This window comes from Platichthys flesus, chromosome 10 (assembly GCF_949316205.1).
Source record: "Platichthys flesus chromosome 10, fPlaFle2.1, whole genome shotgun sequence".
Lineage (NCBI taxonomy): Eukaryota > Metazoa > Chordata > Actinopteri > Pleuronectiformes > Pleuronectidae > Platichthys > Platichthys flesus.
In genome coordinates, this window is record NC_084954.1 from 10,892,357 (window position 1) to 10,964,445 (window position 72,089).

General features: G+C 44.5%; 1 protein-coding gene across 2 annotated transcripts; it reads left to right on the plus strand.

Annotated features, from left to right (window-relative positions):
- The first annotated feature begins 14,688 nt into the window (after positions 1-14,688).
- On the plus strand, positions 14,689-48,089 carry rnf144aa (ring finger protein 144aa). Of its 2 annotated transcripts, none has more exons than XM_062396979.1 (8): positions 14,689-15,218; positions 33,648-33,798; positions 35,062-35,166; positions 36,910-36,970; positions 38,701-38,917; positions 41,133-41,280; positions 41,909-41,998; positions 44,399-48,089. In XM_062396979.1, the coding sequence occupies exons 2-8, from the start codon at positions 33,664-33,666 to the stop codon at positions 44,528-44,530; spliced, it is 888 nt and encodes a 295-aa protein (XP_062252963.1). In that variant the 5' UTR covers positions 14,689-15,218; positions 33,648-33,663; the 3' UTR covers positions 44,531-48,089. The 2 variants fall into 2 exon arrangements, with proteins under 2 accessions (XP_062252963.1, XP_062252964.1); XM_062396980.1 differs by lacking the exon at positions 14,689-15,218 and adding an exon at positions 32,350-33,471.
- Positions 48,090-72,089: the final 24,000 nt, after the last annotated feature.

The following is a 72,089-nucleotide window of genomic DNA, read 5'->3' on the forward strand; positions in this document are numbered from 1 at the left end:
CCCCCGTTATGAATGTGCGCCTGTGTTCACGTAGGTGCGCCTGTGTGTGAACGTGGAGCGAAAGGCGGTGCCCGCATCTGTGAGATAATCCTAACCTCGTAAGAGTATCTCTGCCTTTTGTTGTCGGACTTTCTTCGGGGTAACCCAGAGGTCAGCCTTTGTCGGGTGATTTTGAGATTTGCCAGTTGCATTTGCCTCTAACTGCTGTGAAAGATGACTCGGCTGCTTTTGAACTCGCTGCGTTCTTTCTTCTGGAGCCTTGCACCATGGTGATGGGCTGTTAGGCCACGTAACAGCTTAATTTGCCCTTCAGGTTAACTTTTAACGTGACAAGTTTAAAACTATCACAACTGTTGCCGCTAACGTAAAAAAACAAACACAATTCAAGCTCAAGCAAAGTTACTTTCTTCCGTAAAAGCAAAAACCAACCAATGTGATAATTACAGTGCAAATGCCTCTAAGACACAAGAATTTGGAGAAGAAATCCTAACCTAAATATTTCACCCTCTGCAAGCGCTTCTTTACAGTGTGAGCATATGGAGCAGAACGCGCTGAAAGATGCATACATGCAAATACATAATATATTTTTTGTCTTCGGGCAAAATCTACACTATTTTAAATGAGCTGACTCCTCCGCGGATCCCCTGAAAACATTCAAACATTTTTTTTTTTTTAAAGGCAACAACAAGTCATTAAAATGATAGATGATTTTAAATTCACAGTTTATTCTTCTACGTGTCTTTGCTTTGCTTTAAGAGCTCTTTAAATTAGGTGGAGAAGTGAGTACCTTCAGGGGGGCTGCTGTGTTTGTGAGTGTGTGTGTGTGTTAGTGAGTGTGTGTGTGTCTGTCTTTCCCTCAAATCAGTGATAATGATGCACCTCCTACACAACCATTCCATTTTTATTTGTAATCTAAGTGTATATTGATGCCACTCTACTTTGTATCATTAGCGCTAATGACTTTGTATGGTTTCTACAAGCAGGTTAAATATAATACGAAATTGATTGAATGCACAAACTTGAGAAAACTTGCCAGAATATTTTACTGTAGGTGTAAAATATAACCCCATAATTTTAATTGCTTATATGTTCACATATTTATTGTATTATGAACCATATTCTTAGGTTAATGAAAATACCATTTGTGCAGTTATGTTGTGTTTGTGGGTGTTAATGTCCTCATTGACGAAGTATCACAAACCTAAATGTACTGTATAATATAAGTTTGATGAATGATGATGATGACAAATCAATCATTTAAAGAAATTGAGTGTTAAAATGTTTGCCCGAGCACCAGGTGACAGTTTAATCTCCCCATACACTATTTGTAAGAACACAACTTCTTGCAGGAGGTGATACAACCCACCTCAGTCAGATAAAAAAAACACTCTACTCTACCTCAAACATGATGCTGCATCCAATCGGCAGGATTAATCATCTCCCTGCTCCACGGCTACAGTGGGCTGCTCCATCTTGGCCCGGAGGAGACATCAAACGCACTCTCCCTGCCCGCCTGCCTACTGCTGCCCCTGGAGAGACAGAGATGGGTTAGAGAGTGGAGACTGGCCTCTGGTAGTGCAACTCTCTGTGGAGTCCGTATTGATTACACCTGCCACCGGCAGCTAGCTGGAGCTGTGTACTCTGACAGCTGGCAGCACAGGGCGAGATGGATAACTGCTCCAGCCAGGCTCGAGCCAGCAACATCATCACTTGGCTCTGCCGAGGCCGTTTGGAAGGAGAGGAAAGATGTTTCTTCTTCTTTTTGTGTCACTGGTGCAGTTTTAGTTTACTTCTCTACAGTGTGACATACCTGGAAGTGTTTTTTAAATAAATGTGAGGTTTCTTGGCTCTGGTGCCAAGGCTCACTGCATCATGTGACTCTTAAATGCATGACGTCATCCCGTCTATCAACTTATCTGATTCCACAAACGTCTTTTTACATGTGGCTATAAATAAATTGGCATGTTGATTCTTAAAGGTAGGTTGACCCAAAAACCCTTAACTCATTATCTACTCATCACTATGGATATGGAGGGGTCGGGTGAAGTGTTTGAATCCGCAAAACCCTTTTGGAGTTTCAGGGGTAAACAGTGTTGCAGCCAAATCCAATACAACTGAAGTAAGACCCAAACACTTCACCCACCCCTCCATCGGCAGAGTGGTGAGTGAATCCACATTTTTGGGTGAACTGTCCCTTTAAAGGCCCCAAAGGAAGTCCAGTGTAAAATTTGATGAATTTCGGACACGCAATACATTCAATATAAACAAATTGTGAGGGCCGGGTCGTGAACCTTCAGTCTGTGGACTGAGTTAACCAGTCTTAATCTCAGACCTCTGATAAGTTACAGTGGTGGTCGCCAGCTGGTGGCCCGTAGACCTAAAAACATCATCAGATCACGTTGATGATTGGATTATTCCTATTTAACAATATTGGACTGACAGACATTCACAGGTGTCCCAGGTGCTGATCTTTGTCTTTGAAAAACAACAATTATAGAATTACTTCCTCTGTAACAAGTTAACTTAAAAGTAAAATGTCTGTTTTGTCACTGCTATGCTTTATGTCGAGCTGAGCCACTGAGCTGAAATGCATGTGCCCACCGGCGATGTATGAAGCAGAACAGCCGTTAAGTCAATCAAACATATATATGAGCCTCACAGGAACAATAGTGAAGAAATTCAGTTTCACTTCATGAAACACATTGACTTTACTCTGCACCCTAGACTGTTTATAAAAAGCTCTGCACACAGCATCCAGCACACAAACAATGAAAAGTGACAGTGTATTGTAGAGCCGTTTGGGGACCCCTCCCTAATGATAAGGAATAATTCAGAAGTAGCTCCAGAGCATTAACACAGGCCAAGCAAACAGCCACTAGTACTTTTTTAATGGCTGAAAATAACGATATGGAAAACACTAAGGATCAGGTGCTACTTTTATCGTACTCAACACATGGTTGACCACGGGCTTTCTGAGCAAAGTTTTCTTATCAGAGATGGGCAGCATCGGAGGCGCTTCAAAGTGAGTAACACCGAGACTCACGAAAACAGTTCTTTTCTTATATATCGGCCCCCGAGGACGGCTCGCTAAACTCTGCTTAACAAGGCTGCAGCAGTGACTTGTGGGAAGAGTTGGGAGGTAAAGCCAGTGTGAATCTATCTCCCCTGTTGGCTCGCAGTCCCCCCTGTAGGCTGCTGGCTATATGGTGTTGATTATGGAGATGAGTGGCTATGAACTCAATATCTTCCGAGGTGCAGTGAGAAGAATGTAAAGCAGGCAGACGTCTCAGCCCTCTCACAGGAGAGCCATAGAGTGAGCAAGCTAAATGGGTGTAGGGGGATTCACGTGGCTTAGTCGGGATAAGGAATTGGGATGGAGTGGTATGTTTCTCTCATTTCTCCAGCTCTCTTCGCTCCTCTCTCCCTCTCTATCACGGTCTGCTTTTACACCCCAGTGGTCTTGTTTACAGACGTTTATTTCTCACGCGGCGTCAGAAGCCGAAGCACAAACCTCACAGAGTCCCCGGTCACCTGTTTTTAATAACGCACTCATGAATTCACATTGCAACTTAAGCAAGCATTTGGTGCATTGAGTTACCAGCGGTGTAATTAAAAAGTAATTTGATATATGACAGTGCACGGTGCACTTTTACGAAGTTGTCCCTGTGAAGGTGAGCAAACATTTGCTCTGCTTAATGATTCATATTCCTAAGTAATATTCTCATTTCCCTTTTCAGCCTGTGCATTGTAATTTCTTCTTTTCCCTGCTAGTGCACAACTCCCCCCCCCCCCCCCCTTCACAACCACTGTGCATCTGTCTTTGGTAGTGTTCATCAAAGACCAGCGGCTCCCCCGACACTGCTACAAGAATCCAGGATCAAGTTGCTCTACTTTTATTTATGTGTAGCGCCGGGTGTTTAAATATCTTCTTGCGATCTGAGAGCTTAGTCTGTTTTGACCGAGCCATTATTTCTGTGGTAGGGACCACGGATAAACCAGACCTCTGCGTCCCGTGAGAGATGGAATCAGAGAGTAAGACCAGAGATAGAGAGAGAGAGGAAGAGCGAAATGGAGAGGGAGAGAGAATAAGTCGGTTTAGGTATTTTGAGAGTCAGTCAGCCACTTGCCTGTCAGGCAAGTAGCTTCTCAGCCGTCTGCTGATGCCTGGTGAAGTAGGAGACATGCCTAAGCATTAATGGAACTGAAACAAAAATAAACCGTTTTCAAGTATAAAAACAGATGCACACAAACAGCTGCATAGAAACTTGGCTGCGTTGCCTTTGATTTATTCCTCTGGGAGAAGAAGGACGCCATTTGTGTGTTTGGAAGGCGGGGGGAAACATGGCACACAAGGAACATTCCAAGTTTGCCACAGGAAATCAATTTATTTGAGAGGGCAGCCGGGCTAAAAATAGGGAAGCCCCAAACAATAGCGTCGGAATTAATTGCCCAGATTTTGTGAGAAGGCAAGACGACTCCAGAGAGACAAAGTTTGTTCTCCCTCTTGTTTTCATGTGTGTGTTATGGAAATATTGGCCTGGTCTAGTTGTCGTGTTATTTTGTTTTTGGCTTATTTCTGCTTGTCTGCAGCTGTCAAAACACAACTGACTCTCAATCATTTTCCCTCCCTGATATGACGACTTACCCACTTGTCAACACCACTGCCAGCTGCCTTATTTGACAGGATATGATGATTTATCACAAGTTCTCCACGGTAAATAGACAATAACTGTTTTGTCACACACCACTGAGTTCTAACTGGGTTTTGGGGAGTGTGCGAGGGAGTGCTGTAGGGGCCTTATGGGGGCTGATGTGTTGTTTTTAATGAGATCTCACAGCAGTGTTTAAATATTTAACCGTTCCTGGTGAAGCCTCCCCAACAGCCGCCAGGCAAAAACTGGTGAGGTTTCATGCAATCACCACCGACTCTACAGCACCTATACCCTGAAAACATCAGAAAATAAGCACAACCTGAATATATATAATGGCGTTCTGAATACACAGCCCGCTGTGTCTAATACCCGCACTTATCGACAGAATTGCTGCCTTTCCCCCCTGCAAATAACTATTCAGACAAGGTGACAAAGAGGCAGCGTGATGATGAAAAGATGTAATGAATTATACTGTACATACGCTTTTTGATGGGATATTTTCAAAAACTTTTTTTTTTTCCTCACAACAAAGTAATACCTCTCCCCATCTCTGCCTCGTTTTCACCTTTTCAACATCGTTCTGAGCTTTGGAGAATCATTTCACCTCTGATCAGTTCAGCTCCTGCACCAGTCATGTTTTTACATCCTACCAGCCGTCATTCACAGACAATGGGGCTGGGGTGTCTGCCACCACATGCTGTGTTCAGAGGGAAGCGGTAGTGGTGTGTGTGCATGTGGTGTGCAGCAATGAAAGTGTATGTGCGTGTGTGTGTGTGTGTTAGTGGGCATGTGTTTGTGGGGCATGTCCTCAAACGATGAGTGTACATGAGACTGGGCTGGTCTGACAAAATGTTTAGTACTGAGAGGAGGCAGAGTATTCAGAGCTGTGATCACGCATTTGAAAATATCTCTTGGTTAACTCCTTGTTATTGTCTGCATTCGTTTGATGGTAAGAATGGGTTATGCAAAAAACACCAACATTTTGTGGACGGGTGGAGCACGACTTCAGAAAAACATCAGGCGGCAACACGAAGAATGTTATTTTCACTTTCTTCAACATCGCAGATTTGGTGTTTTTAAACATTTTGTTGATTTCTCAGACGATTAGTGGATCTTCATATTAAGGAGGTATTCCCTCCCATGAGTGTCACTCTGGTTAGGGATTTTCAAATAATCTCATAAATCAGTGTTTCCAATTAATTATCTCAGCTGTGGCGGCCCACCATATTACAACTTGCCTCGTGCTTGCTCGCGCTATCATCCATAAGGTTTTTACTGTCCTCGGAAACAGTCAGACCTTTAAACGGTTTCAGCTAAACATGGAATTTAGTTTTTGTTGTCACATTGTGGTTTGTGAATATTTAGACCTGTGATGGTATTTTAAGCTACTTGGAGAACTCTATGCTCTATTTAATTGTGGAGGATGGGTATTTTGGAAACAAACTGTACCTGCAAGCTGCAGGAATCCGGAGGGACTTGAGTCCATAGATGACAACCCCCTCTAACCCTGTATCCTCTATCCCAATCCCTCAACTCCCCCACCGCCTCCCCCACCTCTGCCTCTCCCCAACGACTCTTCCCTCTTTCATCCCTCCTAACCCTACATCATAGACAGCCACATCTCCTTCCTCTGTCTCCTCAGCACACTCAGATCCGCCATCACATCAAGCCGCGCTGCTCCGAGGGCCCCGCGGATTGAAAGGAGCTTTATTAGCCGCTGCTAACCTGCCCTTCGCAGTGTAAAATGTTGTTTATTTGACAAGCGATGTATATAGACATTGCTGTCGGGTCTTTAGAGTTTGGCAGACACTTGATGCCAAATCATATGCATGACTCCTCTTGCCATGCTGCTTCATGTGGCTGCCAAGTGAGGTCCACTGGGGTCTCTGCCAAGGGACCCAGACTACCATTCAAACCCCCCAACCACACACACACACACACACACACACACACACACACACACATATAAAAACACCTTGTGCTTCCTCGATGCCCACTCTCCCTCCCCCAACCTGTACCAGGCCTATGCCCTCCCACTCCCCTCCCACCCTTACCCCCTCAGTCTCCATACCACACTCATTATTAATGATCTGAGGGACAGCTTTCATTTGATCTATTACTTAGGATGGGACGGCGGCTGCTGTGCTGCTGCATCCCTGCTGGATCTTTAATTATTTCATGGAGGGCTTTTCTCCTCTCCGCTGCTACGTCTCTGTTGTGCAGATGAAATATTGAAGTTGAGGAGTGTAGTGCAAAGTGGCCCCATACAGGGTGAGGTGTGTGCATGTGTGCACCTCTGCTACTTTGTGTCTGTGCAGTGTACAGTATATGAGTGTGCATTGACGTGTGTGAATGTGTGTGTGTACGACTGAGGCTCCTCCTGCAGCTCTCAGACAGAATCCTACTTTTCCCTTGAATGTGTCTCGGACTTTAATCTTGAAACTTCAGGTCACAGATTGGAAGCAGGTTGCTTTAGTTATTAACTTTTTTACTCAGACTGCAGTTCAGCTTTGAAACACAGACGTTCTCTGTGTGTGTGTGTGTGTGTGTGTGTGTGTGTGTGTGTGTGTGTGTGTGTGTGTCTGTGTGTGAGAGTGTCTGTGTGTGGGTGAATGTGTGAGTAGTTGTTATCGTTAAAACCGCTGAGTGTATCCTGGCAGTCTGACAGAAACAACTAAAACAATCCCTAATGTCTCAAAAAAAAGTGGAAAAACACGAGAATTATTTTCAGTTCATGTGTAATGTCCTGTGATTATGGGCCATTAATGTCATAACACAGTCGTGTTGAGGGGCGTTAATGACATGAAATCACCCCTCACTTTTTTGTTGCCAAGAATAACAACGAATAACAGCATCTGACATGGAAATATGGCTGACACCGCAGGCACACACAACTCTGCATTCAGGTATGATGTCTGGCACGGTGCCTAATTGCTTCGCTTCCCTATTCCATAAATTTGGGAATCTCCCGAGACAGAGACTACTGTGTTAATAGCAATCAAAATTCCTCACCGGCCTGCGCTTCATTTATTTTGTGTCACTCCACATATCCGTGGCGTCACCAGGCAGCTGAGGGCCCATGAATCCAGGAAGCCGCCCTCGCACACTTACCTATGGAATCCATACTCCATAAAGACAATGACACCTTATTTTACTTTATGTGATTACGTGTGATAGCAGGATTTGCATCCACGGCACCTCTCCACTCAGTAAAACATTGGATTGCTGTAATTGGTAGTAGGAGTAATCCATGCACTGATGTGGGGGAGCGTTGGAATGACATTGATATACAGTGCTCCATTAATTGCCATATGAATAGGGTCTGCAGTGGTTGGCGCTCTGCTGATGCATCACAGTAAAAGAGATGGGTCACTCTGTCTTCTCCAGCCCGCAGCTTTGCCAAGCTCATAATTACTAAAAACCCCAATTAATCTTCCCATCACATAGGCCAAATATACACTTCCTCCCTATATAAATGAGTTACAGTCTACGCTCTTAGTAAATGTGCATGTGCTTTTGCCTGTGTGTGCATATATGTGTTTGTGTGTTTACACAAGTAGGCATGTGGTCCTTCATGTGTGCACACTTGGGCCCATGAGAACATCGAGCACAAACAGCAATGTGTGTGCTATATGTTCTCAAGGCACACTGCAGCTCCACTGTGAGCCTCACAGGATGTCAATGCAAGAGGGATCAGTGTCAGTTTCACAGGGCTGGACTGAAGGGAATCACTATCACTTCACTCCGTATCATTTAGAATATGGGAAACAATGTGTTCACAGGTTCACTCATTCCGGTGCAGGTTTTAATAACCAACTTATGCGGCTTATGAAAGACTTAAAGATAGATGACAATCAGATTTAGCATAATTTCCAGGTTGTGAGCAGGTTTACGCGACAATTACTGGACGGATTACCAGAGAACTTAGTGGGAGATGAGTGTATGTGTCAGGAGAGGACCCATTCCATTTTGGTGCAGATCCAGAAATATTTTGTGACTTTCTGTAACATTGCAAGTTCTTTTTCTTCACAATTTTGTTGATTTCTCAGAGAGGCAGTCATGGATCTTGATGAATAACTAAGTCAGGCACGTTAGGGGGACGGATATTTACTAGTGTGTAATTTGGTGCAGATCCAAATAAAATCTGGTTCTAGTGAATTTAAATTCGTCTTGGTATGCGCTCTACTCTAGTTATATTTATGTTGTTATTTTTCTTGGTTTTCTCCATATTGGATGTTGCTTGTTTGTGAACTTAAACATCTAGGTGATGTATTTTCGTTTCAATCTACTTCCTCAGTGCCAGTTCATGCACACCTCTTCTCGACAATACTTGTGTGTGGGTCTGTGTGTGTCTGTGTGTGTGTGAGTCCACATGAATATGTATGTCTGATTGTAGCATGCGTTTCTGGCCCCTGGCCATTCAACCTTTACTCATTCCAAACAGCATCCTCTCCTCCTCGCTCCCGTCCGTCTCACATTCACAACATCTTACTGGCACCCAGTGGGGAGAAGAGGTACCGCGTCCACTTGATGCTTGGCTGACAGCAGGGGAGATGGAGAACTGTTTACAAGTGGCATTTGCCCCTAATTAAAAACAGCACTTGTTGGAGCACTTTGTCTGCGGAAGGACTAGCATCCACAGTGATGCAGGCTGGGCCGCTGATCCTCCGGTAAGCCTGTTCAATCACACACACACACAAACGTTTGTACTTCTATCTTAGTGAGGACCCTCACTGAAAAATTACATTCGCGAGCCCCTTACCCTAACCTTAGACATTCAATCTAAATGCTTTATCCAGCCCTGACCTAAACCTAATTCTAACCCTATTCTTTAAACCAAGTCTTTACCCTCAAACAGACCATTCCAAAAGTGAGGACCAGTCAAAATGTCCTTACTGTCCTAAAGTGTCCTCACTCTGTAGGATCTATGCTTCGGATGGTCCTCACAAAGATATAAGTACGGGCACACACACACACAAACAAACTCAGTGAATGACATTTTACATTAGGCTGCATAATCTGTTTTCAAACTTGTCTGGGTACGTTGACAGTTTGGCTGAACTGAGAAATACAGTTAGGAGAAACAACACAGATGGCTCCCAGTGCAGCCGGTCCCGGAGACAGATGAAGAATAGTCCTCGTGATAGGGATTGACCAAGTCGGCAGAATCTCTCATCCTCTCAGCTGCAGACAGTCAACTCCCTGCATTTTGTAATTCTGCTGGCCCAACATCTGGCTGTCCCATGTGGAAAGGCCATTATGTCAGGCCAGAGGATGAATGAAAGTAGCCATCGACCCGTCTGCGTGCATGGACTAACTGGGCCGGCAGTGCCTTCGAGTTTTGGCCAGCTTAATGGAGCACAACAGCTCAGCAACTAATCGCCTGCTCTTTCTCATCAGCCGCTTCCCCCACGAGACAGTAATTGATTGTTAAGTGTGTGATGGATCAGACTAAGACGGAGCTGACCTGACTCAGTGAAACGTGCCGTACAGTTTGTACCCATCTGTGGTTTCATGTTCTCACACTCGCAAGGAACTTTACTTCATCGCAGACTGTGAAACATTCAACAACACGTCACATAAACAAGTTTGTTCTTTCTCTCTGTGTCTATGTAAACAGATGGAAATGTTATGATGATTAGGATCTATTACCATAATGCAAACAAAAATGCACCAATCATTTTAGAATGTAGGACTAGATGGTGAATATCCCTCTTTCGAATGAAGGTTTTCTGCACAATTTAAATTACCAACTAACAGCAGATGTTAGAAGGTGATAGCAGCCGCCAGAGGATGTTAGGGACATATACCGTTTCATATCAGGATCATGTTTATTTGACAATACCTTACAAAAAACCTGGGTGATTTTTATTCAAACATCTGAAAATGTTTTAATGAAATATGTTCCCTTGATTTTTGATTCAAATAAAAGTGCTGTTAATCTCAAATATGAGAATTTCTTGCAGTGCTTTGTAAATTTAATACGACTCTGGGTATTGAACTGTTGGAAACACAGAAGTAAATTGCAGACATCATGTTGGGTTTATGTGAAATTTTGATAGACATTTTATATCACTTATTTATTACTTGATGTATGTAAATGTATGAAATTAATCATTTGCCCTTTGCAGTACTTAAAATACCAAACTTTAACTTTCATCTATCCAAGAGATCACCATCCAACTATTCCACCTGACTCTGAGCAGCTGCTTGTGATCCAACTCTTGTCCCCCTTCTGTATTTCTTTGGCCTCTGTTCCTCAGCCTCCTCTTCCTCCTCGTCCCCCCCCCCCCCCCCCCCCCCCCAGTGAATGGTACACCTCCGAACACGGCTGGAAGGCTGCACAGTGGATTCGCTTACTGCTGTGGCGATGGTGTACTCTGGGCTGCCGTGCTGTGCCATAATCTGGGGGCCGACAGTGGATGGCGGATTGAAGGGTGAATGATTGATGGCTCTGTTATCGGGTGACAAGCTTCGTTGCTAGACTGGGACGAAATGTTAGATATTGAGTTGTAAGTCTAGATCCCTGTGGAGGGAGTTCTGTTGTCCCCTGTATCCTCCCCAACTTCCTACAAGAAAAAAAAGGTCACGAAACTAAACTCCATGCCTGCAACATCTCAGCTGCCTTTACCTGTCAGTGATGGCAGGTGTCTTCATGCCCCACTGGTCTGGTTCTTACACTGCGACTTAGTTTCCCAGAGCGGGGACGGCCCTGTGGATGAGGGGCGTTCCCTGATGAACGCGAGCCCGACAGGGGGACAGACACTGGGGAGGGGACACAGTCGAACCGGCCCCTAGATATTCCTCAGAATTGTTCTACCTGCGATGGGAATGTCACCTCCAAGACAAAGCAGCAACACAGAGGCAGATTTTCAGAGCATCAAAGATCAAACTTGAGAATTTTTTTTCTGTTTTAAATCTCATGAGAGTCGATTCATCTTCGTCCTGAACCTATTCTCCTGAAGTTTGTAAAGCATATTGGATGAGTGAGCTATCAAATCAACCATCTTTCACAGTGATGTAACTTTTCTGAGGTCATGATACGTGATATCCCATTAGACAAAGCTCGCTGGCAGATAATAGCTTTAACAGGGAACGGTCGGCCATCACTTTAGCGAGACGTCTATACATCAAAACTGATCTTGTATTTATTTACGAGGTAATGGAATTAACCTGTGGCGTCCAGGCCTCTCTTTCTCTCTCTCTATGACATGACAGGGAAGTCTGGTTTACTTCTGGCCGCCGCTCTGCTGGGCAGCAGCTCTGGTGCAGCCTTCGCTCTGGGATGATGTCACCACACTGCAGAACAGACAGACTCAGTTTGCTGCTGTGAGAGGAGGGAGGGAGGGAGGGAGGCAGGGAGGCAGGGAGGTAGGGAGTGAGTGAGTGAGAGAGCGTCACAGACTGTGATGCACACAAACACACACTTCTGTGGGCCACCTGGCACTGATACATTAACGGAAGGGCCACTTGGTTCACACTGCTATACCTTCCACTAGCGAATGAGTGCGCCAATTTTCTACATGATGCGAATGTTTATGTAACAGTTTAATGGAAGAGGAGCCTCTGGAAAAATGGATAAAACATCAGAGCTAATGATGTTGAGAGCAGATGGGTGGTATTCTGGCCCCTCTGAGAGAACATGCTAATCCTCAGATTTCTCCATCAACATTTCTGCAGGTGACCATCTTCACCTTGTGAGTAGAACACACCCCCTCCACCTCCTGATCCAGATCTTCACCAAAATGTAATGGACTCTTCTTGGACCAATACTGCATTTGTCCACCCAGTTTAGTTTTTGTGTATTTTAAGGACAAAGGCAGATGAAAACATGGGTAAAAATGCTCCTTTATGAGAGAACCCAAGGACAAATCACACAGGGAGTTCAAGTGTCTGGAGGAATAATACTACAAAACATTACTTAAGCTTCCAATTTTATCACTTTACTATGCTGCACACTACACACAGACGTTTGCTGGCTGTGCACCAAGCTGAGTTTCATTTTCTCATGTTTGGAGAGTGAAACGTTTGAGCGGCTCAGCCGATTGATCTTATTTCACTCTACTACTAAATGCACACGCTGCACCTCTCTATTTAGCATGCATCATATCCACAGCACAACCAGAGCAGGTGTGATAGGATTGGTTTGAAGACGGTCGTTTCCTCTGTGGTCGTGTCTGCAAAGCTGCTGCTGCTGCACTTCTACAACTCTGAATCTGCTCCCCGCTCTGCATTTATCTGATCGTCTTCCAGACGCTGGACAGAAGGAAAGTCCCAAATGTAATGGTTCCCCAAGGTTTATTTCTAATCACACACACACAAAGACACACACACACAGACACACACACACACACACACACACACACACACACACACAGTATGCTGATTTACAGGTCAGTCTAATTGTACACAATAAAAATATATTTACCAGAGTAAGAAAGGAAACCCATCTTTCCTGACCCAGGAAAGATGTACCCAGGATAAAAGAGACAAATATAGTAGCAATGATGTGTTAAAATGCCATACAAAGAAGAATAAACAGATATAATGAAAGACTTTGACAAATGAACGGTTTTGTACCCTCATGCCAATCAACCACACCGATCGTATCTTATAAAAAATGTGCATGGTTAAGTGTTTGTGAATCTCTATATGCTCAAGTTACCTCATTTGTTTTAGTGAAATGCCTTGAGTTGCATTTTATGTACCATATAAATAACATTTATTATTACATCTTTATTTGAAGTACTCCAACAGGTGCACTGTGTGGCCATTGCAGCATGCAGTCACCTCAACATTTGACATTGGAATTTCTTCAGTTATTTGTTTGTGTTAGAAACTTTTCAATTAACCAAGTTAAAAAATCTGTCTCCAAACATTATCATGTGAAGTTATACAACACCTGCATCTGAGAAATAATTGAATTTCATTCAATAGAATGGAAAAATATTGAAACTAAACATTTCCCTACATCTCAACTTCAGTTGTATTTACTGTATCCATGCAGATAGTTTGGGGTGTCATGAAATTGCTCTCTGAGAGTCCTGCATCCATCCTAATTCAATGAAGGCAAATTAAATCATGTAAGACTAGAATGGCAAGTACACACCTCCGCCAAGGCCCAACAGTCCCCTCATGAAATCACATTAAATTCCATGAATACAGATTTTCATTTGAAACAGCATTAACCTGCACACACTCTTTAATATCAGTCCCCTGAATATGCCAGATTCCTTGAAGATCCATAAATTACTTTCTGAAATCGGTGAAAATCTCACAATGTGATAGAAGGTTTTTATAAATCCTGGATCTGCACCTATATTTAATGGGTTCTCTTTTGGATTCACCTTGGTGGAAAGTAGTTCTGATATGTTTAACTAATGACTGTGTATCATCGATAATAACAAAGAGAGGCATCTGTCGAGAAATGCTGGAATAATGAAGTGTTTTTATATTCCTTCATGTTTTTAGTGTCCCTAAAAACTAAAGTGCATCCATTTGCTTTGTATTGTGGGTTGAATGAATTGATCCATGATTTAAAAGCAGAAAACAACCACACGCAAACTGTCTGCATGGTGAGACACCACTAGAGGGAGGTAATAACACACTGTATGATCACTGTATGATGAGGTCACTTTTAGAAGTACTGGGATGTACTGGGATGATAAAATAACTTCGAGGAATTCAATCCATTACTTACCATTTTGTTAAGTGATTCATTTTTATTGGGTTTTATGTTAAATTGTATACATATTGTTGGATTTGTTATAATTCAGGTGTCCCAATGTTGTCTATTACATCATAATTAACGATAATAATTAAAATTGTGGAGATGATAAAGTTAAATTAAAATCTTTCGCTGTTTGTCCATGTCTGTAAACTGTTCAATGTCAAGTAAACAGCAGATAGAGGCGTTTGCCGTGTTCTACCAGCAGGGCGCGCTGTCGAGATATGCACTAGCTGCTGTGTCCTGTGGGTGGCAGCAGAGAGCGGCCTCTCACGGACAAATGGCGTCTCTCCAAAGCGGAGCAGCTGATTTCCTCCGGAGCAGAGCGGCGGAGGCGGAGGCGCGGAGGTAAACACACCGACCCCCGGATCCCTGCGCGTCAACAGGCCGCAGCTCTACGCACCGTGCGTGTGGCGGAGTGACGGCCGGACGCTGCGCACTTCTTCACGGGTCGAGCTCAGACCGATGTCCCGGTGCACGAAGAACCGTGCGGGGCCGAGCAGCTAGAGGAGAGAGAGTCCCGCTGCAGCTCGTTCATCTGCGGGCGTGCTCGTGTTGTTTCCACCGATGGTTGTCAGTGTCTCACCGGGGCCGGATCTGAGGCGCTGCACGCGACAGTAGCGGGTCAAATGTCTCCTCCCAGACAGCGGAGGAGCTCATCATGAACATGGGCATCACCCCTTCAGAGAAACCCTCCTGCTCCTCCTGCTCCTCCTCCTCCTGCTCCTCCTGCTCCTGCTGACTGCCTGGCCTCTCTCCGTCTAATCCAATTCAGGAGATCATCTTCTCAACCCTCGCTGAGGTTACACCATCAAGACGGCGTTATCTCAGAAAGCCAGGTACACGCTTTATTCTCTGTCTCTGTTCTGATCCCCTGCAACGCGGCGGGAGCTGTTCTGAGCCCCGCGAGTTCTGAAGAGCTGTCCGTGCGTGTCGCTTCGCCATTTCCTCGTTATTACAGCGACACATCCTGACTCTAACCTGGCTGCAAACCTGTCTCTAACCCAGACTATATTCAGGTTCTAACCCGACTCTAGCCCAGACTATATTCAGGTTCTAACCTGACTCTAACCTGGCTGTTTACTTGGCTCTAACCCAGACTATATTCAGGTTCTAACCCGACTCTAGCCCAGACTATATTCAGGTTCTAACCTGACTCTAACCTGGCTGTTTACTTGGCTCTAACCCAGACTATATTCATGCTCTAACCTGACTCTAACCTGGCTGCAAACCTGTTTCTAACCCAGACTATATTAAGGTTCTAACCCGACTCTAACCCAGACTATATTCAGGTTCTAACCCAGACTATATTAAGGCTCTAACTTGGCTCTAACCCAGACTATATTAAGGCTCTAACCTGACTCTAACCTGGCTGCAAACTTGACTCTAACCCAGACTATATTAAGGCTCTAACCTGGCTCTAACCTGGCTCTAACCTGGCTCTAACCTGGCTCTAACCTGGCTGTTAACCTGGCTCAACCCAGATTATATTCAGGCTCTAACCTGACTCTTACCTGGCTGTTTACCTGACTCTAACCCGGACTATATTAAGGCTCTAACCTGGCTCTAACCTGACCCTAACCTAGACTATATTCAGGCTCTAACTTGGCTGTAAACTTGACTCGAACCCAGACTATATTAAGGATCTAACCTGGCTCTAACCTGACCCTAACCCAGACTATATTCAGGCTCTAACCTGACTCTAACCTGGTTTTAAACCTGACTCTAACCCATACTCTATTCAGGCTCTAACCTGGCTTTTAACTTTACTCTAACCCAGACTATATTCAGACTCTACTCCAAACTCTGAATTGGACTCTAATACGATTCTAACCCGGCAATAATATATTGGCAATATCCTGACTCTACCCCTGACCATAAACCAGATCTAATCTGGACTTTAAACCAAATTTTAAATTGGACTCTAACCAGACAACATCCTGTCTCCAGCCACACTCTAACCTGACTCTCAGCCTCACCCACTGGCTGCTGTGTGTTTGTTGGCTGCTGACACCTGATCCTGTTGTATTTGCTCTATTTGTCGATTACCCCTCGCAGCCCTGGATCGTGTTGGTCTCCTGCACGGCAGCTGCACAGTGTTGCATCTGAACCCGGAGCATTACATGCTCAGAGGGGATGGCTCCGCTGAGCTCTGAAAGGTCACTGTCTGTGCCCTGCTCGTTCCATTTTAAGCAGCAGGCCCCCCCTCAGGGTACAGGCAGATTATAGATATAACTATAGAGCTGGGCTGGTGGAAAGACAGCGGCCCTGTAGTCTGTGACGGGGCCAAGACTCTGTGTGTGTTACACTGAAGTCTAAATTGCTAATATGCGTCATACCTCCACATGGTGTTCCGGTGTTTTCAGGGAGGATCACATGATCACACTTTCAGACGCGCTGACGGTGAGGTGTTTTTTTTTTCCTCTCTGTGTCTTTCAGATAATGAATCCAAGCCATCGACAGCATCCTCACGTCTGTTAAATGTCAAGTGTCGATATGGAAAAAAACTGTTCACTTCCACTTGATGCGTTTAAAAGCCCGGTATGTCTCTGTGCCAGGTTCATGAGATGCATCCAACACGTAGAGAAGCGCACATGTGGGCTCCATCCTGTCATAAACGTTGGCTTTTAAGGTCCTGCCCCATTGTGTGCTATTGATTCTCTCTCCGGTGTCACGCTTGCTTCACTTACACATTTCCCATTGGGGCTGGCAGGAAACTCATTCAGAGGAACAGATTCAGGAATTTACATTCTCACAAACAGCCCCTCTGGACATTTTCAGGAAAATTTCCTTTCAAATGTTGTGTATTTCGCATGGAATTTCCCAGGCGTTGGAGCGATTCACTTTTTCCATTCTTCCCAGAAAGAGTCTGCTGCCATGTGGGGATAAATGCACCAAGCTGCTGCCCCTCTCCCCTTTTTACAGATTTGCTGAAAACAAGAGTACAAAACAGTAACGCATTCCTCTGAGTGGCCGGCGGCAGTCGGCCGGTTCCCAGAGGAACGTGGAGATGTTGTTTACTTAGGAGTGAGAAGGAATGAGGTTATGATGCCCTGAACAGTCCGTGCCATTCCAGTCTACAGGGAGGGAACACATGATCAGACAAACAAAAACATGTACATGCGTGTTACATGTGAAGTTTTTTTTTTTTTTGCCAGCGGGCTTTGATTTCTGATTTGAGTTAAAGACTTGATATCAAAGTGGATTTGTTTAACATTGACGCAGATTTTTAGTTTTAGGACTTGATGATCCCCTGTTACCTCAATATGGATTATACTATGGCCTTGTCTGCTCTATATGCTTTAGAGCCCGACTGATGTATCGATTAGGCCTATATGAGCTTTTAACAGATTGCATTGGTCAAATCTATATAAAAACCTTAAATTTACACAGCTAACAATGCAGAGAAGATTGTGTTTATATTTTACATCTTAAAATGACATTTTATTCAAGCAGGTCATATTTTAGTCAACATTTTATGTGTGTTTTTTCTGTTATTAGGCTGGATAACAAAAAGAATACTGCACAGATTCCAACCAAACTTGGTGGAAAGACGCAGTGTGAGAAGGAACAGATTACACTTTGGTGCGGATACGGATCAGGGCCGGCTCCAGGAATTCCTTTTCACGTTCTTTAACATCATGACACATAGGGCGGTTGTTCAACATTTTCGTTGATTCCTCAGAGAATAATGAGCTTGATGAAAAACAATCTGATCTATGTAGGGTCCTGATATTTTATCAGTGCATTTGATGCAGACCAAAATGTAAATCCAGATCTAGAGAATCTATGTGTGGTTTCATACGGGGACTGTGTGTGATAAACTGTAAAATGGCAATTTACACTTCTTACTCAAATTTAATTTGTCCCATCTATGGGTCAGGCGCTTACCCTCTGGTCCTTCAGCCTCAGGGTGTTAGTTTACATTCTGGTCTAATCCCCAAAAGTGTGTCTGCGAAAAAAATACCTAGTTTTTCAAGACCTGAGTGAGTCTGAGGAAAATGTCCTGATCCTCATGTGGATCCTCTGTCTGTGCAGGAGGTGCAAGAACCCTGGTCAGCTCTAAATCACACAGTAGCACCTACTGTTAAGAAGATTAGCCCGAGACAGTTTAAATACACTTACCCAGTGATTAGGACTCAATTACCGTCAGTTTCTTGTTCCCTGTAACGTCTTGTTTGGGTGGCTTCACTTCAGGAGGGGCTCTAAGCAGAAGACGACACTAAATTTAAAATCTCCACCGTTAAGTAAGAGCAGATTCTAAAGGCATTTGGCAGAGAACGTTACCACAGAGCGTCGGGTTGAATCTCTCCTTTAGTCTGGTGACATTTGCACGTCTAGAGAAGAAGTCATTTAGCTGTAATCTGATTTTGGGGGGTTTCGTCTGCCTGTGTGCAGTCAGGTTGCCAAGGATTATGCAACAGCTTAAATGCCATTTGAGCAGGGTGTGTGTGTGTGTTCAGGGTGGCCCCCTTTATCCAGGTTGTTCTGTGTGTGAGTTTGGAAGTTTGTGTGTCAGGGTTGAAGGGAGGACAGTGGACCGACTTCCCTGAAATAGCTCCTGAAAGGGATCATGGCTCAGAGATCGCTCGTTATGGCGGAGATGAGACAGGGATTGTTACCAGAGCATTATGGGAAGGCCTCGCGTTCTGCGCTCCTTCCAGATGGCTGCTTTTCGCATTTTCCCTTTTCATCCTTTGGGACAGGTAGGGCTCGTGAAGTGAGCCGTTGGATTCTGCTGACCGACCTGCCGCTCTCCAAGATTTAGCGTTTCAGGAATGTGCAAAGTGCAGCAAGTCGTCTGGGTCGAGTGAATCCTGCACAAACAAAGCAATGTGGCCAAATCAGTTCAGTCAAGAAAAGAAAAATCCAAATGAACACCCTATTTTTTTTTTTTTGCCCTATGAGCTCACGACTATGTGTTCATCTTCTTCAGACACGGAAACAAAGAGTCATTGTTGTGCTGCCTTCAAGCATCATCCAGCCGTACTCTCTCTCCCTCATGACAGACCTGACCAGATCAGCTGTAACTGTAATTCTGCTGTTTTTGTTTGGAGGTATGTTTGACTGATTCCTGCAACAAATGGCCCCAATGCAGAAGATCTAACATCGTGTGGTGATTTCCAGCACGGCTATAATGTAGCGCTGCAGGACAAAGAAAATTCAGCTTTCTAGAATGTGTCAATTTTAGATATTTGTGTGCATCCAACGGATTCACACTCCATGGGTTTCCTTCTCAAGTTACCAATTTGTTCAAATAAAGTCAGGGGGAACTATTCTGCAGAGGGAAACATTCGTCTTTCCACCCACGGTCGCCCCAGTGGACTGCAGTCCAGCATCAAATCGTGTTCCATGTTCATTAAACAGGCGCAACTCCCGCCTCAGCTCGACTGGGAATAAGCCAAAGCTTGTGCTCTTACTATGTCTGCCTCCGCCGCTGACGCTCTCCACCTACACATAACAACCGCAGAATACAACACGTTCAGTCCTGTAATCTGCCGGGAGTCACCCTCAGAAACGCCGGAAATCTCGAGCTGAATTAGAGGTAGATGAGTCAGGAAGTAGGCCGGGATCTGGGGAGTGCCGGTGGTGAGCCAAAAAAAAAAACGGCAGCAACCTGGCGTTGAGTGAAGCACGAGCTAATGCCTGCGGGGGAAGAAGGCACAGATGAACGGCACGGTGGCTACATCAAGTCCCCGGGTTCAGGAGAGATTCGGTCGTGTGACGTCGCAGCCTGCTGTCTTTGTTTGGGCACATGCTGGTGTGAAATGATCGTGCTCGCTCTTGGTCTCTGACTAATATTTGAAACCCAGAAACAATTTGAGACCTGGAGAATCTCTCTTTACTCATCAGTGAACCAGCGGCCTGCGGTTCTATCAAAACCAAGACTTCAGTCACGGCTGATTTGGAGACACACAACCATGACAATGCACAATGGAGGAACAGTGCTGTGTGTTTAAAAATGAACTGATATCCAAAAAGTATCTAAAACAACAATATAACTAGAGGGACAAAAACAAGGGGCCTCATGCAAGAATCAGTTGTAAAAAACAGAGTATCTGCAACAATTGCCAAATTTTGCGTATTTTGAATATTGCACATTTCATGACTTATCATTAAATATCTAAATGTCATCTATTGTAATGATGACACTATTCTGCAGAATCTGACTTATGCTAGTACAATAAATCAATACAAATTACGAGAAACTCAAGATACGAATTTCTTCCTGCATGAGGCCCCTTCACATAAAGAATAACTGCTTAAATAAAAGCCGTCACGTGTTTGGTAAATTTAAATGTTTTAATTTGAACCAATAGCAATAGGATGCTCTGTTTGCATGAGCATTAACTTAATACAACTCTCCCATAGGGTAAAGTAAACAGTAAACAGTGGCTGTTCTTGGTCACTCTGTTGGGAGTCCCTTCTAATCTCAATGTAAATCCAGTGTCAGACTGTCACTACTAATAGAACCTACATTATTAAAGTAGGATCATATCTGAATGGAAATAGATTGGAGAAGTCATCTCATTGTCAAATTTCTGACCTTAGATATCATCAAACGTTGGGTTTGATGATGTTAAAATCTTTAAATTGTGTTTTAGTTTTCAAAGTTTTTTGAAGCACAATTTATATTAGAAAACATGGTCAGTGCAAAGGGATTCATCAGTTTATCTTCAGAGTCACTTCCTGCAACATCAGGGCCTGAGAAAAAAGGGAACAAGGGGATAACTTCTTAAAGTTATAGTTTTATCAGTAATATCTATTAACAATTGTTGAGTGGTTTACTTATAGCAGCTCTACCTAGTCCTATGTGTGGCCCTGTGCCTGCAGCAGCCATGACTGGAGGTTTCACGTTGCTGAGATCACCTCACAGGGAATTTCCTTGTTTTTGGCTCAAGCGTTCACTTGGCTTCAAGGATGATCTCTTTATGTTTTGTTGTTTACGGGTCAAGGTCACTGAGATCTCACGCCCGGCTTGTTCTTGTGAACGCGTCCCTAACACCTGGAGGAGATTTTATTACATCTGGCACAGGCGTCCACTTGGAATCCAGAAGGACCTGATTAGAATTTGCTGGTCAAAGATCGCCGTGACCTCGCAAAACACACATTTGGACATAATTCAAGAACTCACAAATGTCTAAGATTAAATTACCCTTTATATCCAAATTTAAAAAGGTCATGTGGTACCAAGGCGAATCGTGAAAATAAATATATATCCTTTTTATTTCGCCTCATCGTTCTCCTCTCACAGTCACGTCTGCTCCGTGCGTCTGTTTTCTGACCCTCGGGTCAAAGCTCAAGCTGTTCCACTCAGTGCTCCCCCTAGAGGCCCTGGAGAATTCCGCTCTTTCGAGTGGATATGCATTTGTTGTCGCTTGTTTCGTATTTTTCAAATTGTCGTATGCGTTTGTGAATTGGTGTCATTTTCTGGAGTTGCAGCACATTCCCCCCTACAGGAAACATTTTGGGCCAGTAAAGTGCATTTGTCCTTGTCAGCCGCCATAGTTTACATCCTCCGTGCATCAGCAACAAACAACAGGACGTGAGCTAATTTCCTCGGGTCGCTTTTTGGCTTCCTCCCTCCCATTCCGCTCTGAAGGAACCAGGAGACTGTGTTTTCTCCTGCTAGACAGTGGCTCACCCAGAGCGAGGGAGATAGGGGCTGCAGGGCAGAACACCACGTGAGGGACACAATGTGCTAAAGGTGCATGTGTTGTGAGCAATCCATTCTGTGGGAGATGATTCCTTGACATGTCTGCTGCCATGGAGAGATTGCAAGGGACGGGGGAAGGGGGGGGCAAGTGGGTGCATGTGATACCGGCCCACGGATTCTCCAGTCTGTGCCCGTTTGTTTTGACTGAACTGCCCGAACTCTGAGATTACGGATATTGCTTGTGAATTGTTTATCCCACCGCCGGTGAGAGCGCCATCTTAACCCACAGATTAAGCCTCTGAGTGGCCCTCTGTTGCAGTGGCTCTCTCCCCCCCCCTCCCCTCTCTCTCTCTCTCTCTCTCTTTCTCTTTCTGACCATGATGAGAAGGTTTATTGTCCAGATGGGTGACTGCAGTCCTCACACTCATGAGTGCAGCACCAGTAGTGTTCTCATGAGAGATCTTAGAGAAGGAATGGATAATGCATGACTCCATTTACACTAAGTGTCTGTCAATCACTGTTAAAATGAGGTGCACTGGCACATACTGTGAACTTAGTGAAAGATGTAGCCTCAAGCTGCAAAGTTTATTTTGCCTGTGCGTGCGTCTATTGTTACAGTCGGATAAGATCAGTCTGTATGAAGATATGTTAATGTCCCATTACAAAGTTCAATGTCTCATCTCATCTCATTTTCATCCGCTTATCCGGGGTCGGGTCGCGGGGGGAGCAGCTCAAGCAGGGGGCCCCAGACTTCCCTTTCCCGGGCCACATTGACCAACTCTGACGGGGGGATCCCGAGGCGTTCCCAGGTCAGTGTTGAGATATAATCTCTCCACCTAGTCCTGGGTCTTCCCCGAGGTCTCCTCCCCACTGGACGTGCCTGAAACCCCTCCCAAGGAAGGCGCCCAGTAGGCATCCTTACCAGATGCCCGAACCACCTCAGCTGACTCCTTTCTAAGTAAAGGAGCAGCGGCTCTAATCCGAGTTCCTCACGGATGGCTGAGCTTCTCACCCTATCCCTAAGGGAGACGCCAGCCACCCTTCTGAGAAAACTCATCTCAGCCGCTTGTACCCGTGATCTCGTCCTTTCGGTCATCACCCAGCCCTCATGACCATAGGTGAGGATAGGAACGAAGATCGACTGGTAGATCGAGAGCTTTGCCTTGCGGCTCAGCTCTCTTTTCGTAACAACGGTGCGGTAAAGCGAACGCAATACCGCACCCGCTGCTCCGATTCTCCGGCCAATCTCACGCTCCATAGTACCCTCACTCGCGAACAAGACCCCAAGGTACTTGAACTCCTTCACTTGGGCTAAGGACTAATGTCCTTAGCCCAAGGACTTTTACATGACATGACATTGAACTCAAGTTCAATGTCATGTCATGTAAAAGAAAAAAATACATGTTTTTAATCATGTATTAACAACTTGTAAAAATAAGCTTCCACCGTCTGAGTGACATTCTAGTTCGGGGAAATCTTATGATGCTAAAAAAAATACAGCCTTACAGTGACATTACTTGGAATTAGTTTTGTTGGAATTTGTTCTGGATGTGAATACAAAGGGAACTCGTGGTTTAAACGGGACGAAGTGAAGGCAACGACAAACTGAAGGTAAATTCCCGTCATGACACAAACAAGAGAGCGGTTGAGTCCAGGCAGAGGAGCAGCATTGTGACATTATAACAAATATTCCTCTCCTGCGGTGTAAACACAGGTCACATTCAAGTTTGTCAGCGCGTCCGATCGAGAGCGTTTAATCTGATTATTCACTTTGATCTGGTTATGGTGTGCATGTAAACATGGAGTCTGAAACTATGGAGCAGGGAGTGAAAACCCATCGCCAGCAACGCGGACCCTTTTTTCTCGGGCTCTCGGCGTCTGCCAGTAGAAACGGGCTCAGTGCGGCTCGCCTGTCGTCTCCGCTCAGCCTCACTGAGAGCGAGTCCATTGTCGGAGACTCGTTTTTAGCACTCGTGGAATTGGCAGGACGCCGCATGTGACGTCTTTTGCTGCTGTCTCAAATAAGGACGTTGTTGTTCTTGTTAGGTTCTTTATTACCGCAGTCAACCTGTTTTCTGTTTGCAGGATTTATTAAAAAAACTAGACTTGGCTGAAGGGCGAGGTCTGGGCCAGGGTGAGACTTTTGGAGCAGTTTCGATTAAAGGGGTGAGATCCAGGATTATTTTCCTGAGCATTGCGAGACAGGGCGTGACACGCTGTCCAAGCTCGAGTTGTTTGTTGCTCGGTACAGTCTAGTCATGTTGATGAGATGAGAATTTCTTGCTTCAGACTGAACCATTTGCTCTGTTCTTCATGTTGCTCACCAGTGTGTCGTTAAGTGTGGGCGGGGGGTTTAAGTTCTCTCTTGTGAAATCCAAACCGCAGGGTGTGTTATTTGCTGTCTCATCTCTTCCAGGTGCTGAGAAGTTATTTGGGTTGTGGAACTAATTTAGGTCAACAAACGAAAAGATTCAGATGGTTCTCTACACCAGTTGGAAAAACAGCTTTGGAAAATACAAAGTTCACTACAGCAGGTGTCAAATATCTCCTCAGTGTAAACTTCTACAAATTTAATTGGGGTAATGCTGAACATTAGAAAAAAAGGTTTTAAATCAGTTGAACATTTACACCCCTGCCAACGCCTCTACTCATTCTCCTATGGGTCTGCTTGTGAGGCTTGTTTTAAACGCATCCCGCTGCCAAAGAAAGATAACGCTGCGTCAGGGTGTGAGTTTTAGATGACAAAATTCAGGAATGGCGGCCTTCTGAAGACGTGTGACACAACTTCACACCATCTGTCCCGCCATGTTGGCAGAGACGTCGATTTGACTCTGTGACCCTGCTCATCCCTGTCCTGGGTGCTGTGATCACAAGTGGAAGCTCTACATCTACAGCAATCAGGTTTAGTTTTAAAATGCGTCACTTCTGTCAGGTTTAGCATCCCTGTAAGTTCCCGTGCTCATTTGACTAGTGAGCTTGGTTTTGATTAGTTATTGACTCACGATTGGTCGATTGCACGTATCGGCAGGACCTCGCTCCCACGGCTCCAACCTCCCCCCCCGGATGCGCAACACCTGCCTCCAAATGGGAAAGTGGAGATGTGTTGTCCATCTTTGTATTCAGTGTATGGCTCACACCTTGGTGCTAGAATGCATCTCCACATACAGCAGAATGTTTTTTTTCTCTTTCTATTTTACCTTATTATCATCCAACCCTGTCAGATCTCTCCTTCACTTTAAAAAGAGTAAACTAATTCCCCCACAAACAGACAGAGATTTTTGTCAGACCAGTATATAAAAACCAGCCCGAGCAGACGAATCAGTCTCTGACATTTCTAGGATCTTCAGCAGTGCAGCAGAAAAAATGGCAAGAGCCCAAGTGGACATGAGACTACGGTGTTTTTGCCCCATTTACCCAGACATGACCACTGTCACTGCCGGTCTGACCTGAACCACCAGACACACTTGCTAGACATCGGCACACACACACGTACACACACGTACACACACACACACACACACACACACACACACACGGCTTCTCCACGCCACTCACGGTGCCAAAATACATCAGGGGTGATTGTGTAACTCCTCAGGGCGGGATGGAAAAACTAGGCCTATCTCTCTTGGCTCGACCCTCTTCCAGCTCCCCCTCCATGTCAAGGACAGACGGTGACTGTCCCCAACCGCTGTCCCTCCCTCCATGAAGCCATGCCACCTTTCACATTCAGCCATGGAGCTGTCCAAAAATAAAACAAGTGTGTGTGTGTGTGTATGTATGTGTGCTTTGGTGTGGGTCAGTTGATAAATGATAGAGAATTAACTTTAGCCTTATCCTCCATACATGAGGCTTGTTTTGTCCGGTATGACTGAACTGTTGTGTCATGATTGTGTGACCTATATAAAACCTATGGCCCGTATATACCATGACCTACATTCTACCTTGGCAAACACACTCGATATATGATTTATCAATGTCATCTTTCACCAGTACACGCTAACAGTATCTCACAACAATGTTATTATAGCACCACACTAACGCAATTCAAACAGCTTCGTATCAGGGATATGAGTGAGGTGTTCTTTGCTGCACCTTGCTGCACTGTTTCTGTACATGTGCAGCTTCCTGTTCTCCGTTTACTGGCTGAAGACGTTTTGGTTTGTTCCTCTGCAGCGACAGTAAACATGTCCAATGTGCGGTGCAGAAGAAAACAAATAACTTGCATGGTAATCATCCAAATATTTAGCATTAACTGGCAATGGCACACCCCAGTGATAATGCAGTGTCCTGTTTGTTCCTGCCTCCATATGCTGCCTCAAACTTTTCAGAATACGCCCTCAAATACAACATTCACTGTTTGAGATGATTGATCAGGGTAATTTAATCATTTACTTGCAACAGCTGCCTCTCCGCCCGTCGGAAAAAACAATTTTCTTATTTCTCATTAGTTATTTTACTATTATGCAAGGGTTGTTTACACTCGCATCTGTGCGTGTGTATAACAATGTGTGCGATTGCATAACTGAATGCATAACACAGGAAGTTAAGTCAAGGGCAGCCCACTTGTCTGCAATTTGCTGCGGCCAATCACTTGTCAGATTATCTACAATATGAATATGCAAATTAGCAAAACATATTGCTCCATTTCCACCAAACTTGGTGAAGGGACGGGGCCCGGACCTTGGACATGACATATTGGTATGGATGCGGATTATAAATCTTAACGCCCCAACACAGGTCATTTTTTAACATTAAATTTTCAAAGAATAAAACAATGTGCTTAACTTGAGTTTCCCCTTTCCAGGACCTTGTTTTGTGACAATTCTGTATGTTACCAAACCACTTCATGTTTTTCTTTAATATTTCTACTATTAGAACTAGATAGTCATGTGTGGGACTGCTTGGCCTTGGTGCAGGTCTGAGCTCTCTGAGTCCCATTCTTGTTCTTTTCATCCGTGACCCAGCTGTCGCCTGGAACATCGTGGTTTTGCCTCATCTCTCACTGGGTGACTCATCCAGAAGATGTGGATTTCTATCAGAATCAGTCTCTCAAGTACTGTTTTGACCATCAGCCACATGCTGCACACTGTCACATGGGACTTCATCTCGGGAGATCTGTTTCCTCATGTCTATAGTTAGAGAGGTGAAGGTTGTAGTTGCAGTACCTCTTGTTGGAAGCTGCTTGAGAGACTGAGCGTGAGCGGCCTTTACTCTCCATTCGCTCTAAGATGAAGAGAATTTAATAATATGTATTAAAGTTGGTAGTATGCAGTTGGTTCAATTTTTTCCCTTCGGTGGTCATGTTACCCACCGTGCTCTGATGGTATTCTTTCATGTTGTCACCTGGGAGAGAACACAGCGCCCTTTAAAACAAAAGGCGAGACGCATAGAAACAAGAGAATACATCATTAATGCTAAATATACTAAAACAGTCGTTGAAGAATGGACTAGAAATATCAGTCCATTGATATTTAATTTGCATGAAGTTTTTTATTTTAAATGTTTTTAACGATCATTGCCAGATCATCATTTACGCCCTGAAAAAAGAAAATTATTGAACCAGCCCATAAATTAGCTCAATGGGTAACGCTTCAAGGAATTCAGTTTCTTCAAATTGAAATGACACTAGTTATTATTTCTTGTCAAGTTATATTAACACACTTCTCTTTTTATCTCTTTAAATTTGTGTTATTTTTCAAAGTTGGTAAACAATTTTCTTTCTCCAGTGTGAGGGGAAGGCCTCCTGCTTCCCCGGGAGCCTCTTTAAGCCTCCCTCTGTCTACACCATGTTTCCAATTACCATGTGCGTGTGTTTGTGTGTGTCTATTCTATAATGTGTGTTTGCTCTGCCTTCTGTTGGGAACATTCACAATAAGGTGTCGGGACGTATTTACAGGCAGTTGAGGTGAGCCAAGGGAAACTGGCACTTTGCCATCGTATCCTCGTCTCCTCTTTTGTCCTCCCCCCCCCCCCTTTTTGTCTGCGGTGGGGGACACTGACAGGACATGACATAAGTGAAACTTAAAGGCCCTCCTAATTGGCCATGAAGAGCAGGACCGGGCTCTTGAGGGAGGGGAGGCAGGAAGGAACAGGGGAGGGAGGAGCAGACGGCAGGATCGCTAAGTGGTCATTACGGACCCCGAGGTCGCTCTGATCCGGTGCAGACAGGGGCCGATCCGGGTTTCTGCTTTTCTTCCCTTAGCCACAAATTAGCTCTGCTGTAAAAATGTTCTGTGATTTCAGGCGAGTCAGCATATACAGACTTTGAGGTGAAAGAAATTGCATTCGATGTGAACATAACACATAACGCGTGTCAGTGGATTTTCGGTTACATCAGCAGGTCCTGTGAGACAATGAGGGAATTCAATTGAAGCAGCGTGCCAGAGAGAAGCGATGAGGGGAGTAAACCTGAAACGAGATTAGGTTTCGCTGATGAGACCGGTCAGAGCTAAGTTTGTTTGCGTCAGCTGGTATCGGATCATGTTTTTCACCACAGAGACTTCAGGTGGAATTGATCATTTCGGTCTCAACTCCTCGTTCTTGCTCTGCTTTCGTGTCTAGAAACGTTTTCGGACCTAAACTCTGGAAGCTTGCCTTTAAGGTCAGAAGAATGCAGTACAGGAGATTCTCTGGATCAACAGGAAAATGTCTGCCACCTTCAGGGGCGACACCTGCATAACGGTGCCTGTGTATGGCTACTGTAAACAGTACGTGCTGATGTACTGTTTACAGCACATCAGCTCTCGCCACCAAAAGCTGTCTTGTTGTCTTTCCAAGTTGACATCTTCCTCTGCGTCTCCTCTCTTTCATCCAGAGATAGTTATAATCCAATCTGTGTTTTTTTTGTTAGAAACATCATCAACACGTTTGATTGCTAGCCGTGAATTCTCCGCACATTTCCTTTGCTTGCTTTACCTGCTGTCTTCTCAAATGGGCTCCCCCTGCCATTTGTCTAGGGGGCTGGCAGGATGAGTTTCGGAAAAGGTCAGGAATAACTCACTCCCAAATTCACCCCCTGGACATTTTCGGGAAAATATCCGACTTCAACGCTAGCTCAGTTCAAGTAGTTTAAATGAGCCCCATGCAGCCTTGTTGCACTCTTTCCGACTCGCCTAATTGGCTGACAGCTGATTTTAATAATTGAGCCGAAGGACAGCCCCGAGCATGTGTTGGAAGGACGTGCGTACGTGCTGCAAGAGGAAAGAGAACAAGGGAGCTGCTCTCACTCCCACAGTAGCCAACAGTTGTTAGCAGCTTTGTTTTCACGTCAGCCATAGGTGAGGCACAGTATATAAATAGACACTTAGGCAATGCTGTGATGGGCCATTATATAATTACAGGCAGTTATAACCGATGAACAAATCTCACATTCTTTCAGAGTGCTCTCTCTCTTCCATTGGAGCCGGTGGAATGACTGGTGCCTTGAGACTTCACTGAGTTTAGCTCATGAATGTGAAACCTGCAGTGCTGTTGCTAAGAGCCCGCCTCGTGGTGCGGCACATGGAAATGTGCTCTCACCTTTCGTCTCTGCCCGAGTCAGTTGTGGTGAGAGAGAACATTTCACTTTGTTCTTTATACATTAAACAGCTGCACCAGTCCCGCTGGTCTCATGTGAACATTGACCAGAAGAACAGTGGAACACTCAGGGTGCTGCTGTATTGTACTGTAATAGGACTGTTCAAACATGTCACTGTTACATTATAATCAGTATCATTACCTCTATAATAATTTAACAATCATTGGTAAAATAGTAATTCTCTAAGTGCTATTTTCACTATTGATAAATCTATTAGTTTAAAAAATATTTTTAATAATAGCGATAAATGCCATTCAAATATCTCAGAGCCCAAATGAGCACATATGAGTATATTTCGATATGTTATTATGCACGTGCATAGTGACAAGGTAACACATGATTGTTTGGCCTCAGATTTATAAAATCTTTTTTGCTGTTTATCAAGTGTTTGTCATTTTCTGCTCATGAAGAAGAGTTCAAAATCTCAATATTAAATTTACAATATATAATAAAAAGTACAAAAGGAAAAACTGGAACCAGTCAATGTTTCTTCTTTTTTAGAATTTGCTTGATAATTGATTCATCTTCCATTTAGTGTTGTTGACCATTAACCATTCCTTCCCTGACCCCTCTCAGTCTCAGGGGTGAAAGTGATCGTGCAGTTTACTAATTAAAAAATTAAAAAAGTATTTCCCTTCTGAAAACACTGCAGACTTTTTAGCATTTTAGCCCTTTTCTTATATTTAATGTTATACTTTATCTTCTCTCCATGTCTTTTTACTTTTACTCTACGGAACTTTGGTCAACACCATTTGTTTTAAATGTGCTTTATAGATTAATTTCCCCATCTATTCATTAAGACATCATAAATGATCATTACAGTGACCGGTACAAATGCTCTGCTCGGTGCCTCTCTTTTTATGGCATCTACAAATGTTGGAATTAGGATGTTTGAAGGCCACATGGTCCAGTTACCCACAGTGTAATGTCACAGGACATGGTGATGTACTGTGTGGTGATATACAAGTGTGTGTCTGGTCTTGTTATATGGTCGTGGGGCCAGATAACGGATGACATCACTGGAGTGAGATCATTTGCTGATCTGATTTAGTTGTGTAGTGCATTTTAAGATTAGAGCTGACGGGAAGTTTAATGTCAATGTTTTGTATACGTGTGTGTGTGTGTGTGTATCTCTTTGTCTGTCTTGGTACAAACCTCCATCTCTTACCTCCACCCAGGACGTTTTGTTTTCAACCCGGTCTGTTTGTTTGTTGGTTGGATGGTTTGTGAGTAAGATTATGCAAAAAACTATGAAACTTGTTGGGAGGATTACATTTTGGTGAGGACTGGGATCAGGGGGCAGATCCAGGAATTCATTTTTCACTTTTGTAAATATTGCGGGATAGGGTGTGTCTGAACATTTTCGCCAGTTTCTCAGGTAGAAAATCATACATCTGAATGAAAAGAAAATCTGTCATATTGAGGTAACTGATATCGATGTGTGTGAAATTTGGTGCAGCTCGATTGAATTTGAGGTGACAGTTGGGTCTCGGAGGTTTGTGCCTTACTAAGAGTGCCATTGAAGATTTCCATTCACAGATCCTCTCAGGTTTTCCTCTGTCGCTCCTCATTCTGACCTCTTGTTATGCAATGGATGGTTAGAGCGTGCGTGTGTGTGTGCGTGTGCGTGTGCGTGTGCGTGTGCGTGTGTGTGTGTGTGTGTGTGTGTGTGTGTGTGTGTGTGTGTGTGTGTGTGTGTGTGTGTGTGTGTGTGTGTGTGTGTGTGTGTGTGTGTGTGTGTGTGTGTGTGTGTGTGTGTGTGTGTGTGTGTGTTCTGACTCTCTCTCGGAGGATATAGAGTCCTTTACGGATGCTGCTCTACTCACTGAAGCTGTAAGTGGAGCTCGTGCAGCCTGACGACGGACACATGGTGACCACCGCTCAGGATGCCGGTTTGACTCCTGACTCACTTCTGACTCCTGTTTAATGGAGTTATTTGCTCACTGAGACGTGACCTTTTCACGCACACACTCCTCTGTAAGCCTGCGTTTGAAATCGGCACAGTGAACACGACAGGCCCAAGAGCACAGTCCCACTGCCTGGACTTGTGCACTGTGTGTGTGTGTGTGTGTGTTTCTCGGGGATAATGGGCCCATCTAGTTAATAATGCAGCAGCAGCACTGCACCACCTTTTCTCATGAAAACTCATTTTGCCTTTGTTGCCCCCTGCCTTCCTCTCTCTCTCTCTCTCTCTCTCTCTCTCTCTCTCTCTCTATCCATCTCTCTATCTCTATCTCTATCTCTATCTCTATCTCTCACTCTCTCTCATCCTCAGGCCATCCTTACAAAACTATTTCATTTGTCCTCATCGACCCGGCCTGTCAGTGCGTTCACAGCCAATGTAAAGTCTGGGAGGAGAGAAACTGATTCAGATGTAAAAGCACACAGTGTTATAGAGACACTTGTTCTGCTCACTGAATTGCTTCTTACCGTCAGCTGGTTTTTTTCTTCAGCCACAGGGCTAATGGTGTTGAGTAGCTCAGACCAAGAGACCTATGAAGAAACGGATTCCTTTCAATCCTCCACCACAAACGTGTTGATTCAGCTCTCCTGTGACGTGTTCGATTGTACTGTACATGGGGTCTTGGAGGTGTTACCTCTTGGTCTGTGCCGGGGCAGCTCGTCCATGTTGGCAGAATAATACTTCTCACTTACTTACAGTGCTAAGATTATATATGACAACTGGGAAATCATTTTTATTTTCCAAGCTTTTTTGAAGAAAACACAATGTGCTTCAAAATACATTCAATGATAAATGGCTTTGCTCAAAGCTATAGAGCTAACAGTAAACAATGAATGACTTAAGTGTGCACCTCTCTTTATCAGGTGCAGTGCATGGATGTTGGACTTATAATGTCATGGCCCCTGACTTTGAAAAACCCATGATCCAGCACTGCTGGCAGCAACATGACACCGCATGCCTCTGACACCTGACTTCCTGCTGCCATGTCTTTAGCCTGTGTGTCCACAAGACAGCAGTGTGTGACAGAGCATCTGCAGAATCCAATCGCCCATCGATTTCCAATGGAGCCTCTTTCCAATAATAGACTTCTTCATAGGATCCTCTCGTGCATCCTCTTCCTTCCTCCTCTTGCATCACTGAGCAGCTTTAAGAGAATTGAGAGGCTGATGCTGACGGCTGCGAAACAACGAGGTATGAAATCAAAGAAATGAGGCTTGAGACGCGAGTCCCTCCTCCATCCCATATTTTCCTCCTCAAAAGACTGCGGGTGTGTTTAGGAGTGGCGATGTGACGTGATAACATATCTCTGCTAAACCAGAACACACACAGACTCTCTGTTGTCCTCTCCACTCCCCTCTTTGGGTGGCACATGCAGTCAGCACAAGAGTCCAAACAGCGACCACGTGAACTGCTCAACCCCTCTCCTCCCACTCGCTGTGCTCTTCTTCCATGTCTGCAAACAAGCAGCTGCGCATTGAGGCGGACAGAGTGTATGTGTGTGTGTATCTGTGTGTGTGTGACCAGAGAAAGCAAACTGGGATCTCTGCCGTGATGCGCCCTCCTCCTCCCTCCACCTCCGAAATCCTCCTCCTGCCGGTTGCTAAGCAGCACAGGGAGAGTTTGACAGCGTGACGTGGCGTGTGCGCGAGACCACTTCCTGTAAACAGCCGAGTGGGAGCTCTGTGCTACCAGACACAGAAGGGAAGTAGAGAGAGAGAGAGAGCGAGAGATGAGACCGCCGAAAATAACCTCTCCTGACTTGCACAAAGGAGACGCGATGATGCACGGTGGAGAAAAAAAAAAAGAAGTGTTTTAAGTCTCACGGGGAGCCGAGGTAGCGGACGGCTACAGGAGTTTTCTGGGCCTCTGAACTGTCATTCTGCAATCAGCTGGCCGGTTTGTGGGCGCACACACACACCCACTGGACACGACTCACAATGCATTTTCAGTCTGGGCTCATACCGTCATGCTGAGCGAGTCACTACAAATAAAGCTCTTCTTGGACTCTGGATTCCCCTGCGAAGACAGACACAAACAAAAGTGAGATTTCTTTTTTTTCCTGTGTGTTTCAGCTCGGTGGCGGTGAAGATGACCACGGCACGGTACCGTCCCACCTGGGAGCTGGCCGTGGACCCCCTGGTCTCGTGTAAGCTGTGCCTTGGAGAGTTCCCTCTGGAGCAGATGACCACCATCACACAGTGCCAATGTGTCTTCTGTACACTGGTGAGCAGGAGACGGCACAGCACAATAAAAAAGAAGGATTATAAATAAGATTTAGAGATATATTTTATTGAGATATATATTCAGTGTGCACTTGAAAGGATACACGTCTCCAAAATAGCAAGGTATATGCACAGCAAACCCTTCCAGAAGATTTGGCTCCACATCAGAGACAAACGCACAAAATCCAGTTTAACCTGATAAAACCCACACAGGATTTTCACTGTGTGGATCTATCATTAATCTCACATCCCTCCTGTGTGACACTGAACCAGTGTGAAAAGACACAGGAACAGTAACAGCTGTCAGATCTTAATTCAAGTCCAGCAAAGAGGAGACAATGTGATTCAATATTGAAGCCACTTCTCAGAACCCAGTCTGGGTGCTGGTGGTTTCCAGAGTTCAGTTGGAGTTTACTCTAGAGGTCGACCACAGTGTAAATACACAGAGGGGCAGTTATCTCACTCAACGAATCACCATTTCCATCTGTGATATTCATTAAAAGAAGTACACTAAAATAATTTACTGGACCAACAAATATACGTAGAATCAAAGCCCATTATTTGCTTTGATTATTTCCAAATAGGTTTTCACAGGCAATGAATTTCCTTTGGCGCATATTCATTTCTTAAATTCTCATGATCATGTATTTGCATTGTATATGCATTTAATGTTAATCTGCAGCTAGAATCATCTCACCGGTTTTCCTGAGAGAGCCTGTATTCCAGGTTACATGGGTCATGTGTTACTTTGATATAAAACTGCATAATTAATTTTTTTGAAATGGAAAATGTGTTATAATAATTTATTTAAGCTATGTTGCGTGCCAAATATACATCTAATATTTATTCTCGATCTATGCTTTGATTCACGCCAGCTAAATGTTGGTTCTGGACCGGTCGGGTCCAGTGGGTTCATCTTCAGCTTTTTAGACACAAAGGGAAATGACCTGAAACCGACCCGAAGCTGTGAAACCAAAACAACGAGCTGAAAGAAGCTGAACCTCTTTAAACCAGCCGGACTTTGTTATTGCTGGTGAACCACTTCACTTTACACATTCGATCCATCGTTAATAAAACCATCGATTCGTGCAGGGGGCGTTTTGAAGCTCTATCACACAGAGGTTATGATCGAGAGCGACTCTTTGGTCAGGGATTGTTGACCGACTGTGTGTTTGTGTGTGTTTGTTCTTTTCTTTTTTTTTTTTTTCATTTGACTGGCCGACTGGATATTGAACTGGGTCTGTTCTGTCTTATTCTCCCCCAGTGCCTGAAGCAGTATGTGGAGCTCCTGATTAAAGAAGGCCTTGAAACTGCAATTAGCTGTCCAGACTCTGCCTGTCCCAAAAGAGGACACTTGCAGGAAAATGAGGTATTGATCAGGATACATTGTTTTCACCTTGATGGATGTAAGATACGTTTTTGATTTCGCTGTTGAATAATGTCGTAGCTCTGGACTGAGAATAGACTCTATATCAGTGCAGCAACGTATATAGTCATTTGCCACTATAATATACTTTATATAGTGCATGCAAGGAAGTATCACAACAAGCTGGTTATTGCATGTGCTGCACAATACATGCAAATGTACTGTATGTACATGTTTCAAATGCAGAACTGGAAATGCTTTTAAAACATACACTGTAAATAAGAATGGGTGACAGAACATCTTCCTCAATACGAAGCCAACGCATCCAGGTTCGCCCCCCTGGTGGCCGACAGCAGTAAAAGTCATAAAGCCTGCACCCTGCATGTTAGTAGACGGGACATGGACCAAACAAAAAAATCCAAATACATGGCAAATAGTTATTTCTCACAGATGGTTTTCGAGGTTTGGTTTAGGGCTTGTATCGGTAGGAACTTAATACTTTGGCTCCACCCCACAGACATTACCGCGTCCCTCTCGGAGCCCATTGGCTATCATCTGATAACGCCCATTATTTTGGGGCTTCATATTATATCCAGGTCGAAGACTTCTGCTTCTGTTTGCAGTGCACTGTTCTGTTTTCAGTCTGACTCCTGAATCACACGAGTCGAATGTGTCTCAACACAAATCCCAAACGGTGACACTTTCGTTTGGTGTTTTAGATCCAGACGACATTTAGGCTGATCTCTGATCTGATCAATTAAAAAGCATAAAGACGATGCATTTCTGTCGATGTGTTCCTCCTTTTAAGCTCTTTGCAAAAAACTTGCTCAAACGTGATTGGTCAAACTAGAACCGGAGAGCAGAAGGCTTCCAGCACCGAAATCTCTCTCCCTTACAGACTTTGATCATTCACATGCTGAATCTGTTTATAGAGATCACTACTCTACAGAATCTGGCTCCACTTTACATCATCACCAAAAGATGGCAGCTCCTGTAATTGGGATTATCTTTTAACTTCCCTTTTTGTATAACCGGGGGGCCGCGGAGAAGCATTATGGGTGAAACTAACACATTTGCAGTTAGTTAAACACCTAAATCCTCGCTCAGAGCTCCCGTGTGACTCGAGATGATCGCCGCCAGAGTTGTTCCCGTAGCCAGAGTGTTTATTTCATCGTAATGAGAGTTCCCGCGGGCATGTTCTTCCCGGGCATCGGGTCAATCCGAGGGCAGAACGCACTCCATCCTCCAGGAAGTTGAGTTCACGGAGTCACTGACGCAGTCTTTGAACCGCGGAGGCTCGGCACGGCTCAGCGCACCGCGGCGTCGTGGTTCTGATCAATCTGTGTCGCCGCACCCAAGATGTACCTGGCTGTCGGGCAGAGCTTGCTCCTCCTTCGCGCTCTGACTGCCGCGCCGTCACCTTGTAATTGACTGCTCCTTAACAAAAGCCCCAATATTCGTTCCTCAGTAAACGAGTAAGCCTTGGTTGAGCCTGTGCATGCACCTCGAATACATCCGGACGATTTAATTCTCTCTCTACCTGAGAAGGGGATTAATGACCTTATTAATAAGCAAGGGGGCGATTTTATGATCTTGTAGAAATTAGAATTTGACATTCACCTGGATACAACATTCACATACTGAATGTAGAGTTGTTGCCGTGGCTCCTGTCTATAAATATGCTCAATAACCTGCGTCTTCCCCCTCCCACCCCTCCCACCCCTCCCACCTCTCTCCCGCCTGTAGATTGAGTGCATGGTGGCCACGGAGATGATGCAGAGATACAAGAAGCTTCAGTTCGAGAGGGGTGAGTCAGTGCAGGAGCAGCCGCAGTGCATCAGCAATCGCTCCTCAGCCTGTCTGTCTGTGTGTGTGTGTTTGTGTGTGTGTGTGTTTGTGTGTGTTTGTCTGTGTGTGTGTGTGTGTGTGTTTGTGTGTGTGTGTGTGTGTGGGGACAATGACTGTCAGCCTCAGAGACACGTGGATCCTCCTGTCCTCCAGGGATACTGTATTTTACCTTGACACGCGCACACACACACACACACACACACACACACACACACACACACACACACACACACACACACACACACACACACACACACACACACACACACACACACACACACACACACACACACACACACGCACACAAAAGAATGACGACAGTCCCTACTCGCACGTGCAGCTGAACTGTTTCTCGCTCTGCATGGGATGAATCATTCTTCCCCTGTGGACGTTTCTGTTATTGAATCGCACCACGGGGCGTCTGCAGATAGAGAAGATTTCCAGAAACACTTGTTTGCTCCGAAAGTTTGAGTCGTCGCTGGCATGTGTTTGTCAAGTTTTCTGTTTTCTTTCATTACTGCTGTTCGCTCTGAGTAAAAAAAAAAATTGGACTTCCGACAAATTCTGTGTTCGTTCATGAACCGCAAATAATCACCCGGGCAGACGAGGGGTGTTCATGTGACAGGTACTCGGGCCTAATCGTCCGCTGTGTACTGCGATGCTCGACCCTTTCATCCTCATCAAAGCGTAACACCAACTCCCATCAACTATACATGAAGGGGGAAGCCTCCCAGACTTGGCTAAAAGAGATTTTAATTGGATTTGGTTTGTCTCAGGATTTGCAAACTGTCTGACTGACTGAGATCTCTCTGCATACAGATACTTCATTAAATCTGTTTTATCTCTCGCCTCAGTGTGTGGCTGCGTGTTCAGCGTCTGCAGTTCACGCTGAAGAATAAGTGTTAACCTCCCTTGGATACCGGCGCCGGAAATATAACGGCAGGTCCGCGTTCGCTCCACGCTGTCAATCAAGAGATGCTTATCAGTAATGCTCGAGTTCCGTCGCTACCGAGAGCAGGCAGTAACCAAGCGGTGCTCACACTGTGATGTTAGTCTCCCTGCAGGTTCTCCACGCCGATCACACTTGCAGGATTAAATACACGCAAATACAAACGTACACAGGAACACAGGGGTCCCGTTAATGACCCGAAATCCTCCGAAATCCTCGGAAAGAGCTGCTGATGCTCCCTGAATAAGAGCAGTCAGCTGTCTCATCAATGTCCCCGTCCATTGAGGCAGAGCGGCTGCTGTAACCGTTCCATATTTGTCAGCTCGAGCTAAGAGTGCGTTTGTGGAATGTGTGCCCGGAGTTCTTGGCAGAGAGGCGAGGGGAAGGAAGGAGAGGATACAAGGACAAGTGCATCACGTTGTAAAGTTAGAAGAGAACCGGCCCCAAAACAAAAAGAGCTATTTCCCCCACGTGAGCAGCAACAAATATGAGCTTTGAAATGTGCACATTCATAAAGAATTTCTGTGTAGCAATCTTTTTCCAAAATTTGCAAGTCAATTGCACCTTCCTCAGGGGGTCTGCTCTCCCAAATCACAAGAAGCTGAATATAGAAGTTGTCTAGCCACTGACTAGACAACAACCTTCTTACATCCAAAGTAATATTGTTTTTTTTCATTTTCATTCATGTAAAGTGAATCTTCGTGACGCTGGTATCTTTCTTTTTCTTCCGGTGCCACCAGAGGTTCTGCTGGACCCGTGCCGGACGTGGTGCCCCTCCTCGACCTGCCAGGCCGTTTGCCAACTAAAGGAATCGGACTCTCCGGCGCTGCCTCAGCTGGTCCAGTGCGCCGTCTGTGCACTCGAGTTCTGCTCAGCCTGCAAAGCCAACTGGCACCCGGGCCAGGCCTGCCAGGAGAGCAACCTGCCAATTACCTCTTTCCTACCTGGAGAAAACAGGTACTGCTTCCTGTCCGCTTATTTAAGTATAACTTTTGTGGAAATTCTTGTTCTCTGAGATTTCGTCTATGATCTGAATGATAATTAATTCACGATTTTAAAAACCCCAAAATGACACTTATTTTCTAATTTTAGAAAATGTAAATATTTGATGTTTTTCTTGGTCTGCTGTGATATGAAACTAAACAGAGTTTGATCCAATAAGCTTTATTAATATTAATAATGACTTCACGTGCTATGCCATATCATTTCTGAGTTATTATAATGTTGTTTGATTCTAATAACTCTTCAAACAGTACTAGGCCTCATTTGCCCCCTGGGAATCCTATTCACGTTCTCAGAACCGGTTTGATGTTCAGCACAACTGACAGAGTTCCGGGCAACTTCTCAATACAGAGCAGGATCCATTCATTTCGACTGACAGCTGCTCTGGCTGCTCTGTTGAGGATCAGCCAGGACTCTAGCATTAATTAATAGACAGACATAAAACAATCTGCTGAACACAACGCTTGCAGTAAAGCGGTCTGAGGTGGGCATTTTCAGAATCCGTTATCTGGACTCCCCCGCAGTCACATGATGCTGACCGGCTCCTTTGTGATATCCTCTTAGTTTGGAAATGTCATGAGCTCGCCGGAGCTTCCGTCTATCGGCACAGGTTCAGGGCTGGGCTCCGAGGCCGGGCTGAAGGGAGGGAGGATTAGCAGGAGCACTGTTGTAGAGAGGATGTCGAGAGGAGCCTCTTTGTTCGATCTACACCTGTTCAGGACGAGGACGTGTCAGGAAGCTGCATCCTGATTCATCTTTGAACCTCAGGCCTTTTGTGACTGAAGAGAATCTCATCCGACTTCCCTCTCGTCTGTACAGCAGGCCAACGTGAACATTTCAGCCTCATCAGACTCTACTTCTGTCAGGTTTCTTATTCAGATCGCTTGTCTTTAAATACAGACATTAAAGTATTTAAAATCACCCACTGCAGACTGACGAGCTTTTTTCTGACGGTGCTACCGGAAGAAGGGGAAAAAAGAGGAGCTATTTAAATGCAGAGTCTGGTGCTCTGCCTCGCTTTAAGCCTTTTTTGGAGCAGCCCTGCAGCTGGCAGATGTCAGATGAATGGATGTGTACAGAATGTGCCGTAATGCACTCGGAGGCGGTACAGTTGTATCAGTTCACGGAGGATCGGTCTGGAAATGAAAGGACGACGCTCAGAACGACATTTTTACCTGCTCGCCTCTAAAGTTCAGGAATCAGTCCTTCACAGAAACGGGAGAAGTTGACACAGAGGAACTGACACAAATAGGAGGGAACATAGCAGCTGATCTCAGACATGCCGCATGTTCTCCAGAAACCACCCAGAGGGGCTGAGAACAAACATATGAGAGAGAGTCTTTAAATGTTCCCTGGAGGTCGTCTAGTTCGGGCTGCACGATTTGGTAAAAAAGTCGTATTGCTGATTGTTGTGGACACTATTGGGATTTGCCACATAACAAACAAATGGTATTTTGAGTATGAGCGCTTGGTTATCAAAGTAAAATGCACAGATCACTGATCATTTTATATTTCTTGAACATGCAAACTTATAAACATCTAAGACAAAAAGAACTTTGTGAAACTTATGAGAGATGCAGGACACCCCCCCCCCACATCTTTCATTTCATTAAATCACAGCTTATTGCAGGAAAACATGGCGATTGCATAGATGCCGATGTGAGAATACAGCAGGAAAGTGTCCGAAGAATTCACAGCGAGCGAGTTGGCGTGTTGATGACGTTTCCAACAAGCAACGACTGAAAAAAATAAACAAAAAGAATACAAATATCTTCTTGCACTTAGAAGAAACACAGAAGAAGATGTTAACGCCGGTACCGATGGGCTGTAATCAACGAGCAGCAGAATGTATGCGTCATGTTCTGCCTCCTGAATCCTCGTCCACAATCTGAAAAAGGCTTAAATGTCCGGGTGGGAGTTTAAAGCCATTTAGTGACTAAGGCTTTTTTTTTTTTTTTTATCAGCTCCTAAACTAAAGCCGTCCACCATCATTCACAATCCTGTTTAGCCAGAGATTGTAAATATTGATCACTGCATTAAAGCCATCTCATCCCAAGCGCTGCTCAAAGTGTGAATGTTGAATGGTGTGGGATTTTATATCAGGTCTAAACATATCCGGGCTTGTGTCTCTCTCTCTCCTCCTCCTCCTCCTCCTCCTCCTCTTCCTCAGCTCCTTCTATAAGAACGAAGAGGACGACGCACCAATCAAGCGCTGTCCTAAATGTAAAGTTTACATCGAGAGGGACGAGGGCTGCGCACAGATGATGTGCAAGAACTGCAAACACGCCTTCTGCTGGTACTGTCTGGAGTCACTGGACGTGAGTGGGTCTTTACTGGACGTCTCTACTCCTCGTTCTGCACAGTTAAATATTGGAACACTCTGTTTGCTCACACTGATGCTGTAGAATCATTTGTCTCACCAGTTTTTCTATTATCTTTAATAACCTTGGTTTTGATAAGGAAGGAATAGGATGTATTTTTTGTCTTGAAATCCATTGAGAGGCTGGAAATGACTGTGTACACAGCAGCCGGAGCCTGGACGTGGATAACGGTGACTTATGAGCCTGGTGCCTTATGTAATTTTAATTGTGTGTGTGTGTGTGTGTGTGTGTGTGTGTGTGTGTGTGTGTGTGTGTGTGTGTGTGTGTGTGTGTGTGTGTGTGTGTGTGTGTGTGTGTGTGTGTGTGTGTGTGTGTGTGTGTGTGTGTGTGTGTGTGTGTGTGTGTGTGTGTGTGTGTGTGTGTGTGTGTGTGTGTGTGTGTGTGTGTGTGTGTGTGTGTGTGTGTGTGTGTGTGTGTGTGCGTGCGTGCGTGTGTGTGTGTGTTTTCAGACGACCGGCCCGCGGGTCATTTAAAAAGCAATTTTCTCTGAACAGCTGTCCCATGTCTTTCAAACCACTAATGGTCAGTCTTTATCTGTATTCTGTGTGTGTGTGGGGGGGGAAAGGACGACTTCCTCCTGATCCACTATGACAAAGGGCCCTGCCGGAACAAACTGGGCCACTCCAGGGCGTCTGTTATCTGGCACAGAACACAGGTGAGAGAGAAACCAGTCTTCCTTCCTCTGCACCTCGTCCTCTTTGCAATCGCTCAGGTCTCTCCCCCCCTCCCCCCCCGCCCCAGTCCGTGTCCACGCGGCAGCATGTGGCTGTACACATGCTCTATGCGTTTCTACCTCCCTCTCTCTCCCTCTCTCTCGCTCTCTCTGCCTGACTCACACACTCACATTCAGCGGAGGGCTACTATTATCTTGACAGCACAATGGGGAAAAGGACGGCTTGATCCGCACGCGGAGACAAATGTCTGCTGGTCAGTGTCGTGCCGTTGCCAGCTAAGCCTGTTGTGAACATTTTTCACTTTGGAAATAGAACAGCTCTACATAACCAAGGATACTCCTTTACCTTGAGGTAATGAAATGACAGATAAAACATATATTAAGGATCGGGGGATGACGTGTAATTTCCCACAAGTGAAATCGCAGATTTATGTCATTTAGCTGACGCTTTTGTCCAAAGCGAATTACATTTTAAGTACACTCAACATTTATGAGGGGCCATTTAGGGGTTCAGTATCTTGCCAAAGATACTTAGGCATGCAGATGGGAAAGAGTGGGATTCGAACCGGCAACCTTCTTGTTGCGGAGCACCCACTAGGCCACGCCGCCCCACAATGGAAGGATTAGCCGTGACATGTAATTTCACACATGATAGCGTGCTTTTTTTTAATTCTGAGGCCTACGCTGTTGTTGTCGTTGCTGCTGTTGTTGTTGTTTTTGTTGTTCGGTTGCAAAATTTCTTTTCAGTGTGTCCCCAGGCAAATAATGCATTCACGTCCCTTTGTACGACATACTTGTTATTTTGTCAACATTAGCATACACGCTGGCATCTGTTGCCCAGTGGGGCAGACTGAGTCATCTGATTACAGATCAGCTGGTGGAAGCAGCTCGAGCTTCGCCGCTCTGTGCGTCTTTGTCTCCGTCTTGCTCTCCTCGCTTCACCCTCCTCGCTCCTCCACGTCTAAAAAGCCTCCCTCATAAATACAGCATGTGCCGGAGCGCAACTATCCTGCGATAAACATCTCCTCTACACGAGAGCCGTAGCACCAGTCGGGGGGGGGGGGGGTCAATATGGAAGCACCATCAGCGTCTGACAAAAAGAGGAAATTAGGCTTCTCACTACTGTACAGCCTGTAATCTAAATGCAAAACAAACAGGGATGCAGCTGAGAGGTTTTGACATAATGGGCAGCCACCTGCCTGCAAGTAAACAAATTAAAAGCGTCTGTTTGTCCTGAACACAGGAGTGAGAGCATCGTGCTATTATAAGTCACTTACGCATGTGACTGCTCGGTATGTATTCCAGCTCATGGCTTTGAATTTGTTTGTGTCTGGCGCCCCCATGTGGCAGATCAAATGCCTTGTCCTGCTACTAAGAGAACTTAGAATTTGTCAAGTCGCAAACATGTTTACTGTCAAATTTCCCCTTCCACCGAGTGACATGAAACATTCCTGAGTCTCAGTTGGTTTGAGAATTATATACCTAAGTAATTCAGTGTTTCAGTTTTCTATTGTTTCTATTATTTCCTTTATATTTAACACAATATAAACATATTGTATCTTTCCCTATTTATAACCTTTTCCTGATGTTTCTATTGCTTTCACCTCTTTGGCATTTCCCCTTAGTTATCTCACATGTTTTAAAGCGACTGAACATGCAAGAATCTCAGGAAATAGAATCATTATAAATCTCCCAATTATTTAAAAATGTCCTAACAGAAGGTGAGTAAATAATAAATACAAATGATTGTAACATGCCAAGATCATATATATTTGATTCATCTATTGGTGCATGGTGCTTTGGAGTATTTGGCAAAGCACTAAATCCTGAAAAGCTGAATTAATTAAATCTGTGTCCCTCTGTATCGCACCATTTGATAATCCTTTTTATTTTACAACTTGTTGCAGATCTTACACTTTTGTTTCTTCTCATTCAGCACCTTTTAGTATAATTTCAATTTGAAATAATTCATAGAAAAACCCAATTCATTATTACGCTGTCTGTATTTACTTGAAGAAATCCTTTCATTGGCAGATTAAGAAAAAAATATATCTTTCTGAACAAGAATTTGAAGCCACAGTGCTGAAAAAAAAGTGTCGTTCATCGGCCTCTGCTGGACAAATGTTGGTATTGCAGTTTGCTTAAAAAAATAAAGCAAGACCTGAGGAAACGGTGACATCACAAAGAATAAAAAAATCATTTCAATTCGTTATCTTTTGAAACTGCATTTACTTTTAAATTCCGAACATTATGCCTGCCCTCTGTCTAATATGCTGTCGAAGGAGCACTGTGATATCCGGCACTAAGGCGTTTGCTACCGATCCTTTAAATAGTTTGTCTCATGCAGTTTGTTCCTCTCTCTCTCTCTCTCTCTCCTTGCAGGTCGTTGGGATCTTCGCTGGCTTCGGCCTCCTCCTGCTGGTCGCCTCCCCCTTCCTCCTGCTCGCCACTCCCATCGTGCTCTGCTGCAAGTGCAAGTGCAGCAAAGGCGACGACGACCCTCTGCCGACCTAAGCCCCCCCCCACAAGAGCCGGAGTGGAGAGCCATTCCGAGGATGGGCCATCTTCTTTTGTTTGTTTTTTTTGCTTCCTTTTCACCACATTCTTTTCCTCCCACCAAGCTTCGAGCGCTTCATTTTTTTTTGGGGCTGAGCCTGCACCAGCCCCCGCCCGGGGGGGGGGGGGGGCTCGCTTCGGGACCCATCGCTCTGCATGAAGAGAGGCGTGGTAGAAGAGCAGCGCTGCACCTCGGCCTGCAGAGACGAGCAGGGGTCAAAGGTCAGAGGTGGTCCGAGGAAGGTGTGAGACGGTGGTGGGCCGTTGGGGATGTGAAGAAACACTGAGCGGCTCCAAGGGGCCTCACTGGGGGTTACTGTGGTGTGCTATGTTTGTGGGTGAGGACAAAAGGAGGGGGGGGGGGGGGGGGTCAATGTAAAGATCAAATGTTTTTCTCTTGTGTGGACCGATTCGTGCAGGAGCAGGAAAAAAGACATTCGCTCTGTTTCCGTCGGTTTGTCGTACGCAACAAAAAGCTTTTTTTTTAAATCCACCGCCGCCGCCGCCGCCACTACACCCGATGTAGCTCTGCAGATTCAGTCAGTAGCATCAGAGTCGCACCACGCATGTCTGGTGTCCACTCGATTTGCACACGGAACACGACCCGTTTCGTCATGCTCGCGACTGAGGTGGAGAGACGGGGAGCCGGTTGTCCCTCGACTCAATGTACAGCACGTCCTCTTGATGATGTCAATGTTTTATAACCTGTCGCTTTTAATAGACCCGTGCTCAGAGTAGTGTCTGTGTTGTACTTTTTGAGTGTTTTACAAAACTGTTAGGTACACGCGTGAAAGGGGATTTCCACTCAAGTGACGACAAGCAGTTTTGTTGAATATCCGCTTTACGCACACATGTTCTTTCACCGCTCTGCTCCCGATTCATTCTCCAGATGTCGGAGGTCATCTTTGTAAGCTAGAGATTGCAATTCCAGATTTTCATGATCCCGAATCCAGGCATTTTTCAAAACCGAGTGGGGATCCCCTTTACGTTCCTGCGTTAAGTTAATCAGAGGTCAGATTTTGTATCCACACGTCGTGGAGCCATTTTAATAAGTCACTTAAAAAGAGATGTCACTCCTGTAATTCTCAGTCTCCAGGTGGTAGAGTAGCCAAATAGAAATAAGCAGCCTTAAATTAAGACGAGCCAAAATCGGGCATTTCCCCCCCCGTGCTTTAAAAAAAAAAATCCAAATATTCCCAGGGAAAAGCATGTTTAAAGCATACGAGACAGTGAAGCCCTTTATCTCCAGATGATTCTATGATGTCACCCAAATGCCACACTGTTTATAGCCACACTGTAAAAAGACAAAAAAAGGAAAACCGTCACCTGATGTTGTGTGTGTGTGTGTGTGTGTGTGAGTGTGTGACAAAAGGACCTGTATTTCTTAAGTGATCTACATCCATCCACCCATTTGATACTCGACGCCCGATTCGACGTCCCTTTCTCTGCGACTTTACAAACACCGACCGGCCCATTGTTGCAAACTTGCATACGTTAGTGGTCCCGAGTGTCGACATTTCGCCCCCCCCCCGCAGCTGTTCCTCGCAGGGATCGTCTGAAAAGCCTAAAAATACATACGAAAAAAGAATGTTCCACTTCTGGGCACGTGATTATGAAGCTGCTCTATACTGTATCACTTTATCTATGCAAGTTTGTACATTACCATTCTCGGAAAGGCTATGGATGGGTCACAATCAGCCGTGCGTCAGTGGGACTATGGGTGGTGAGAGCGGCAGAATGTCCCAGTGGGTGTCACGACGTTTATTTAATCAGGGAAATGCTTATTTGGCCATTTTTTTTATTTTCTTTGTTTTTTTGGCGAAGTTTATTTTCATGTTACGTGAGTAAAAATGGAAAAAATTACGAAATATTTCCGTTTTGAAGAGATTTTATTTGTTTTGTTTTGCTACCGTGCAAAGTGATCTGCTCATATCCCTTCTTACGAAATCGACCAGTGTCAGTAGCATTTCATGAGGAGTGTGGCTACACTTACCAAAAAACAAAAAGTCAATAGTTCACAACCGTAGCTAAATCATTGACGACTCACTTCTGTTTTCTTAAGCTCAGTTCTGATATTCCACGTATTATTCCGTGTTGATAGTAGCCTTAAAATTGTTTGCGTACTATAACCGTAGCCTGTTGCTTTCACCGACCTCACCTATCGATATCAAAGCCGAAACCTAAATTTGTACCTTTTAGTTCCTTAAATGCTTAAAAGAGTGAAATTCCAGATTTCCTTTTGTTGTTTTCATGACAATCGTGCCAAGCAGATTTCCTGGACGGGATAGAGGAAACAGAAGTGTCTACTGTATGTGCTTTTTGAGCGTGTATTTGTAACGTATTAACAGTTTCTACAGAGTGGAGAATATTTTAATGCTTTTTTTTTTTCCTGTAAGCGCTTCACTCTATATATGGGTTTCATTGTTTTCCTTTGTGCGCGTGTGAGTGTGTGTGTGTGTGAGTGCGTACATGCGTGCGTGTGTATGTGTGGTGCCTGCTGTGAGTCTCGCAGCTGAAGTCAACTCAACAGAAACAGTCAACACACATGAGGGCGAGAGAGCATCGTCACCTTTTTCACAATCTATCAGGGCTCTGATATCACCAGGGTCATTTCAAACACGAGTCATTTAAACCCAAGGAAAACAGCATGGAGGTCTGGAGCGGGCACAAACCAACAAACTGTCAAACGAAAACCACGGCCGCCTCCATTTTCTTTCAACGCATTCTTCATTGTATCGGCTGTATTATGCAACTAAACAGAAAAACATCAGTCACGTTGCAGAATAACGTCTGGTGTAAAGATTTAAAGTCGCGTAACATCGGCTCGGTTGGAGAACGGGACGGTTCCACTGAGTTGCAGGTTCCTGTCATTTGACCCGTGAAGGGGGATGCAAGTGGATTTTACAAAGAGCTTCAGATCTACTTTGCGGTTATTCTAAGATCGAGTTTGTTTATGAGCAGCAATTGAATATTTTATAACCCTTTGTGTCAAGAGATGGCGCTGCATGAGTTTTCTCTGACTTCTACGTGTTGAATATTAATATATTGTAGCCGCGAAAAAGATCTTTGGAAATGGTAGCGTGTTCACCCTCTTGACCAGAGTTTTTTTTTTTTTTTTTTTTTTTAAATTGAACAACTTCATGTGTCTGTTTCTTTCTTTTTTTTGTTGTTGTTTCTTTTTTTTATATATATATATATTTGCCTCTGTTACATCATAGTGGTTGTATTTGCATTATCCTTTTTTTAAAGAGCTTCTTCTGTCTCGACTGGTCAATTCAATTTCAATCGCTCACTTCAGTGGATGATATGCTGTGTGTGCGCAGGGGCTTGTGTTCATAGAGGTGGTCAACGATGTCTGTCCTCCAGTCAGTGGAGGTGAATTGACCCGGGTGAGGAACAACATTGTAAATTTGGCATATCTGAATCAGCTCTGTACAAGTTTAGACTCGACATCTCCGTATAGCTACAGTTCCACTAACACTGTGACACCCGGTATTAAAGGTTGTTGTTTTTGTGATTCGGCTCTCGTCATTCATTTATAAAAGTGCGTTGGGAATATTGAGTCTTATGTGAAATGCCTCCCTCTGGTGTTGGAAGTGAGAGCTGCAGCACAGAAATCATTTCTAAATCAGTCTGCAAAAGATACACCATGAAAAGTAACAACTCAGAACAGAACAAATAAAGCCATAAGTAAAACCTATATGAATTATTATTCAGAGTTATCTACACTTTCTCTTAAGGATTTATTACCTCTGCTGATGAGGTTTTGTTTTGGTTTATGTTAATAAGTTATTTGGCATGATTACGCAAAACCTACTAGCTTTCCATGAATATTCTATAAGTGTGAATCCATAACAGGAGGTAAATGCATTCATTTATTTTCCCGTTCTTTAACATGGTGAGGTAGAACGTTTTTCAATGTTTCTGTTTATATCTCAGACAATAATTTGTGGATCTTGATGATAAAAAAAAAAATCCGGAATGTTTGGGGGACTGCTTTTTATGAGTCTGGGTAATTTAGAGCAGATCCAAATGAAAATCTGGATGAAGTGAATTTAAATGTGGTTTCCAAAGGCCTCGGCGGAGGTACAGTATGTGCTCCATTCTAATTCTTACTATTACAAGGAGATACTCAACAATAATTTGAGAGATGAGCAATACACTCGCATCAAAGATGAGAAATGAATAACACATGAGCCTGTAATTTGTTTTTCTTCTTGTATTTGTTCTCATCTCCATAATTAATAACTCACAGCCCAACTTTTTGAAAGCTGCATATTTATCATTTTCTGCTCCCAACGACAATCATTTGTAGGAAACGCTCACATCCTCTCGTCTGGTCTGTGTTTCACTTGCGTCTTTTTCCCTTCATATCGGAGGCAGCTCTGTCTGTTCATCAGACATGTGTCAGCCTTTTGTTAAGGTCTGCCAAAGAACAGGTTGTTCTCTCCCTCTCTCTGCCTTTGTGTCTATTTCCTGCCAGATGCTGGATTGGGAGCATTAACAAGACAACCCTGAAAATGAAAGTGCAAACGCTCGGTGATATATCATCCCTCACCAGCTGTTCTCTGTTTGGAAGTCTCTCCACCAATCACTGGGCCAGACCACAGGAAGTTGCCATCTGCGGGCACCATGGTGACAGGGTTTGTGGATGGGAGTTGGAGCTGATGTGTTATCTGGAGCAAATGAGGTATGATCCTGGGGAGGGGGGGCGGAAATGGAGAGATGGACAGAGAGACAGGGAGGAGTGTAGCGCCTGGAAGACAAAGAGCCGAGGCTCAGGGAAACAGGAGATGAAGAGCCAAGCTGCCTCGCCGGGAGAGGGATGGATGAAAAGAGACGAGACGAGGCCTTCGCACCTGCTCTGTGCAGAACACAAGGTTCTGCTATCACACGTGCGCTGGCTGCGGGCCGATCGGGCCGCTCTGCTCTGGCTTCACCTTCCAACACCCCGCTGCCAAAGTGTCCTCCTGCTCCCCATCAGCACCCTCTCCTCTGCTCAGTGCTTACAAACCACACAACCCACAACTTACTAGCAGCCCTTCAGCCTGTAGGCTAGAACAGGCCGCAAGAAACTGTCAAAAATACAATTTCTGAACAAATAAAACTTGTTGACTGATCCTCTAAAGTAAGATTCAGTAAGAGAAGTGGCTGTGGAGTCCAGTCTATGCACGGCAGTTTACTCTCCTGGTGAAAGGTTGCGGTCTCTGAACTTTGTTTGTTGCTCTAAGAGGCCGGAAGACGTGAATACATGAACCTGTATTTCACAAGAAAACAGATCAAGACAGAGATCAAAAGCATTGTCGGGTGTAAATCCATATTTACATGTATTACTGTGTGACTCTCCTAACCCAGTGACCAGCTCATGAGTCCTTGATTGTATTTAGCAACGTATAGCTGTCTCAAGCCTAGGTTTAGAAACCACTGGTTTGGTCCATATTTAAAAAAATAATAATTAAATGCATATTCAGTTACAGAAAAAAAGAACAGAAAGTTTTACCTCCTGGAAGTCAATCAGCACTCTGCACAGGAAAGATTCCCATAAAAAAAAAAATGGTTTCCATAACACTACTATACTGGCATCGCTGAATTATCCCTAAACTAGAAGCGATGTATCCATGTTGCCCAGTTCAAGGCTACTACAGACTATTCTGCATTACAATCTGAAAATATTATTTAAGAAGTCATTAGATAAACACTTCTGTTTAATTTTTTTTTTTTTATATAATATGTTTGTAGGGTTAAAATGTTTTAATGTTGCATGAACAGAAGTGTTGAGGATAGTTTAACGTTCTCATGATGGATTCACGTTTATATCTAAACTGCATCACGACGCAGTGGTTATGTTGTCAACAACACTAAGATCCACTCGACTGTAAATGGTGAATGTGTTTGCCAGGAGAGGGAACTAGAGTTCTGTAAAAGCCTGTTTGTCAACAGTGATACAAACCTAGATTTCAAATACGGTGAAAACTTGAAAGTGACAGGTCGATTCCCGGAATCTTCCTTTGCACATTTTGAAGAGTTCAAGCTTTTTTGCACAATTATCAAACATCCGGATAAATGTCAAATCAGCAGGGGGTCAAACAGCAGTGATTCATTCTGTGGTTCAGCATCTTTATTTTCTGCGTTCACGTGTTCCTGAGCGCAGGTATTACAGACTCCAGTCCACCGCACAGCGTTATAAATACAACTCGGTGTGTTCTGTCCTGGTGAGTGTCGCTTCCTATTCCACCGGCTCTTCCCTCAGTCCTGACATGTCACTCCGACAGGCGTGTGCCCCCGCTGAGGAAAGAGTGGACTAAACACATGTTGACATTAAAAGCTAAGAGCTCCCTGCCAGCTCTCGATGGGGGCTGAGGATTAATAATAAGCTTGTGTGTTTGCTCATACTTGCACACGCAGCACAAAAGGAGTCAGACTGCGACCAGGGGCCATTGTACACCCACCGGTGACTGACATCTGCTGACAGGGTCCCGCCTCCGATCTATTTTATCCCAGCATGCAGTTGTACTGGTCTTTGTCCCCTTAAGCCTGTGACACCTATTAGCGCTCATTAGCTTCCCGTGGTTGGGGAAGACAGGGCTGTGGTTTGTCAAAGCGACCACAAAGGATGTGTGTTGATGTTGTTCTGACAATCAGGCACTTAGATTGGGACTTGACAAAAGCTAATTTCCAACGAATAAGTGTTGTCGATGATGCACGGAGCACCGTAGATATCTGGGAGGCATCAACATTAAAGGAATAGTTTGACATTTTGGAAGATGCGTCCACATCAGATGAGAGGATTCAAACCAAAAGTAAAACCTCAGTAAATGTTGATTGTTTCCTCTCGTTCATTTCATCTGGATTTTCTTCCTGGAGTCTTTGAGAGTCAGTGAGGTTGCCAGGCAACCAGCACAGACTCCTTGATCTCACTGCTCCCGACCACAAGAAGTCGATTGTGTCGGAAATCGTGTCCTCGCTGCTCCCAATGAAACAGACACTCGATGGTTTACTCAATGGTCACTTGAGATCTCCATCCATCCATCCATACTTCCATCCATCCATCCTGCTTATCCTTTGAAGCTCGCAAGGGGCCGTGGCCGATCCAGTTGTTAACCACGACGTGATCACATGATCACATGACCATTGCTTTTGTCGTCCCAGCATGGATTTTTTTGATGGACATATATCAACACACAGAACCCGGCCTCTCTATTAAAAGGGTGGAGGGTTTATAAAATATACAAAGAGAATGGTTTCAGACACAGCCATGTTTATCTCTGCCAAGTACAGTTAGTTTTTTTTTGCCTCTGTACGTTGGTTTGTTTATTTGCTGGTTTGTCAGTGGGTTTACGCAAAATAATTCCATGATCGTGGAAAATCGAGGATTGGCAAATAAAGAACACGTTACATTTTGTCGTTGATTGTGGAATTTTTTAAATTTCACTTGGGAATAGTTCAAGGATTTAGATGAATAAAGATCAGGCCTATTTAGGGAAGCGATATCTTTGAGTGTTTGTAATTTGGTGCAGATTCATTAGATGTGTCGAGGCTGTTGGGCCTTTGTAAATGTTCGCACTTTATTGAGTGTCATTGTATATATTTTTCTTTTTTTAAACCTTTGAACAGTTAGCTGTTTCTTGCCCCCACAGTCCAAACTCTGTGCTAAACTAAGAAAAGCTAAATTAAGCCTAACTAACTGCTTTCTGGCTTCAGCGTCACTATCCTCGAAACGTGTTCTATTCTCTCAACCAAAAAACATTGTGTTGTGAACTGGATTTCACAATCAGCACTGTTGACACCGGTCAGGCTGTATCCAGTTCATCAGACTGTTAAATACATGTCATTTAGCTGAAGCTTTTTTCCAAAGCGACTTACATTTTTAGTGCACTCAACATTTGATGAGGGGCCACTTAGGGGTTCAGTATCTTGCCAAAGACACTTCGGCATGCAGATGGGGAAGAGTGGTGGTTTGAAGCGGTTACCTTCATGTTGGAGAACGCCCGCTCTACCCCCTTGGCCACACCGCCCCAAATACAACACTGTCAGTCCGTGTTGATTTACACTCGAGGGTTCTGCAGAAGAACAACCCGTCAGTGACAGGCTCTTCATGTGTCATCACATCCCTCCTCTCCCTTTACCTAGACTCCACACCTTTATAAAACCCATCTACCTCAGCCCACTCCTTCTTCCCCCCCCCCCCCTCTCTGTGTTTGCTCTCCTGCTCCACATGCCTCTCCCTCCCTTCGCTCCATTTCTGTCTGGGAGAAGTTTGCCTGGGGTCAATCACCTGAGCCTCCTCACCTGGCCCCTGACAGGCCTGTTGGGATGGGGGGGGGGGGCCTGCCTGCTGAGGATAATGGTTGTTGAGGGCCGCGGGGAAAGTAGCAAATTCTGTTTGCTGTCATGATGACATATCTGGGAACAGCGCACACCTCAGGGATTTGGTTCACAATGAGCACACAGTCAAATACAAACAGGATTTAGCCCCTATTGCCAGGTGTAGAGAGAACAGAGGCAGAACCCCTCAAATAAATGTTTTTTTCCAATTCAGATTGAAGAGAGAAGCGTTTCCTTTTTCACGCTGCCCACAAAATTGGCTTTTATCATATGCTCGAGGCTCCAGTGGAGAAAATAAAAAAAAGAATCGATTTTCATCTGTGGAGTTAACATGAAGTTTGTGAAATGGAGCTGGAACACTTTCCGGCTCGCTGCTCTTTATGTAACGTCAGTCATGTCTTTCAGCCGCTGACGGTTGATCGGTTTTTGATCAGTGGAACTGGATCCGTCAGCGATCAGACATGATGTACTGTACCGAGCTCCCAGGACCACCACAGCTTCCAGTCACGCACCTGTTCCCTCACACACACACACACACACACACACACACACACACACACACACGCCCCTGCCCGTGGTTTCAACTTGACTCTTTCTCATTAAAGACTCTGGGAAATTTGACAGGTTTTGACAGCAGAGGTTTCCACATAGATCTCGCCACAGTGACAGATATCCGACAGCTTGGCGATAACCGCTGCCTTATTGCAGACACACAGGTGTCCCTCGTGGCTGACGACAATGGGAAGCTCTGAGTGATGGATGGACGGGAGTGATGAGACGTTACATAGCTGAATGCATGCTGGGACAAAAACCTGTGTCAGGGTCGTGAACTCGCGTGAGATCATTGTGTCCAAATACTGGCCTCACTCCGGTTTGACTGTTGAATGTTTGTTCTATTCTTGATGCACGTTTATTAATGAGTTGACATCAAACTCAACCATTCCTCCGAACCCCCCCCCACTCCCCCTACTTCACCAGCCACTCCTTGCCCCCGCCCCCTCTCCTCCTCCTCATTTGCCACCTTCTCTCTTTTCCGCCTGTGAATCAGCTCCTTAGCGCTGCTCTTAATATTGCTAGAGTGTGCGGTCTTTTTTTAACGCGCTCTGGCGTTCGCTCCTCTCGCGTGCCCTCTGTCAACAGTAAACTTTCTGAAAAGCGAGCTTAACAGGCCGTGAAAGGGTGGCACAGATGGCTACATCCTAGGTGGTAATTATCAACCACTTCCTCCCAACAAAACCAAAAAAAAAAAATAGGAAGAAAGAAACAAGTGAAGGTGTTGCCGTCAGGTCAACTGATGCCACCGCCACGTTCGCAGGCTCTCTGGCAGAGAGCTCAAACCGACGTGCAGCGGAAAGGGGGCCCTTCTGGAGCCCGAGACAGCCCGCTGACAGGGTCACAGGTCAGGCGCAGCCATAAGAGGATGATTTTTGGCTTCAGTGCACATCAGCCAGAAGGAGATCTATATTAAAAGGCCATTCTAGTTGGCTTGAAAATCCCCCCCCCCCCCCCGTTTGTCTAATGCGCTATACTGCATGAGCAGGTTAAGCTCGGTGTCACGTCTTGTTTAACTGAGGTTCTCCGGGAAGTACTTGAATTGCACTCTAATGGGTAAGCTCTGATGTTGTGTAATGTACAGTAGACAGGCAATAAGAGCCAATTAGTCTGAAAGTGTTGCAGTCGGCACTAGGTGCTGGTAATGGCTGCGTTTATGTGCACTCCAAACAAGCCAGAGGCTGTTTTTTAGGAGCTCCGCCATTTATTTTGCTGTAGATCTATTAAAATTGAAGGTGACAGCTAATTTGAATCCTCTTTAATTTGGGGTAAATTGAATACACTACAAGGTGATAGGTCAGGCTCCCTCCCCCCCACCTCCGTACAAGCCGCCCGCCGCATGCAAAAATATGTAAATGTTGCCCATATTAGAATCTTTGTCTGGTTGTCATTCTCACATGGGGCACATCAAAGCCATATGACCTGATTTTGCACCTGCTGTTTAATTAAATTGACAAGACAGACACAGTCTCCACTCCCGGTGATATACAAATCTGGCTTTATTACCCCGGCAATTTACTGCTGGGCGGTAATGGTGCCTGCCAAAGTGCTCCCTCAGAAAAGATACACAAACACGCACAACAACAAGTTATCGCAGTTCCCCGCTTCCTGAAGACGGGACCAAGAATGCCAAGATCAAATGTAATCACAGGAAGAGCAGTGTGCTGTTGAGGCCCACGAGGCGTCCACGGTGTATCTGAGGCACTCACCTGAAAGTTCCACTTACTGCAAAGTCCAATACCAAATACAACCAAACTGACTCAAGCAAATCACCATTTAATTCACATTTAAATTGTGTTTGTCAGTGGGACCAAATGGTGAGTACATTACATTACGACATCCCTTTTTGGGATAACAAGACACCCCTAATTTGTAAGAACATACATTTTCATCCATTATTACACATACATAACATACAGGGGAAATAAAATGCCTGTTGACAGAGACATACATAACAAGGGAAGATGTCTCTAAAGATGTCTTACAGTGAAGAGAACGATTCATTTTCGGTGTCAGATGTTCATTAACCACTCGTCCCCTATGAAAACTTGACTTGAGGGTAGGTTATGCTCAGGGAGTACTGGTTCGTAATACACTTTATCTAAACACGTTTTTAGGGAAAGGCGTTTCTATCTGTTTCAAGTGACCACACTCACAGGTCGGGAGGACTTGTTGTACCATCAAAGACAGCGGTGTGAGGGATAACAATAAATATTGTAGGACAGTCTCTCCTGAAAGGTATTTAGAATGTTCTTGATGACATGCTACATAATGTCAAAAACAGCTAGAGGATTTTAAGTAGCTTAAAGTAACCAAAGTTTTTCATAGAAAAAGGTTTGTCAAAATTCCCCTAATTACCTCACAATGGCTTGAATGTATCTCTACATCTCCCTTCCTCATTTTGTGAATGGTATCTCTAAAATATAATATGGCTCCGCCCCTGCTCATCATCTTCCCATCCTCTCACCTGAGGAGCCTCTTCCAGCTACTGAGCCCCAACCACGAGCTGACAGGATTGGTTTCTTAGGTTTGTGACATCACAAAACCTGGCTGTTTGATTCAGTTGTTTCAGTCTGGTGTCCGTTCACTGCAGTGTTAAGGTGAAAATGCTCAGCCAAGGTGTTGACTACTCATTTGGCTCCAAATATGTCTTTCATTATATTAGAGGCATAATTGGGACATGTAGAAATTATGCAAAAGAATGCACATCAAAGGTAATAAACACATGAGTGCTGGACAGAAGGGACAAACACCAGAAAATGAGAAAAGGACACCATATGAATGCTCCCACCAACCTTTTTATTTGCCTCTCATGTCACTAACATTTCAAGCACATGCAGGCCCTTCTTCAGATACATATAGTTAATGTGTATAAAAGCTTATAAACCCTGCCTGCTTCCTCTCCTTCACCAAAACTGGCCATGTTACTGGAAGTTACAGATTCTGATACAGCCCTGAAACCTGATGTGAAGCTGTTCAACCAGTTGACAACACCTCTAATGAAGCATGCCGACATTTCCTACAGGTAGAAGGGCTGGGAGTGAGGCTATATACAGTAAATAACTGTTATAAAGTCAGCACAGCAGAAAACCAGGAGCCGCTGTAAGAGCGAGTGTTTGCGAATGAGCACTACCGGCCAAACCACGTAGAACAGATTTATTTAGTGAATACAGATTGTGTACAAAGCTGATATTTGACATTTCTGACCTCATCCCTCACAGCAACCGAGCTCAGCACAGCAAAAAATCACATTAGATACCGAGTCTGACAACAGCTGTTACATATACTATATGTGGACTAGTCACCAGCTGCCATGTGGCCATTCTGCTGTTAGGCACCTCCGCCCATGAAGGGATTACACTATCTGCTGAGTATCTTCTCTGTGAAGCCCTTTCACAACGAACACCACAGGCCTCTGAACGCCACACGCTACCTGTGAATAAAAGTGAGCCCAACGATCTACCTCATACTCAGCAGCAGATTGAATTATGATTATTAGCTTAGCATATTAAACTAAAAGTCATGACTTGTCGTAAGATAACCCTTATTGCTAAGAGGCAAATAAAAGCAGCACAATATATGTGGAGTTTTATCAAAAGCAATAAAATCAGTTGAGGAGCTGTAGCTTAAACCATAGAACAGCAGCTAAGTATATTTATGAGTAAGATTAGTAAAAGGCCTTAACATAAAACATTACACACAAACACACACAGAGACACAGACATTTGACCCACAAGAGCAACATCTGCAGGAGAACTGTCAGTAACTATGCTATTGACATTTACTAAATCATCCATCAATCATTTTTAGTGCTAACAATCTTCTCTCGACTTGTTTCTATAAATACTGCTCCTTTATATATCTACAGTTCCTGCCAATAGAATGTGTCATGTCAATTCAATTCAATAAACTTTATTGGCATGGCATTTACATATGTCGCCAAAGCACAAAAACAATATTGAAGACAAAGGATCAAACTAGAACACACACCTCAGCCAAGGCTCAAAAGTCCCCTTATCAAACCACATTTAATTTCCCTAAATCTGCACCAACATTTTGTGGGTCTCTTCATGACCTACACCACATCCTTTCACCAAGTTTCGGGAAAATCTGTCATGCAGGTTTTGCATAAACCTGGTATGGGTATGAAAATATACCCTGCTTTGCGGGGGTCATACTTTAACACTGTGACATCTGCCCAGCTGCTGTCACAGTGTCCTTGCAACACGTTTATCTTCAAACATCCCTCTCATCATCAATTTGTGCCGGTCCCCTGACATCTGGCTTGGATGCTAATGTTTTTATGTCGCTTTACCTGAAGTGATCCTGTCGGCTGTTTGGTATTTCTCAAACTGAGAGGGTGACGGTGTATCTGGACACATTTGGTCTCAGTTGCATTGTTTAATTTGCTGATTCATTTTCACTTTGAGGTCTTGTGGGTCGAATTTGAAAATGTCTAACTTTGGTGACATCTAGTGGCAGTGTTGAAAAAATACACTGCATGCCATTTCAACGCAAAAAATGATTATTAGCACACAAAGAAACAATCAATGTCAATAATTTGGGTTTTTTATGCACTTGACTCCTCTAGTATGAAAGATTTAACTTCATAAAGGAGACATCGTGCAATGCATCATGGATGAGTGCGCGTCAACATAACATTAAAGTATCACCTGGTTTTCTATGTTACGGTTATATAGGGGTTTTGGGTTTAAAATGCTGCGTGCTTTCAAGGTGTGTGCACAAAAGCACACATGTGTGTGTCTGTGCGCGCAGATTTGTGATTGCATGTGAATGTGAGACATGCCCCTGGTTGCAGTAGAGTGTGCATCTCAGGCAATCCATAATAGATGATGAAATTTGGCAAGCCGTCCAGCCTTATGGTCCTTTCCTCCTCCTGCAGCTGCCTGTTTTCCCAGAACTCATCTGTGCTGCTGACCAAGAGTTGTGTGTGTATGTATGTGTATCTGAGAGAGAGAGAGAGAGAGCGAGAGAGAGAGAGAGAGAGAGAGAGAGAGTGAAACTGTGTCCGTATGTCACTGTCTTTGCCCACAAGCGCTCCACGAGCATCTTTCCATTTCTCAATATGTCAGACTTGAATATGAAAACGGGCAACTTTTTCATCACTCAACCACCATGTGCACATATGGCCACAAAGCTGAGGGTGAATGTCAGAGTGGAGTGGAAAGGCCAAAGAGCAGCGGCGAAGCAACAAAGCACCGCACACTTTAAATCCAAGTCACACTGCGGCCACAGAGGCAAATCACAGTTTGACACTTCTAATGTGTGAATGTAATTTCAGTAAAAAGAAACAATTTTAGTCTCGAAATACTTTATCAAAAAAACTTCAACAATCGTATGGGAAAATGTGTGGCCTCTGGGGAATAAATTTCATTTACTCATTCATGATTAAAGTTCAAATTCACTCAATTAAAATGTTCCTAATGATGCTTCAGGTGAACAAGGAAGATCAGAACCACTCTGATCCCTCTATGGTGAAATACCACCAGCAGTCAGCTAGCTTATCTTAGCTTAGCACAAAGACTGTAAACAGCAGGAGGCAGCTTCTCTGCTCAGATTCAGATGTAACCAAATTCACCTACCAGCTAATCTAAAGGTCACTTATTAACACATTACACTGCAGTTGTTTAATCAGTGAAACCACACGGCAAAAGAGACCTGGGGGGGGGCCAAACATGGAACCAAACCAAAGAGGGCTGGGCTGGTGGCACGGGGGCCTTATTACGAGGGTCACAGAATAATGTCGTTGCATTTTCCTGTACAGGGACAATCGTAGAATTTTCTAGCACAATTCTTGTTGCTGTGGACTGACACAATCAACAGTTTTTGGAGCCCCCCCCTCTCAGCTCAGGGCCAAAGAAAATTGCCGGGTCTGCCAACTCTGTTCCAAGATCCCTGCACTTGCTTTGGGGATGAACATTTTTACGTGGGAAAGATGAACAAAACATGAACTTTGCCTATTTTAATATACATAAGTGATATTAGTGATCTGGCCCATGGAGCAAGAGGGTTGGCCCTCCTGTGTCCGCTCTAAAACTTTGAACAAGAGTTGTTGAGGTTGGTCGCTGATTTATTATTACGATTTATCAAACATTATCGGCTGCTACGGTGGCTGCTTCAGGGCCTCCCCGGATAAATTGTTTCAAAGTCATTGACCCACAAAGTTTCTCTTTTTCGAGCACACTTGCATCCACACAAACAAACAGTGGTGAGTAGTGTGCCATGATTGATGGTATAGGTTGGGCAGGTAAGGTGGGATGCCTGCGCACAGGCTGTACAGCAGCTGTTTTCTCCGAGCAAGAGGAGAAGAGAGAGAGAGAGAGAGGGAGAGAGAGAGAGAGGTCGAACAGGAGGGAGGGCAGAAGGAGAGAAAAGAGAAAACGAGAAAAGGCAAGTCTACCTTCCTCCTGCCCTTCAGGCAGACCAGGTGCCTGTAGCTCCACGCTGAGTCGTACCACAGAACCTGGCACGACTGCTCTCGGCCAGGTCCTCCTCATCGTTCTCTCCTTCCCCAAGGATGGCTGCAATTAATACACACAGAGAGTGCACAGTGCAGAGAAAACATGCTGAAAATGACAACGCCCCAAGCCACGGCACATGGAAAGGGGAAGGAGAGAAAGAGAGACAGAGGGAGGGTGAAAGAGAGAGAGAGAAATTAGAAAAACAAAGAGAGAAAGAGAGAGAGAGAGAGAGCCAGGGAAGCACACCGGAGAGCTTGTTTTATAAAGGTGCAGGTGCAGGATTTGAGTGACTGCCAGGTTGCGCTCTCCTTTTGGTTCCATATTAGCGTTGTCAGCTTTTCACCGCCCCTCTCCTCACCTGCACCGCTCCATCCCTCACCATGTTCTGCTGCTCGCTCGTTTCCAAGTGCTCCCCTCTCACCCAGACTCTACAGGAGCCGCAGCGGTGGAGGGAAGTTTGGCAGAAACTGTCGACCTTGCAGCCACGCTTGTTCTCGATTGTTCGAAATACGTTGGAAGTTCCGACGAGTCAAATCGAAGCTATCACACCTCCACACAACGCAACACGGAGATGTCACTCATTACTGGTGAGTCAGCTGAAGGGGGTGCTGTGACATTATGAATAATTAGGCCCCGCTGTATTAAACTGTAACTACAGAGATACAAACACATAGTCAGGACGTGTGTCATGTGGAGCTGATTCAGATGTCATGTCTTGCTGCAGACGGCTCCATCATCGCGGCAGGAATCTTTCTCATCCCGACAAAAAAGATGTTGTGCCGACGCTGAATGAGACAATGCTTTGTTGACATTGCTATAAATTATGCATTTGATAGTTTTTAAATGAAATCAAAGTAGCACATAAGTTCAAAACAGTATGATAATACATATTACATAAAGTAATACAACCTATAGTTTCTTCCCATATGTCGTCCGTGCATGCTTGACAAATGGTAACACAGATTTTCTACCATCAATAATCATCTGTGTGTTACCTAACGTCTGATCATCAGGGGTAATTTTGAGATATGGAGAATCCCCAGCACTCTTTTGGAGTCTGGTGAGCGTTCATGTTCAATATTTACTATGCAGCTCAGTTTTTGGTCTCCATCAACTCCAAATGTTTTGCTGTTGAGCCCCTGAATGTTTCTCAATGATCCCCTAGCTAATCACATTATCTGCTTGGTTCTTTTCAGGTAAGGGTTTAACAGATCTTGATTTGGAAGATCAGAGAAAACCACAACAGTCACGAAAAACCTGTGTGGAGAGGAGGGAAACTGGAGAAGACAAAGATAATTATCTGTAAGTTATTATATTATAATCCCTATGAGCAACTCTTATCCCATATGTCATCATTTGTTAGCGTGAAGATACTAATTTGGTAACTTTGACTTTCATTTGAGAATGTCACATCCATTTATAGACCACCTCAATGTAAATGCACAGTGGTTAAACTAAAAATACAAGGGTGTTTATAAAAAAAAGATATGCACAGCACCTGTTTGCACCCTCACTGAAGAACAGCTGGCAGTACAGAGAGACCTCAGCACACACCCTTTGAAAATATCCCTGCACTGGCCAAGTCACACTGAACAGACCTGTATGTGTGTGTGTGTGTGTGTGTGTGTGTGTGTGTGTGTGTGTGTGTGTGTGTGTGTGTGTGTGTGTGTGTGTGTGTGTGTGTGTGTGTGTGTGTGTGTGTGTGTGTGTGTGTGTGCATGTGCATGTGCATGTGTGTGTGTGCAATACATCTCCAATCCCTAGATCTACACTTCTGCACAAGCTTCCATTAGATCTTAAATACTTGACTTATATCTGTTTAATTAAGCTTCCATGTCATCATTTTATCACATCATTTATTTATTTCTGTCCCTACAGATGTTTGGATGTTTGCCTTCACACTGAGAGCTATTTATAATCAGTGAGACAGATGTCTCTCATGACAAAGGCAAACCTCTAAACTTGCTGAAAGGCACCCGCGTAGTCTACATATGTTCACACAGGCAAACTGTTTTTATTTTTTATTTTTCTGAACTTGCTTAGTGTTCCATTGATTGTTCTGTTGAATTTTGAGGCATGTAAAGTGGAAAATGAACCGATTAAATCACATTATACACATTTTACTCAAGGTTTTCTGCTCAGTGTTGAGTTTAGAAGAATATTTGAAATTCCTTTTATTATTTTAGTAAAACCTGGTAAACGAAACATGAAATATAATATATTGTTTAACATGAATTACATTTCTACTTAAACCAGCCTCCACATTGAGGTGGATTCAGTTATCTATTCAGATGTTTCGAACTGATGAAAAGCATTCTAGTCCTCCGTGCTTGACATGAGCCGAGCTCAGAGAGGGAAAAGTTTCACAAACGGCCAAATGTCACTAATTAGTTTGAACCCTGCATTTTTGATGAAGCCAGTTGGTGTGGTGGCGTGGTGGTGTTGGCAGGGGGCAGCGGGAGGAGGGGGAATTGATGGGCTGTGCCTCAAAATGTAAATTAAACAAAAGGCGGGAGTTCACATGACAGCTTTGGAGGGGCAGGGCTGGAGCCTTCTGATTTCTCTGTGTGAGAAGGAGAACAAGTGGCGCACAGTGCACCAAACATTGGCACATGGCAAACAGCTCGGAGGCAGCAGAAGCAAAATAACTTCTGTTCCAGGGAACAACAAAGGAGGAACAAACGGCGTGGCCCACAACTTTTTGGTCCTTATTATTCTGTGATTTCGTAATCAAGAGGATGGGATCTGATCTACAAACCATGGACAGCTGGTTCATTTCCACCGCCGGGCCTTGTGGGAGATGTAGTTTCTTCTCTCAGCGACATATGCAAATCCCAACTGTCCCTCCCCTCTCTCTCCGTAATTGCCGACTTTTCAGTAACAGAAGGAGGCCCATTTGTGTGTGCATATATGTGCGAGGGTGAGTGTGTCTGCGTGTGCAGCCTATGCTCTTGTCAGGGTCCAGCCTTATTTCACGGGATAAATAAAAGATGCAGAGTTCTTCTGACGGAGCCCGGCAGAAGGTAGACACAGACAGGCGAGGGATTCGTCACAGAATCTGGGCCGTGCATGGCGCCGCATCGATTCTCCATTCGGATTTCATAAGGTTAAAAAAACGCGTTGCATTGTGGGCCGCAGATTGTGTTGTCTGGGCGTCCCTCAAGTGACATGTAAAAAGCCGGCCCCCCATCTGCCTGACAGATTTGCGCGGGCAGCCCCTGCAAGCTTCGGCGAAGAGAGACAGGTGGGGACGGACACGCGGACAGACTGACGGACGAGTGCCACTCAGCACCCCTCAGCTGTCGCCAGAGAGGAGGAAGTGGAGCTAACTTTACCGGAGACGAGCTGTGGCAGGCGACATGCAAAACTTTGCCAGACGACGCAGCAACCTGAAACCTGCGAGGAGCTTCGGAGAGAGACAGCGCAGCGCTACACCTGCCTGTGAGCTCCTGGTAGCTCCACAGGGCAGGGAACAGACCTGCTGATGATACACCCAGACAGCCTGCACCAGGGTAAATTATGGTAATGGCATGCAGTCATCTGCCTGGTGCCATTTGACTCGACAAAAACACTTAAACACTCCATCTATTTCTCTAAGTGGGAAGCAGAGAGGCCATCTTGGATGGGTGGGCCTGTGGGTTTCTTGACAGGAACAGAGCAGAGGAAACGCGGCGATGCTGCAGTGACATCCCGTCGCAGGCTGTTCGACACAGAGGCGGGCGGACATGCCTCCTCAAAACCTGCCAGCATTGATGGACGTGTTGCCATATATTAAATATATGACAGGGAAAAGAATATATACTTAGAGCGTGACTAAACCTGTAAATGGAGGCTTCGTAAATGTGCCATCACTTTACATGTCTGTCAATTCATTTCCATATTTGCTGGATGAACTATTAAGATAAGATAAGATAAGATGTACCCTTTATTTTTCCTCCGTAAAGGAAATTCACAAATTACTTAGCAGCACAAGAAAGTAGCAGTACAAAGGGAAATATTGTAAGACTAAAAATATGAATAAAAATAGAAATTTTATCTAAAAAAGTATATTTAAGACGATATATATACACACAAGGGTTGTGTTCATGGTCAATTTGTCTATTATTTGTTATGTATTAATATACTGAATGAATACTCAGTCCAGCAGAGAGGGCATGAGAGGGGTTGTCCATGATGGCTTTTAGTTTTCCTCTCACTGCCTACAGTCCAGATCCATCCCGTCCACACAGCCAAGATCCATGCCCAACACAGAGCTGGCCTCCCTCACCAGCTTGCTCAGTTTGTTGGTGCCACCTCTCCATGCACGTCACAGCAAAGAAGATGACACTGACCACAACAGACTCAAAAAACATCCGTAGAAACCTGGTGCACAAAAGACCTGAGCCTCCTCAGAAAGACCATCCTGCTCAGTCCCTTCCTGTTGTGGGCCTATAGAGACAGTTGACAACCATAGTACAAGTTCAACAGAAATCATTTAATACTATTTTTTTGTGAAATACACATATTTGTGTCTTACTAGAGGAAACACATTGAGTTTTAATATGTAGTGGTTTCATGATGAGGTTCTACTCGCTCTGACACACATTCTTCACTGAGCCTTACAGGTTCTGGTCGGCCCTTTCTTCCAGTATTCATTCAACTGTCTGAGGACACTGAAAAATTGTGTCTAGGTCGAGTCTCAAGTCCCTGGTGTTCAAGTACGATTCAGGGTCCAAGTCACACCAGAGGAGTCCAAGTATATTCCCCAATACCTGAATCTGAGTCATCAAGACTGTAGATGTTGTAAGTTGAATTAAGGTCAAGCAACATGTTTCAGGGCGTCTGTTTTGGCACCTTAGCACCAACTGTTACTGACGTCATGTGAATCCACATGAAACTAGCATGAAATTGAATAATGTAACAGGATTTATATCATAACAATATCTAAAGCCAAATACATATCATGGCCTATTAAAAAAACAAAGAGTCCTTGTCAGCAACTTTCGTGACTGAAAGCAGTCAAAGCCCAAGTCCAAGTCGAGTTATGGGTCGTGAAAATCGAGCGCTACACAACTGAGACTGACATCAGAGTGGTATCTCCTCATCTCTTGGAAGGAAAGGTACAAACATGCACACTGAGAAGAATTCTTCCCTGAGCAGATACCATTAGACATGCTTTTAGTCTGATCACATTACGGTCGTAAGGGCCACGATGTAATGACTGTTCAATCAAATCAATGCTCCCATTCAAACGGGGAATCAATAGCAATATGTTGTCATTACGAAACGTATCTTCTTGCTGAGCAGCTGCTCTCCCTCTGGGAGCTTTCTCTCTCCTCTCTCTCCGTTTGTCCCTCCATCTCTTCCTCGCCCTCTAACTGAAACACTAGACAAGGCTATCTGAATGTCAGACACAGAGTCGATACAAAACATGTCAGCGGCAGGTCTCGTCTCCGTGAATGTGCTGTCAGGCTCTTTATAAAGGATCGGATTCAGGGGAATGATGGACAGATATTTATCTAAATTCCAGGGCCCAACACTATTTTACAATTGTTCAGCCGAGGTTTTAGGCAAGTTAACGTAGAGTTAAGCCACAGAATATTAAATACATTTCCAGTGAACTTTGAAATTCAAAAAGACACAAGTGCATCAACAATGATCAGATTTCCAAACGCTGATTTAAGTTAAATTAAGATTGTTATTTCATTTCTGAAGTTCCATTTACGACAGAAGAAAATAACTTTCTTACATCCGCAGAGGAGGTAACGTTCTCCTTAACTTTTGGGCTGGATCCAGACAAAAGGGCGGATCCAGAAATTGTTGCACTTTTTTTTCTACTTGGATGTTGTTATTGGTTTCAAATTTGGGACATTTTACGTCAGCCGAAACCCATTCAAAAAAGAAACTCCCATAGCTGCATATCCTACATCTTACTAAGACTTTGAGCAACACCATCGATACAAAAATACAATGCAATAAAGTAGGGAAATACTCTCAAATAACAATGTGAATACATATATGCCATGTCTGAGAGCCATGTTGTTTTTTTCCCTCAACAACATTTCTGACAGGCGTTTAAATTCAAATTCCAAGGTGACAGAGGGCTTCGCTTCATCTGTGCTGTGAACCGTGCTGTGATATATTTGGTCTGAAGCAGGAGCGTCTCATTCGGTGGCTGACATTTGTTTAGAACAAATGCACGTATACCATATATTCATTTTGCAGGAGACAGATGGACGGGGCAAACGGCAGTGAGCGAGCGGAACAGCACGTCAGAATTACAGTGCAGAGAAACCACCTTATGCCTTTCCTTCTGCATCACGCTGAACACTGGGAGGAGAAGCAGAGCCACTGGGCCTAATTAAAAACCTTATCTTTCATATGCAGGGTGGCTGATTGAGGTCTAGAGGAGGCATGTACCGACTACTTCCGTGCACACGTATGCACAACAGTTATTCAAATGAATAAAACTATTTTAAAGACAGCCTTTGAAAGGTAATACGGACAGAATGTGAGCAGGGATGAGCAGGGGGCGGAGACAGAGAGAAAACATCAGGCCACGGCTGGGTCTGAGGAGATAAATGTCACTTCCAGCCCTCCGTTGGCCTCTGCAGCACAAATGGAGCGACCGCTCTCCTCTTATCGTCAGCTGCACACACATGCACGCCGCTCTCTCCCGCTCGCTCTAGAACAATTAGCTTTATGGTGGCTCAGGGCCTGTGAAATGTCATTCTGCCAGGTAAACTAGCTATTATATCACAAAGGCTGCAGCTGAGTCAATTATATAGCATAGGGAAGAGGGGTAAAGAGCAGCAGAGGAAGAGAAGGGCCCGAGAAGCGGGGCAATGAATTCATGAGTTCATCAAACGGGGAGGCAGAGGGGTCAGCGGTGAGAGAGGACGGGAGGAGACAAGAGGAAGAGAGATGGAGAGCTTCAGTCTAGTAGATTGTCAATGAGATGCTAATATGGTATTTACATCAGAGGAGAATACATTAACAAATCAGATAAGACACAAAAGAGTGTTAACTCTTTTCATCTGTTTTTTTATTATGATTTATTGTCACTATACTGGAAATCGAAATCGGCTCAAATTAAGGTCAAATTCATTCTATTTGATATTTGACTCCTTGCTTTCATTTTCACAGTGACATGTATCATCTCCTATATCTCGTCTGATATGTATAAATACAATTTGTCTATAATGTTTTATTAAACCCTTATGATAAATAAATGTTGCTGATGCTTGACATTTTACAGTTTATCCATAACTTTATTATAAATAACTAGAGAAAAGAAGAAAACACAAATACAACCAAATATATGAAACATAAAGGCAGACACTGATATGTTTGTAAAAGACACCTACGAGTGACAATATGAGGGATGAGGTTGGCAGAGGAAGAACTCACGGATGTGACTCTTTTTTCTAAGAGTCTGTCACAGATGCTGTCCTCTGTGCAGAGTGACCAGATGGAGGTTGATGCTCAGGGCACATGAAGGTGGCCCCCGGGGGTCCTGCCATCCTCACCCTCCTCACCCCCTCACCCCTGAACTGGGGCCCCGGCTGCAGGAAGGGACTCGCTCTGCCACCGCTCACAACCCCAAAAAACGTCTCCCGTCTCCCCCTTCACTCCCTGCCCTCCTGCAGCGGACAGTGCCCAAATGCCAGAACGTCCCACCTGGGCCTAGCCAAGCCTGTCCCTACTGTCGGGGGGTTACAGCGTGACATGCTGCGCTGAGAGCACTCACCCCTGACGGGAACACAATGGCCCAAGGACTAGCTGGCTGACTGGGCTCGGTACAGATAATACTGTTAATCGTGCAGAGTGGCAAACAGCTTCCCAGAACAATGACAAACCGGCAGAGCGGTGATTGGAAAATATCTCCCACCACTGCCATAGACGTACCCACACAGACACACACACACACACACACACACGGACACATGCACTCAAACAGGTGTGAAAGGAACACGCACACAGATTTTTAACATGGAAAATGTCTTTTAAGCTTGCACCTCTGAGGTCCTATCAGCCCAAGGTGTTCCAGCCTGATAGAGATGAGAAGAAAAGGAGATTCCTGCCTGTTTTTCACACAGAGAGTAAACCAGCAGCAATCCTCCAGCCTTTTCTCTCCTATAATCTTAGTTGTGGAATAACAAACACGCGCTGGTCCAAAATCCTGAGTTTGTTTTCTTTGCCCCTTTTTTCACTCTGTCTGCCTGATGAAATATATTACACATAAACGTGTCGTAGAAAGAGATAAACTTGTTCAAACCACATACCATATAATATAGGGACGGGTCCTTCACAGAGGAAGTATTGTGAGTAACATATCCTGCTTAATGTGCAAGAGCGACTAGAATAAACAGTGCAGCTCTAATATACAGTCAACACGCTGGCACAGAGGCATCTGTAAGAAATTCCAGAAATAAAAAGTAATAGAGTAAGAAATCAAACTGTAGGAAAGATTAAAAAGTTTGTTCCAGACATCTTCCTAAACTACATGCTCTAAGGCAGCTTTCCACACTAAACGTCTCACAGATGTCCAAGTGTGTTTAACAACGTACAAACACTTGGATGTAACTTTGTTTTCATTTTCACTAACTGCAGATCACCCACTTGAATATAGATTTTCACTTTGGTCTGGATAGATTCTAGTGACACTCCTCAAAACGGCCTGACCTGCATTAACTGTGGCCCAAGGAATTTGCACTGTAGCATTACAAAGACTGGTATTCTAACCTGACAATTTAAAATGTGACTTTTAAATGTTATACTCACACAAATCCTTTGAGTTGCCAGTAAATAGTAGAAAATGGACATGGTTTATTAGTTTATTCCATGACCATTAACACATTTTCTGTCAATTCACCATTTAGTTGTTTGCCTTTTTTGCTTTGACTTAGTAATTTTGTAGGCTTTAACACTGTAACTCAGGGATAACATTGATTTGCACTGTGGATATTCTCATTATGCATCATTTACTGGTGACAACACTGGTTTTGTAGTATAAATGTTACAGTTGTTGGATTTGCCTTTGATAGATCATTCACAAATAGACTCTGTAACTGATTGTCCAGTTTGGCCCATAAGTGAAGTCAGTAACCTTTGCTTTGCCCAAATTTGAAGTTTCAGCTCTGAGAAATATTGATTTATAAAGTTATACATATGTTTTTAGAGAAACCATTTAAATTATAATATTGTGATGATGATTATATGATATTCTGATATTTACCTGATTAAGACCATATTCCGAATAAGACACATTCCCTTGGCATGAGGGTACATGTAGTAGAACGTAATGTTGATGTGAGTGATAATCAGACTATGCTCTGAAGTATGTAAACACAACTATGTATGGAATCCTCAGTAAGAACTTCATAAAAACATCCTGAGTGCAGCAAAGTCTTTTTCAGAATAAGTTTAAAAATCAGAATAATGCTGTGTTGCTGTAAACACAGTCACATAGATTCCATTCGAGCAGTTCACTAACTTCACTCCCAGTAAGAAACAGGAACAGTTTCCATTCAGGTAAACAACATTTGCATAGTATAAAGGAGACAGAGTAATTATTTGTCTGTGCAGTATATCATTTGTGTATTTTCAAAGTTTTCTACGAGGCTCGCTGCCTCACAGTCACGCTGTTATGGCCAATCCGGCTGCTCACTGCTCAGATGTCTTCGAATTGAGTGGCAGCCTCCCCAGCTCGCCTACATCTGGGGTGTGAGGGGCATGTGTCGCACACAGTCACACGTCCCAGAAACCCACTCTGTTTATCACCTGCCGACATTCATATTCATGTCACTATGCCTCCCTGGCCTGAGACCGGATTCAGCTAGTTCACTGACCAGCGAGGCTTTATTCTGCCGGCAAGCTGCTGAAAAGCTAAAAGCGTCTCACAGCTTCCAGCGGAAAGGTTCTAAGAGTGATCTTCATCCTCTGAGCGGCGCAAATCAAAATGCTCCCAGAGACTTATGCACTTGAGAGGCACTGACATATCTGAAGCCACGCTGGAGGTGCATCAGAGAGCACATTTCTTTTCATGAATCTAAAATCAAACCAGAATTTGACATTAAACAAGAACAAAATGCTCTTATAAATATGAGGTTCCAGCCGTGTACACGACTTACGCCAGCGTGTGCACTTTGCAATGATCACAGGCAGGACATCTAAAATAATGGTAATACTCACAAAACTATGTGTTGTAAAAGGAAGAAGTACATTTTTATACTTTAAGCACCCCAGTTCATTTCTTATCTGATATGATACAACTTACTTAGTTTTACCTTTCCATGAAAGTTAACCTTCGTGATGGGATTTGGCCCATGTCTGTGTGTGTGTGTGTGTCTGTGTGTGTGCGTGTGTGTGTGTGCATGTGTGCATGTGTGTGTGTGTGTGTGTGAATCACAGGGGGCTCCTCTTCCCTGTCTGGCTCTGGTTTTGGCAGCCCTCCGTACTCTGCCATGCATACGGAAACATGCAGGAGTGGGCCGGGAATCAAGGTCAGGCCTGGAAAACGATGTAGCAATACTCCCAAGACCTGACTTTCTGCTGAGTTTGGCATTGTGGCGCCTGTCCCCCGAGGGCCACCGCCAGGAGTCACCCATCATGCTTATCCAGACCAACCTGTAATGAGCTGCTGGAAGACAGTTCTACTTAGAGCCGGCGTTCGGAGGCTCTTGGCATGCCGCTTCTGTGGAAGGGGCTACATGGTCTTTTGGCACAGGCACTGGGCCTACTTCAACCTCCCATAGATTAAATGTTACTTAGCAGAAGCCCCCGTTCTTGGAAGACGTTGCAAGAAATCCTGCAATCGAGAAAAAAAACCGAAATGAACGAAACGACAAAAATATATATTAACGAAATAAAGAGATTACTTGAAACGACACACATCGATCACTACAAGTCCACAGCCATCCGATCCAAATTTCGAAAAGCTTCATTTTGACTTCCTTAGAAAATGACAAGAAGCGAGAGTACAGGCTGAAAGTACAAAGACGCGGAGATCAGAGAGCCCCCATACCACTTTTGTGCTGACCTTAAAAGGAGCGGCGCACTGTGCAAACATCTGGTCCATCAGCTGGATCCTATGCATCAGCGGGCACAGGGACACACTGGGACAGGTTGGCGGCTGCCTTTGACAGCAACAGTTAATTTCCAACATAATCAATTTATGTGCAGCTCCGTAATAACCATCTGTGTTCTGCACGAGGAGGACAGTCCTGAGGAGCAGAACAGCGCTGGCTGCTCCTCCTCTCTCCAAGAGCTACGCCAGGGGCAAACGGGAGGAGAAGGAAGTGAAAGGAGGCAGAAGAAAAGTGGAGTTTAAGGAAGTGCACAAGGGGAAGGCACGGGAGGAGGGCTGATGGAAGGAAGAGAGGACGGGAAGTATCAGTGAAGATCTGCGGCGGGAACAACTAGGTGGGGACTGAGGGGAGAAGAGGGGAAGTAAGAAAGAGCCGAAGAAAGTTGTCGAGGAGGAGGAGAAGGTCAAAAAGGAGTCAAACGGAGAATGGCCAACAACAGAAAATGGATATATGTATGGTTCGTCAAAGGGGTTAAGAGAAAAAGAAAAGAAACGTCTCAATGCTCATTAGAGGCTGTAGATACACTGAACGAAGAGGGGTCTCCTTCACGTTTTCCCTGCTTAAAAAATTGGTTTACCCGTACAAGGTTAGCTCCCCTGGCACTTGAAGCCCACCGCATCCTCATCCACCTCCAGTGTCAAAATTTGCCAGGGAAGGTGTCACTCAGGCGATTACTGAATCACCTTAGTGAGCCAATTACACCACGCGCTGTCAAGGCCAATAGCGAGCAGCGCCTCACACACAGACATCCACAGCTTGGCGAGTGTGAAACCAAACATGGAAACGGAATTAAGATGCGGTGACCCCTCACCCCACTACATGCAATTTTCATAAGAGTAATCAGCATAATGTGCGAGCTTCTGCAGATAACTCCTGACTTTCTCTGACCTTAGAAGCGATGTTTTCATGAGGGGGGGGCGGGGGGGGGGGTATTCCTATTCACATTCTCGTCATTTGAGCTAAAATACAGTAAGAAGAAGTAACTGGGTATGCAAACAAATAATGGTGGTTTTCAGATATGAGATTAATAATTCTCATGGAATCTCATGGTATCAATGGCTAATTAAATGTTTTATCATCCAGTATCCT

Bases quoted from the DNA above. Each gene is read 5' to 3' on its own strand.
- rnf144aa (XM_062396979.1), top strand. From the start codon at position 33,664: ATGACCACGGCACGGTACCGTCCCACCTGGGAGCTGGCCGTGGACCCC. The intron at 35,167-36,909 runs GTATTGATCAGG...TCCCGCCTGTAG, and splicing joins GACACTTGCAGGAAAATGAG to ATTGAGTGCATGGTGGCCAC. The intron at 38,918-41,132 runs GTACTGCTTCCT...CCTCTTCCTCAG, and splicing joins TTCCTACCTGGAGAAAACAG to CTCCTTCTATAAGAACGAAG.